This window comes from Epinephelus moara, chromosome 9 (genome assembly GCF_006386435.1).
Source record: "Epinephelus moara isolate mb chromosome 9, YSFRI_EMoa_1.0, whole genome shotgun sequence".
NCBI classification, from domain to species: Eukaryota; Metazoa; Chordata; class Actinopteri; order Perciformes; family Serranidae; genus Epinephelus; species Epinephelus moara.
Window position 1 is genome coordinate 30,845,013 of NC_065514.1, and position 56,268 is coordinate 30,901,280.

General features: G+C 39.5%; 2 protein-coding genes and 2 pseudogenes across 4 annotated transcripts in view; all 4 read right to left on the minus strand.

The window, feature by feature from the left end:
- The window catches only part of LOC126395462 (major histocompatibility complex class I-related gene protein-like), a 13,789-nt gene extending 7,564 nt beyond the window's left edge, over positions 1-6,225 (minus strand). For 2 of the 3 annotated variants that reach the window (XM_050052946.1, XM_050052944.1), the window contains exons 1-4: positions 6,085-6,225; positions 1,914-2,180; positions 1,511-1,789; positions 596-898 (exon numbers count right to left, since the gene is read on the minus strand). In XM_050052946.1, coding sequence (XP_049908903.1) covers positions 596-898; positions 1,511-1,789; positions 1,914-2,180; positions 6,085-6,133 — 898 coding nt within the window. In that variant the 5' untranslated portion in view covers positions 6,134-6,225. The remainder of the gene's footprint in view (positions 1-595; positions 899-1,510; positions 1,790-1,913; positions 2,181-6,084) is intronic. The other variant, XM_050052947.1, reaches the window with a different exon arrangement.
- Positions 6,226-14,265: 8,040 nt separating this feature from the next.
- Positions 14,266-23,569, minus strand: LOC126395463 (major histocompatibility complex class I-related gene protein-like). Its single transcript, XM_050052948.1, has 8 exons — positions 23,481-23,569; positions 22,247-22,513; positions 20,600-20,878; positions 19,638-19,940; positions 17,220-17,327; positions 16,857-16,874; positions 16,638-16,689; positions 14,266-16,069 (listed from the first exon to the last, which is right to left on the minus strand). The coding sequence occupies exons 1-7, from the start codon at positions 23,530-23,532 to the stop codon at positions 16,643-16,645; spliced, it is 1,074 nt and encodes a 357-aa protein (XP_049908905.1). The 5' UTR covers positions 23,533-23,569; the 3' UTR covers positions 14,266-16,069; positions 16,638-16,642.
- Positions 23,570-31,082: 7,513 nt separating this feature from the next.
- On the minus strand, positions 31,083-36,815 carry LOC126395466 (major histocompatibility complex class I-related gene protein-like; annotated as a pseudogene).
- A 3,886-nt stretch (positions 36,816-40,701) lies between these two features.
- LOC126395461 (major histocompatibility complex class I-related gene protein-like) lies at positions 40,702-47,364 on the minus strand (annotated as a pseudogene).
- Between the last annotated feature and the right edge of the window lie 8,904 nt (positions 47,365-56,268).

A 56,268-nucleotide genomic window follows, 5' to 3' on the forward strand; every position in this document is an offset into this window, starting at 1 on the left:
TGTGATTTGTGATATTGGGCTTTATAAATAAAATTGATTGATTGATTGATAAGATGACTATGATGACTATAATGTTATCAGAACTGATAGAAATAATGACCACAACTGTATAATATCCACTCAGTATACTTAATACACAATAATAATGTGTCTGCTAAGATTGCCAACCCCATCATGTTTGGAAACAAATGCATGCTTGTAAATAACTGCTTCATCAGACAGAGAGAAGTTGCTGCAGTTTCTCTAATTGGAAAATTAGGCCAGTTGTGCACAACAGGCTACAGTCACCCAAGTTGTTGTTTCAAAAACTATGAAAATAAGATGAAGAAGAGGATATGAATTTCTAAATCTGAACCACCCTGTTAGCCTGAGGTTAAAAATTGAGCTATAAAAACCAGTGGCAAGAGTTAACATCCTAACAACTCATCTACATTTGAATTAATACCAAATGTTTTTGGCACAACCTCTGTAGTTATGAATCCAGCTTCAATGGACAAACAAAACACTAAAAAACAACACCTGAGACAAACGAACAAACAAAACAAAAAAACAGGTGTGTTTTTTCAATTTTTATGACGTCTGTTCTCAGTCTTACCCCAGTTGGTCCTGATCACTGCTTTGTCCAGTTTGGTGATGATGTCATCCTTCACACCAGAGAGATGAAACACACAGTCGTACCTCCTCCAGTCTTCAGGTGGGACTGATGAAAGGTCCAGGTCAACACTCATCTGGAAGGATCCATCATGGTTGGGGAGGATCTCTCCGTGGTCCACGTCCTCATGAATCTCCTCTCCATCTTTCCTCCAGAACATCATGGCTCTGTCAGGGTAGAAACCTGTAGCGTGGCAGCTGACTGGAGAGGAGGGAGACTTCTGGAGGAGAGACACTGAGGGAAGGTCTGCAGAGAGAGAGTAGGAAAGAGAGAGGGGGGGAGAAACAGAGACAGATCAAATTAAAAATTACCTTTATAGGTAGTTACAATTTGGAAGTGAATAAACAAAGGGCAATTTCTACACACCTACTTTTACCAACTTGAACTTGGCTAAAAATATTCACACCCATAACTGAACCAATTATACTAAATGGTGATGAACTGTAGGGCCTCCTGACAAACACAAAGTATGAGAAATGGGATAAACATGAAGATGAAACCCTGCACACTCCAGTCCTAATGTTACAGAGCTCCATTTTTCCAAAAGAAGGCGGAGAGAGCTGGTTCTTAGACTCTCAACTAAGTTTGTCAAACACAGGTCATCCTGTCTCACAAATCTCAAAGTACACTTCAGTGCTATGTAGCACTGAACAGACAAACTGAGTGGTAAATTATCAGGCAGCATCAGCAAAGAGACACTGAGAGTGACATTAACTAAATACTGACTGAGTGACCACAGTTAACTCATAAAAGGGCGATCATACTCAAAAGTGGTACAACTGTATCATTAAAGAATAAACGTTTAAAACTGAGGAGGCATTTTGTGTCTATGAAATCACACAGGACATGTGATTATACCTGTTCTCTGCAAAGAGCTCTTTCCAAAGTCCACATACCCCTTCAGGATCTCAATGCACTTGTGGGTAAGGGAATTCTTCCAAAATATACTGTTATATCTATCTCTGTCCCACTCGTGTTTGGTGAAAACAGCTTGTTGTTTTGGAGTGACCCATGTCTCTGTCTCCAGGTCCAATGATATGAGGTCTTCTCCATCATAGCCAAAATGAAGATTACCATTGACCTCATCAGTCTTATCGTCCCATTCACAGCCATTCATCCTCTGGAAAATGTGAATACCTGAGAGAGAGAGAGAGAGAGAGAGAGAGAGAGAGAGAGAGAGAGAGAGAGAGAGAGAGAGAGACTTTTAACTTCCTGTCTGAGAAGATGAAAAACATTTCATCAGTAAAGAGTGAACACATACCTTGAGTGTGGTTAAAACGCTGCATCAAATTCTCTATGGTGGCTTTGAAGGTGTGCTGGTTACCCAGGCAGATAGTAGTGTACCATGCCAAGTGCTGAGGTTTCTTTTGGATTAATTTATCCATCCAGTCTGTTGTGGCCTGAGGTACTTGTCCATTGCTGTCACAGTAACCCATCTGAACTTTATCAACCAAAGCAACAGCCACAAACTCTGGGATGTCTCTGATTCCATGGGAATAACTGAGCTTGAACTCCAGGGAGTGTCTCACTGTAGGATAAAAACAGTTTTGAGTTAGGCTGTTTTGTGTTTACACTCTTTTTTTGTACTTTTAGCTCAACTTTGGTCTGAACCAGCTTCTTAGAAAAATATCTGTCTCTTTAGCTGCTGGATGCTCCCCTTTCTTCAACCAGCTACTTGCTTCCTTTTGTCCATTTGCTGTTTGATGCTCTGCTGGCAGTGTGCAGTCTGTTTATCAGAGCCTGTTTACTAAAAGCAGACAGACTGAAACAGGAAATGTACTGGTTAAACAAAACACCGAGTTAATAAGCTAAAAGCTATAGCTGCAGAGTTGGCTGAAAATGTGCATGGGGTTTATTGTAAAGTATTATTCTAAATTTAAAGACTGTGAAGGGTGGTGTAGTTTTTTTCAACTTTATGTTCAAAACCAAAAACACAAAAGAAAAAGAATCAGGAATATATTACACAGTGTGTTTGCTTGCTCTTACTTATATGTTAGCATGTCTGGCTGGCTAGTTTAATGTTACAACCTACAGTAGTAATCTGATCTCCAAATGGAATTATGCTTCTCCAGAGATACACATTGCATCTCTGCAAACCCACATGGAGAAGGGTGGTGCATTATGGGTAACTGTAGGGTGCAGAGACTCACAGAGGGAGAACTGTCTCACTGCTAATCTCACGTCTCAGGTCCCCAGGACTGTGAACAAATGGGAAGAGGGTGGGGTTCCTATAACTGAGCTGCCATTAGTGTTCTTTTTTGTTTCATTAGTATTAAGGGATACTTTTCTATTACATTACTATCTATATATCAGCTAATCATGCTGGGTTACCTTGAATTCATTAGGTAAACTTTGTTTTTCTATCATGCCTCCACGGAAAACAGCAAACATATTGATTTATTGATTAGGGGCTGCGTTTAACAACAGCACAACTAAATCAAATCAGTTTACATACTCTCACCCAACTAGTGCAGTATATTTCAGGTTTACCCATTTATCCAGTCTTATGTTCAGTACTTCCCAAACACATGCATTTTTGCAGTAAAGAGTATTGGAGTCAGACTTTGAAGAGCACATAACAGACACATTGGGGCGGCAGTAGCTCAGTCCATAGGGACTTGGGTTGGGAACCAGAGGGTCGCCTGTCCAAGTCCCTGTCCGGACCAAAATATGGAGCGTGGACTGGTAGCTGGAGAGGTGCCAGTTAACCTCCTGGGCACTGGTGGAGGATCTCTCCACTTAATGCATGTATAGGTCCTGTTCGTGCATGTGTGTGTTCGGACCTGTGTGTAATTGATTGACAACAGAGTGAAAGATTGAATTAATATATAAAATATATAAATATAATAATATATAAATTAAAAAAAAAAATTAAATTAAAAATAAGTTTCACTTTCAGTTCAGTTTTAAATCTTAACATTTTAATTAAAATGCACATGTACTGGGCATACAACTGGGTAAATGAGACATGGATTACACTACACGAGTTGTTTTTAAACAGATGTTTGGATATAGTTGCTAAAAGTGGTCACCAATCAAGCAATCAATCAATATGCTTGCAAAACAAAGTTTTCTTCATAAATTCGAGATAACACAGCATGACTAACTACGCACCGCGGTAGTGGCCAGCTCCTGTTAAGAGTTTCTTAAAGAGTGATCTCAAGTAAAATCTTCAATGGATGCAGAAAGTGAAAAGAAAGCAATAGCCTAATTTAAAAAGTTGCCTCTATTGAAAATGCATTTAATCTCTGATTCAATTAAAGCTAGCCTATTTCTCAAGACAAGTTCTGTAATTACCTTGTCCGCTTTCATTCTGTTTATATCTTAACAGGAGCTGGCCACTACTGTGGTGCTGAAACTAAATCAATTGATGTCAGGCACATCGATCACCCACCACTTCATCAGCGCATAGGCTAGTCACACACAGCCTACTTATTTTTCATCTTATTATTATTTTTCTTCTGCCAGATTTCGGTGCGTAACTTGTGCCACAGCTCTGAGCACACACAGGGTCTTCATAAAACATAGATTCAAGATTCAATATGCACAGTAAGGACACGCGTTTCCCTGCAGAATGAAATTCGTTCTTTTCTGTCACCAATTAACGCCAAACAATATAAATCTGAAGTATAAAATAGATCAAAATATATACAGTGCGCACTGTTGTCCTTGCCTAGTGTAATACTCTGTCGTAATTTATAATAGGCTATATACACATTATAATAAAATATGGGATATAGTCAAGATGGCACCATCCGAGTGGCAGCTGGTTACAGTAGTTCCGACCCCCCTTCGTGGATGTGCAGTATGTGGTTCTGAGCAAAGCAGTGGCTAATGTGGCACCTTTCCTGATCTCATAATTATGAGATCCTTATCTCGTAATTACGAGATAAGGTGTCTAATTTTTTTTTTATCCAGTGAATGCAATGCGCTTCCGTAAAATGTTAAAGGGTACAGGATAACTTCACTGACAGCTGAAGCAATGAGACATTAACACCTGTACTACAGCTTCTCACTGAGCTCTGAGTTGGATGAGCGTACAGTTAAGTGTTTTGAACAAAGAAAAACCATCTGCTCAGGCAGACAGAGAAATAACTGAGTGAATCCACTAGCTTATGTGGTTCCTCATTTCTACAGTTCTGAGTCAGGCTGTTCTCTGCACCACTATAAATACAACAAAAGTGAAAACAACATTTTAGTAAGATCTGGGTGGAAAACAGCTTTGGTTAATGGTAATTGCTGTAAGGAGTTACAAATGGTAAGAGCATGCAAAATGCATTTGGTATTTTGGTAACACTTTACAACATGTCTTACTACATGTCTTTTATTTGGTAAATAATATGTAAATAGCTATAGACGTTGGAACTAGGGGTGCGGTGCACCCCCGCACCCAGCCTCCCTACCCACTGCATTACGCTTTAAAAAAAATAAAGAATCTGAATTTAAACTCAATTTGTCTGACTTACATTAATCTCTTTCATATCATTAATGCATAGATCTATGCTTTTGATGCGATATGCAGCCTGCCTGACTACATACAGCAGCCTTGGCATCCAGGATGTTGTGTCCATCCTGCAAACCTTGCAGCCCCAAACCCGCTCCATGCTGTCGGAGGTGGAGAAGCTCATTAAGCTCTGTCTGGCCCTGCCCATATCTGTCGCGGCATCCGAGCGCTCTTTCTCAGCCTTGCGCAGGCTGAAAACCTGGCTGCGCAACACCATGACGCAGGAGAGACTAACACATTTGGCCATTATGAACGCTCACAGTGACCTTATGGATGAAAGCGATGTCTCGACCCTGCTTAAAATCTTCATCAGTAGGTCAACTGAGAGAAGGTCCACTTTTGGAAATGCATGAAAGCCCTGAGTCAGGAGCGCAGACTTTTCTTTTTTGCATTCAAGGTTACAAATAATGTTATGTTCCTTAAATGGCTTGATTTAGTTATCAAAGTTTCATTTTCTTAACAATAAAGATGTCGTGTTCATCCATTCTAGTTCTCTTATAACTGCAAGTTATTATAAAATAACTTCAAATCATATCCTTAATCATTGATAAGTGTGCGTGCTTCCCCCGCCCCTCCCAACAAAAATCCCGCACCCCCTCTCAGAAAATAGTTCCGACGTCCATGTAAATAGTTTACGGCACATATAATCGTGCACGCGTATGCGTGCATGTACAGCGAAACAGTTAGGCCTATAGGGAATAAGTAGCTACATACATAACAACACTGCATATTAGTCGTCTAACAAAAATGTTCCTAACACCCGACATTAAATCCACTATTGTGATTGCGAAGTGTGTCTATGTATAATGTAGCTTTCAGTTTCTTTTTTGAGCGCCTCACCTCCTCGAACTTCCCAGTCACCAAACTCGCGTTTACTGATTATCAGCATCATAATGTGTTTAAAGAAAAATATAATCCACAATCTTACCTGGAGATACAAAGTGGCAGAGGAGAGACAACAGTATCAAGGTCTTCATGTTTGTTCAGAAAAAGCCTTTCGCCACTTGACAGCTGTCCAGAGTTCATATTTGAACTCCCTTCTTTATCAAAAGTGCAGGTCGCTTTCTATTACACTAAGGTGGCTCCTCCCTCCAAGGAGGTTATGTTTTTGCTGGTCTGGTTTCGTTGGTCTGTTTGTCTGCAAAATAACTCGAAAAGTTTGGAACGGATTTTGATGAAATTTTCAGGAAAGGTTGATAATGGGACAAGGAACAGATGATAAAATTTTGGTTGAAGCGAAGTGGATAAAATAATAAAATGGCGGAAAATCCGAGCTGCTTGGCGGAGGTCTGCGCTCTCCGAGTGCTCTAGTTAGCCTATATCAGATCAGTCCGATCAGCTGCACCATCTGGTTGCTTGCAAACAACTTATATTTTGCAGCCACACCGGGGCTGCGTTTAGTTTTTAGGCAGAAACAGTAGTGCCTTCAGTGCTTTCTTGTATTAAGCATACAGGCAGTGGCGGTTCTAGGCCAGTTTCAATGAGGGGGCCAAGCTAGGGCCAGTCCTTTTGATACAGGGACACATACAAGTACGGTCAAATATCTAAGTCTGAACAATAAGATATATATATATAGATAGATAGATAGATAGATAGATAGATAGAAAATTTTGTACATTTGATTTAAAGGCATCAATCTGGTGAATTCTGAGAGCCGAGTTATGATGGCAGAATATGCCTAGATTTCAACATCTTTGTGCTTTTTATGTGTGGGAAAATGTTCTATTTTTATTAATAAAAACACTAGGTATGTTATGGTGAAGGGTTACACTTAAAATACGGCTAAGGATTAGTGGTTTAACATTTCAGTAATCAAAAGAAAAATGACTGACGTACTGATCTGCCTCTGGAGGGCTATTTTATTATTTCAAATCATTATTATTCATCATCATGCAGACAAAATATTCTTTCAAAACTCTCTCACTCACAAACACAGTTACAGATACGCAAAACAATACAAAATATGCAATACGAAAAGAAAACAAAAGGTAAGACTTAAATTAATTTCACACAAACAGACACAAATTACTGCTTTCCTCCTTCCCTCACGATTTGCAAGTATGGCACCCTGAATCAGAGCATTTAATTTTACGCGGCTTCGAAAAGAAGATTTCAAAAGCTCTCTGGTAGTTGAATGCCTCTGGGACAGGCCCATTTATGGCAACCTTCTGGATCTGTGGTGTGTGCGATCCAGCCGAGGCGCGGGTGCCGGAGCTAATAGCAGCCATTCAAGTCAATGTAAGCTGCTCCACCAGCCGCGGCCTAGAAGCGGCTCAGCGCTCCGCTCTGCTAATAACACGCGCCAGGTCTATTTCTGACGGACGCTGCACGACGGCACATCAATTTGCACAGACCAGATGAGTCAAACAGGAAGTCAGGCACAGAAAAGACGAGAGTATCTGGTCAATTTTCAGAATAAAACACCCATGAAAACTCTGGATCGTATTTCACATCGTTACATTAACATGATGTGACATGTCACTACCATGAGCCAAATGAGAAAGAAAAAGTTTTCAGAGCTTACTTCAATGGTGCTGTGTGTTGCCGTGCAGGCTCAGAGTTGTCTTAAATACAGCCACACAATTCTCTACTGATGTTTTTGGTGGGTGCGCCGCTTTAAGTGGTCCGACCGGCAACCTGTTGAGACGATTCAGTTCCGCATTCCGCATTGCCCTTCTGACTCTTCGGCAGGGGGGCCACAGGGGGGGCCGGACTCAGAGTTACGGGGACACTGGCCCCTGCTGGCCCCCCCCTAAAACCGCCATTGCATACAGGCGCACTGTCTTTTAACACTGCAGGATTGGATTCAATGCAACTCAAAGGGGCTTTATGGGCATGAGAAACACAAGTTTACATCGCTAAAGCAAGTATGAGAGAAAAACAAGATCTGCCAGAATTTGGTTTGTATACAGATAGCTGGTATTTGGGTAATACCTCACACATCCACCCAACTATGGGGTGCCATTTGTAAAGTGGCTCACACTGAAATTAACAGCAACATTTTGCCACATTTAGCTTCAAACAACGTTTAAAAAAGTGGTGTGAATTTCACTTTTTACCACATTTACAGCAATATTTGAAATATGTTAAATATATTGTCACAGTAAAATCTAAATATTAAATGTTAAACCTAAATGTTATATCTAAATCTAAATATTAAATCTAAATCTGAATGTTTAATGTAAATGTTATATCTAAATCTGAATGTTAAATCTAAATGTTCTATCTAAATCTGAATGTTTAATCTAAATGTTATATCTAAATCTGAATGTTAAATCTAAATGTTATATCTAAATCTAAATGTTAAATCTAAATCTAAAGCTAAATGTTAAATCTAAATCTAAATGTTAAATGTTAAATCTAAATGTGCTTGGTGAAACTCAATATTTAGCTAATATGCAAATACACACTGCCGGTCTCTGGAAGTACCAAATTAAAAGCTCATGTTTACACAACATACACCGTTACACTCAGTTTCAAAGAAACATGTCATTCAATCTGGAAAATGTAGCGAAATGTCTCTTTTGCTTCAGTTTCCTTGTGAACAACATGTTTCTTTGAAACAGTCTGTGTTCCAATACACATGCACAGACGCAGCTTGTGAACAGGCAAGGCAGGTAACTGCTTGGGGCGCCGAGCCGATAGGGGGCCCCCGAGACTCGGGGCCCGAGGGCTGTTTTTACCGAAATGTCTCAAAAGGGAGCCGCAGTGACCGCATCCCCCTCCCCCTTGAACAACAACGGGCGATTTGCAATGACATCTCAGTAGGAAACCTCCCGTAAGGGGCCCCATGTCAATCCAATGATCCCACCTCAAGTTAAACCTGTGTGATGCTAATCATTCTGCAAGCTGGAAATGGAGCTGAAGGAAAATGAAGAGGAGTTATCCATCTGGTAGTGAGAAGAGGAAGAAAAAAAAGAAGATGAAGAAAAAAGAAAGAAAGACACTGGTAAGTGGAGCAGATAATGCATGACATTAAAAATAAATGACTGCTGTTATTGAACTGTTACTTTGTCTAACTAACAGGGAGACAGACTTGAATAGGAGCTAACATTAGCGTCAGAACGCTAGCTGACGCTAACGCTAGCTTACGCGAATGTGGCATCCTGGACATTGCATTGGTAGGCTATCATTAATGTTATTAACTGGACCACCCCCCTTAATTTTTCTGATTATTCTAATTGCTTGTGTAGACACACCTGATTTCAGACTGGACTAGAGTAGTTGCTACTCCGGTAGCGTAACGGTTGCTGTTTCCCCTGTTGTCATGGCGACCAGCCTACCGTCTGTAGTTCAGAGGAAGTCCGGTCAAAGTCACTACAGTTTAACCGTATACTCGTTATAAACTTTACTAGTGTTTTATCTGTTTGTGTGTTTACAGGTGAGTTAAATATGTTTACACAAGCATCCATATGTTTAGATATTTTCTGTTTACTCGTTGATGTTTACACTTGTTAAATGTGAAGATGTGAGAGGTTAGGTAGCGGCGGTCAGCGACCGTTGTTATATGTTGTTAGTATGTTGTTGATGTTTGTATTTATTGTAAAGTTTACTTGTTGTACCATGCTTGCTGTGCCTGTATGCTGTGTGGACATGGGTGTTTGTTGAAGGTACAAAATGTATTGGAGTGATTTGGATGGAAAAACAGCTTTTTCTGTAACTAATAAAGTTGTGTAAGAGTTAATAGATAGTGTTAAGCTATGAATGCTATGATAGCCATGAATAATGAAAGCTATACCCAAGAAGAACAATTAAAAATCTGTCTCTTATCTCTCCTCAGGATCATTAATTAAATTTATGACCACAAAACAGACAGATAAAGTGCCCCTACCAAATGCTGAGGATGAAAACCGTGAGTCCAGTATTCCACTTTAATTGATAACATATGCCATGCCCTGTAAAGATTCTTTATGACAATATACACCCTTTTGTTTTTCGTCACATCAGTTCCAGTAACATCCACCTCCAGTGGGATAGTGGCCACTCCACCTGGTGGTTGTCATGAGCAGGAGGAGACACCAACAGAGGCACATCGAGCGCCCACACCGAGTGATGATATTGATGACTGTGAGTTCAATAAATTTTACTTCACTTGATAAAATGTGACATGCCCTGTAAAGATTCTTTATGATAATATATACCCTGTTGTTTTTTTGTCACATCAGTTCCAGAATTTAGCCATGGTATTTGCACTAGCCAAGGCAGAATTTGAACCAGTGCTTAAAAAGTGCTGATAAGCACTAGCCTTATAATGTGGGTTATTTCCAATGTAACAACCTTGTTGTTATTTAGTTATTTATTTTGTTTTTTATTGTTCTTTACATTTATATTTTCATATACTTTATATTTTCAAAATTACAAGGTTTTCATGTTATTTAATTCTAATATGTAAGGTATGGTATGTGAACATTTGGAATAAAAAAAGTTTTGATTTCATACATTTTTCGTTGGTGTCAAATTATTTATAACATAATGGTGATGAACACTGGTCGGAAGGACCCCCTGGGAATTTTTGCTTAGGGCCCTAACAGACTCTAGAATCGCCTCTGCACACGCAACCATACAGTTTACTATGCTAGAAAAAGATTTAGTATGTCTCCCAATACATAGTATGTCAAATGCCGTTTGCCAACCAGGTTGTTCTACTGCAGCCAGTCACATTTTGCAGTTTGCAAGCCAACATGCCCCTGGCTTCCAAAGGTCTGCAGAAACAGCTGGACAGCAGCATCAAGTGTCAGTAGCTGAATTTATCCTCCTGTGACTGGAGCTTTTGTTTGGTATGGAATTCTAATTTCACTTAGCTATTTAGGATAAGTAGGACCTGATAAGTATAAAAACTAAGCAGTGCCTTTGAGCACTAAGTAATTTTTGAAAAATGTGGACACTGGATTTATTTTTAATAGTCACAAGTGTGTTATAAAATATAAACCTGTTTATTTTAATGTCTGAAAAATTGCTGTGCAAAAACAAAATTACAAACAATGCAACATTTGTTTATTACTTGTAACTCTACAGGTTGGGGGTCACAGTTCAAGTCTAAAACTGTTCAAGTGTTCATTCAGTGCCTGAACGTGGCTGTGCAAAAGCAGTGCTGCAATAATGCAGGGTGTCTTAGGATTTGTTCATTTTGTAACTCTGTATGAATTTCCCCTGCTCCATACTCCTAGCTAGGGATGCCCTTTTTTTTCTGTAGGAAGTTAGGAACAGTCTGTCACTCACACCTCATTGGCCTGTGTGAAATGCTGCAATAATACAACACTATATTCTGTTGTCACACAATATGATAATAAAGTCCCAGTGTCCTAAAATGAGTACGTTCTAATTAACAAGATCTTAACTTGGTGTGATTAGTTAATAAGCGCAAATCAACCAACCAACCAACCAACCAACCAACCAACCAATCAATCAATCAATCAATCAATCAATCAATCAATCAATTTTATTTATGAAGCCCAGTATCACAAATCACAATTTGCCTCAGAGGGCTTTACAGCATACGACATCCCTCTGTCCTTAGGACCCTCGCAGCAGATAAGGAAAAATTCCCCAGCAGAGATGGCTGCCATCTTGTTTTTACATGGATTATTGTATTGTGTTCTTGCTACCACTAGATGGCAGATAAAAGTGTCCATCTTATCTTACGAGAGAATGACGAAAACTGTGTGTGTCTGTGGGTGTGTCTGTTCCACGTTTTTCTCCTCACTGACTTGGTCAATCCATGTGAAATTTGGCACAGTGGTAGAGGGTCATGGGAGGATGCGAATGAAGCAATATTACATCAGTTGGCCAAAGGGGGGCGCTATAGCAACCGATTGAAATTGCAAACTTTGAATGGGCATATCTCATGCCCCGTATGTCGTAAAGACATGAAACTTTGCACAGAGATGCCTCTCCTCACGAGGAACAAATTTGCCTCAAGAACTAATAACTTCCGGTTATATAGATTTTCCGCCATTTTTAATTTTTTGAAAAACACTTAAAATCGATCTCTTCCTAGGACGTTTGACCGATCTGCATGAAACTCTGTGAACATAATCTAGGGACCAATATCTAAAATTCTCTCCCGACAAAAGTTGGAAAACTTTCTAAAACTGAGCTTCTATAAGGCAATGAATATTGCAGAGGGCGTGGCTCATCACATAAAGGTGTATAACATCTCAAGGGTTTCACTGATCACCACGCAACTTTGTAGGCATATGACCACACATAATCTGAGGGGACCTCTCCATTATTGACCCGGTCAAACAAAATGGGGGCGCTAGAGAGCTAATTTCTTATCTAGGTCTAACCACCATATCGATTTTTACTAAACTTGGTAGATATGTAGGTACCTCAAGGTGACTGGAGAAATTTAACTCTAATTGGCAACTGGGTGGCGCTATAACAACAGAAAAATGCTTAAAAATGGCTAAAATGCGACCCTTCGCTGTGGCTCCCCCGTGGCCGAATGTTTTGTTTTTTTTCTAATTTTTGGTATGACTAAGTCATGGTATGGTATGCTGTACATAATCACGGAAACTGTGTGTGTCATTCTGTCTGTCCCACGTTTTTCTACTCGTGGTCAATCTATGTGAAACTGCACATAGGCATTGAGGATTGGCATAGGTAGAAGGTGACAGAGCTACCAATGGGTATGGACTAGTAAATAAGAACAAGTTTAAGTTAAGCAAATGAAGTATCAGGTGCAGCAATCCCAAAATGCAATACCCTTATATGAGGATGCAGTGTCACAGGAGGTTAAAACTAGTAAATGTGTTTATTTCGACAATACTGGTGTTCACAGTGAAGTACAAATGGCTCTTTAATGAGTAAAAATGTCTTTGTTCCTTGTCATGATTGATCCTTCTCCAGATGAAGAGTCCAGTGATGCAGAGTGTCGGCAGCAGCAGTCCTACAACAACTCCAATAACAGCACCAGCAGGAAACTGTGAGGGAGAAACTGGAGCCAAAACAGAACATTCACACTTTGTCTCTACTACTGGATGGACCTGATGCTGAAGCCACTTACCTAGTTGTTTCTGATGATGACGATGATGATGATAGGAAAGAAGCTAAGCTAGTTATGGCCCTGTCTTTGCAAATGGCAACAAACATTTACCCAAATTTTGCCTGATATATCATAACTAAATGATGAAGATATCATAATTGTATCCGGCAGTTGTGACAGAAGTACCCAGCTGCTTTGCTTAATTAAAATAGCAATAACACAGCGTAGACATACAAGATACTTTAAAAGTCCATCATTTAATACTTAACTTAAGCACAAGTATAACCAGCAAAATGTACTTTCAGTATCAATAGTAAAAGTAATCAGTGTACAGGTCTCTTTCAGATTTTTATATCTATTATTACTGAAAATTAACTTGTATAGTGGCATTTTTTGTTGTAGCCAGTCAAGCTGGAGCTAATTTTGACTATTACATGTCAGGCCCATGCACAACTGGACCCCAGGTGGTACTCAAGCAAGTGCTCATTTTTATGTTTTTTCTATTTCTAATTTCATATTATAGTTTTTTAATTTGGTCCATGGCATTGATACTCAATTAAAAGTGTGTTGTATGCTCTTTAACTTCACCTGTGGCAGCTACGCACAAATCAAACTCCCCGCAGAGCTGCATCGCTTCTCCCTGACCCGTCGTCATGGACAGTCAGGTAACGATAATGTTTGCTCTAAGCCTCAGCATTGTTTGTCACAGTTGTGAAATTAAACCATGATTAAAACATTTCAATACAGCCAGTCTAATTTAGGCAATAATACATCATTAAGAATAACAAGTATGCTAGCCTGGTGTAAAATCACACCGTCTCTTGACACTTTAATCTATAATATTAAAGCCCTGACACACCAGACACGGTCAGCTGCTGGTCAGAGATGGGCCATTGCCGAGCGTCAGACATCCTTTGTGGTGCAGTATTTCCCGCAGCATTGCCCCTCATCTGCCCCATCAGCTCTTTTTTGGCCAAATTCAGCATGCTGAATTGGCGGAGCCTGACGGCGAAAGAAAAAATCTGACTGGCAGTTCAACTCAGCGCAAGAGAAGAGAAACAAAGTGAGGAAAGTAAACAAAGAGCAAAACTCCAGAGGTAGTGAGACCAAAACAAAGTTTTCACATAAGGTAAGATTATTTTTCTTTAGCCATGAGCTTTCTAGCAGAAACGTTTTGTGATGGTTGGTGTTACTGTTCACTGGCGCATGGTAAATATGCTCTGTTGTTCAGCATTGGATTGGATTGTTAATGTGCTAACTGGCTAATTAGCATCAAGACAGTCTTTAGCTTTCCCTCTTTGAATGAGGATTACGGACTGCTGGTGTGGAGAGTTATTTACTCTCATGCAGGTGCTGAACATATGTGCTAGTTGACCGTCGACTGTAGTCTTTGCAATGTGTTGGAGTGCAACTTTTTTGGCTGAGACATGGCCACGTCAGGCAACATAGCAGGGGGTGTTCATTGCTGCTAGCTCTCTGAAGTCAGTTTGGTGTGTCTGGGCCTTTACATCCAAACATTACATTTAAAGCCTTAGTTGGTAATGTTGGAGAGCTAGCAAGATTTGAAAGCGGCACCTCCTCTAAGCTCCATCCCCTGCTCTCCCTCCCGTCAGTGCTCCGTCCAAAGCCACGAGCCCAGACATGCCTGAACGCGCATCCTGCAGTCAGCAGAGCAGAGGAGAGCCGAGTAAAATAACAAATCCCCCAAAGCAAACAAATAAATACCTGTCCAACAGAAAGACAGCAACCTCTGCATCACTTTTCAGGCCCTTCAGCTCCCTCAGTTGTCTCCACCGTTCAAAAGCTGGACTGCTGTTGATGTCTGGTTTGTCCTCTCACTTTATCCAAATCCTTGTTCGTCGCAGCCTTTTCTGCCTCTGACTTTCTTTTCTCAGCCTGTTTAGTGGGGTGAGCCATTACAAGTAACACTGGAAGTGGTACTTTTGGCTGCATTTTTTCTGCCATTGTTCAGCAAACTCCTGCTTACTCAGTATTTCTGCTGAGGAATGTGCTGAATATTTCCGGCAACGGTGACATGTGATGAGTGCGCGCAGGGAGGAGGGAGGGAGGGACGGAGGGGGGCTCAGGCAATACGAGACATGAAGGCATCTGATTGGTTCTTTCCATTTGCACCGAATGGCAGGGATTGGTCAGAGTTTTTACAGGCCTGCAGCTGCCACAGAGGTCTGATTTTTTTCATTCCTATTTCTGAACACATTATGTATTGACTACTCTCAGGATGGAAGGACCATTTTACCCAGTATAACAAGAAGTGTTTCTGAACAGGATTACCAACTATGGCTTTAATAAGATTATCATCAAATTTGTATGTCACAATGTTCTATCTTATCTTAAAATACTTCATTTTTTTTAAAGGAAAATAAAATATTTCTGGAACATAGAATGAAAATGTTTAACTTAAGTACAAGTTCCTCAGAATTGAAATATTTGAGTAAATGTACTTTTACACTTTTTACATTACATTTTTAGTTACCAACCACACAGGTCATTAACTCTCCAGAGGAACTGATGCAATAACAAGATTATTAACAAATTTAAAAATTCTTATGGGTCAACATCAAAATAGAGTCTGCAGAAGCAGCTGTATGGCATCCTCAGTTGTTGTATTCCTGGAGGATTTTCCTCCACAGTTATGCTTCTGTCAGCTCTGACTGTCACTTTAATGATCTTCTTTGGTTCTTTGGTGTGTAAATAGATTCACACTTGAGCAGTTTGACTCATCCTGTGATGTTCTGACAGGTTCTGTAACTTCACATCTCATTGTTTGATTTTGATCAAATAAATAAAATAAATATGTACATTTGAAAAAAATGCAAATTTGAATAAAATGCTTTTTAGAAAAGAAATAACCCTTTAGATGCAACAGTAACTTCACTGGAGTTTTCATCTAATCTTCACTGGGAGCCTGTCGAGACAATTAATAAATGGACAAAATGAATAACTGATTAGGTACTTACAGTTCATATGGGGCATTTTTAATGTTCATTGAAGGTAATTTATCTATTCCTGGAAATGTTGGAAAGTAACTAAGATATTAAATCAAGTACTTTAGGTACAATTTTGAGGTAATTGTACTATACTTGAGTATTTCTAATTCATGTCTCTTAATACTCCTATTCAAATACATGTAGTACTTTTTACTTTGTTACAAATAACTTGACAGCTATAGTTAATTTCCAAATTAAAATAAAAAAAAAAATGTATTAACTGTTTGAGGCCCAAAGAAGTCAGAATATCCAATATTTCACAAAAATGCAAAACTTGAGTCCAAAGTCTTCACCCAGATTTGTGTTGCAGAACTTGATTGAATACTTGAATACTTGTTACACTATTGATTTCTAGTCTACGGACATTAAATGTGTGTTTGCAGTACCATCTTTCAATTGTCAAGCTCCCTATAGTTATACCATGTACTATAATGTCTGTGAATATGAAAAGTCTACTGTGCACATTTCAAACAATGACATACTCACTGTGATCAGTTAGGTGACAAGTTTTTGTCCAATGACGCTGAAGAGTCAGAGGCTAGAAGCAGATAATTAAGTAAATTTACTTTGAAGTTATCAGCGATCACAGAGACAGGACAGGACATGAATGACTGATTACTAATATTTACAAGCAAATAATAGCAGACACATTCAAATCTGAATAATTAAACACATGTATTTTATTTTTCATAAAGGAAAACTTACTGTTTGCAGGTCTGAATCCTGAAATACAGGTGAGAGATTTTCAGAAATTTTAAGGAAAATCCAGAATTTATGAAACATAGAAACACTTTTGTTCTGAAGAATTCCTCCATAAATTTCACAGATTTCTGCTTTGAATATAAATGTAGGAGAGCAGCTCTTAAACAGTATATACAGTACATCTGCCGAGCACCTTTACTGTGTCCTTTTGGCAGTAAACTTACTGAAAATTAGCCAGCTCACACTTTTATCCTTTCAGAGTAAAGGCAATGTTTTTGACATATTATCCTTGACTTGAACCCACATGTTAAATCAAACAGTGAGTGAACATGGCTTCATGTTCACAGTGGAGAAAAAAAAACTTACCATGATGGTTCCTTCTCCAGATGAAGAGTCCAGTGATGCAGAGTGTCAGCAGCAGCAGTCCTACAACAACTCCAATAACAGCACCAGCAGGAAACTGTGAGGGAGAAACTGGAACCACAACTGAACATTCACACTTTGTCTCTACTACTGGATGGAGATTAATATGTTTGTCTGTGCTCAAAAATGACTTTACACCTGGAGCTGATCTCTTCTCTGAGATGTTGGGGGATGTTACAGAAACAAAGACCTATACTGTTAAATTAATAATATTAGTAGGGAAAAGGTTAATTTATAAGGCAACTGAGTAGAGTCTTTAAACACCAGTTTATTTTGGAAGGATATTATAAATATAACCAAGGTTTCTTAGATAGGTGGGAAAAGTTTATTGAAGCTGAGGGGTGGTGAGAAAAGATATGTGGTGTAACTTAAAACGGTGAATGGTCTCTACTCCTATCTCTTCAAGAATGCCTTTTTTGTCTAATTTGTACTTGTTGCGGTTGAGCTAGTTTTGGAATATTGTTATGCCAATATGAAATGTTTACTGTACGGCCATTTGTCCATGTGTCGTGTGAGGTAAACTGTTTAGCTTTTGTCTGCTGTTTTTTTTTTTATCTGTTAATTTGTTTCTGATTCTGTTATGATGAAGTGTTGCTGTTTGTGTGTGTATTGGTTGTGTTGTATGTGATCACCACCCACTTACACTGAACTCCGTTTCTAAATGCCAGAGGTGACAAGAAATTACAAGAAAATGATAAATAATTAACATTAAAAATTACAAAAAAATAAAAGGAAAAAATAAAAATAAAAACGACAAAAAGAGAGAAAAGGTCCCCACTAGGGGAAGTGGTGGTTGGGTTTATTTAAAAAAAAAAAAAAGGAAAAAAAATCTATATGTTTAGTTTACGATGACTTTGATGAAGACAATGTTATCATAACTAATAGAAATAATGGAACTATGAGAAATAAGACACAAGTTGTAAACAGGATTATCCTGTTAGCCTAGGATTAATAATCATTAATATGATTTATATTGATGACCTGATAACAAAATGCTTTGGGGCATATCCTCTGTAGTTATGATCCAGGGCCCTGTTTCAGAAAGTCTAACTCTGAACTTTGAGTTGATGAACGCTGACATGGAAAACTCTTGAGTTTTCAGTTCCACAACAGCTGATCAGAGTCAGGTCAGTCAAGTCAGAGTATATCCCCTCTGAGTTAAGCTTGTGTGCGGGGAAGAAACAAGCCATCATCAATGGAGCTCCAATACTATGATTCACCATGGCAACAGGTAAATAAAAAGCACAACCTCCATTTTAGTCCGGTGGATGTAGAGATATTAATGCATGCATATATGGTGTGTCTTACTGTGGCTCACATTACATTTTAAATACATTTGTTCAGCTTTAATCTGACAGGGACAAAACACAGGAGCCAGCAGCTGAAGATAAAAAATATAGTTTAAGATTTAAAAGAATATCTATCAAAAACAGAGATATGTTTTAAGCTCTCAATCTGATCTAGCTAGTAACAATGTGGTTGGACATTTGCACTTGAAACTTCGTTGAGGTTCAAATACAATAGATTTTAAACTTTAGACATCTATTTGGATCTCTTGCTCAACAACATTCAGTCGCTTTATTTCATCTACAGTTGTGATGGGAAAATTTAAATCCAGTCACTGAAATGCTGTTAAAACAAGTTCAGATTATACGCAGCCTTTTTTAAAAAGCTGACTTCCAAACTACAGTCTGCAGCTGCACCACCATCATGCTCACACACAAAATTATAACTTCAAATATTCCAGGAATTATGTTCCATCAGTGCAACCAATCACATCACGAGTGATAGCAATAAATATTTATTGATCCGATGTGTCTAAAGCTTCATATAGATTTTTTACAATTTAAACTGAGTCGACACATTATGTGCAATAAACATTGAGGTGGAACTTCTCTAACAAGATGACAGCTGCACACAGAAGCCCTCACTTCAGATGGTCCTGAGTGACTACTATCCAACCAGGACTTGAATTCTGACACACAATAAACTTCCACTAATTAATGAACTTCGATACACACATTGATACGTTCTGAATCAATGAGGAAATGAAACAGCCCACCTGGCTCTGTCAGCGGGAGGAGACAGAAAGAAACTCAGGGTCTGTTGAAGAAAGCAATGCCAGCAAAGAGGTTAGGGTCACAGAGTCAGTTACCAGAGTAACTGACCCAGAGTTTAAGTTACCTCTCTCTCTAAAATGGAAAACCATGAGTTTGCCCTCATCTCAAGGTTAACAAACGCATGGTTTTCACTATACCCACTTTGTAAAACAGGGCCCTGGTCTAGCTTTAGAAAACCAAAACAAGGCTAACCAACAGGTGTGTTTTTTCAATTTCAATCAATGTCTGATCTCAGTCTTACCCCAGTTGGTCCTGATCACTGCTTTGTCCAGTTTGGTGATGATGTCGTTCTTCACACCAGAGAGATGAAACACACAGTCATATCTCCTCCAGTCTTCAGGTGGGACTGATGAAAGGTCCAGGTCAACACTCATCTGGAAGGATCCATCATGGTTGGGGAGGATCTCTCCGTGGTCCACGTCCTCATGAATCTCCTCTCCATCTTTCCTCCAGAACATCATGGCTCTGTCAGGGTAGAAATCTGTAGCGTGGCAGCTGACTGGAGAGGAGGGAGACTTCTGGAGGAGAGACACTGAGGGAAGGTCTGCAGAGAGAGAGAGAAGAGGAGCGAGTGGTGCTTTGAGCTGATTTGACCAGTACGTAGATGTTTGGCAGTTGTAATACCATCTTAGTTCTGTGTGTTAGCATGCTAATATTTGCTGGTACAGCTGAGGCTGAACTGAATGTCATTAGTTTTGCACATATTTGGTCATAAACCATGAATGTGTGCAACAAATTTCATAGCAATCCATCCAATAGTTTGATACAGTATTTCAGTCTGGACCAAAAATGTCAACCTCGTGACACTAGAAGAAAAGGCAGAGGATCACCAAAAGCAGTAGAGTTCATCCTCTGGGTACCTTGATTATTTGTACAAAATTGTAAAGAAATCCAAACAGTCTAATAAAGCAAAGGGCCAGCTGACTGACTGACACCCAGTCACTGCACTTAAACTCACTTAACTCATGCTAACTGAGCACTCACTGGGTGTCAGTCTTAGCTTTGACAGAAGATAACATCAGAGCAACCCCCCGATTGTCAGTCTCTACTGACTGGTGAGAACTAAATCAAATCTTGATGCCACAGACGACGGCCATAAATAAAAAAGTAATGTCAGAATGACTGGAGTGATATTACACAGTCTGAGCAGGATGTTTGAACTTTGTTGTGTCCATGAAACAGCCTCAGATCATGTGATCCCACCTGTTCTCATCAGAGCGCTCTTTCCATAGTCCACATACATCTTCAGCCACTCAGGACAAATCTGAGCGAGGTAATTCTGATTGTATTTTGTTCTAGATTTCTCAGCATCCCATCTCAGTTTGGTGATGAAAGCCTGTGGTTTCGGAGCGATCCATGTCAGTGTCTTCAGGTCGAATGCAAGGAAGTCTTCTCCATCATAACCGTAATGCATAAAACCTATAACCTCTCCAGTTTCATCGTCCCACTCACAGCCACTCATCCTCTGGAAAATGTGGGCACCTAAGAGACAGACACAGAAATGGAGCCTCTATAACAAATGATGTGCAAAGATTTATTTTTTAAGACTTATTTTTACTGCCAGGTCCTTTTCTCTGTTTCATTTTCCACTGATAGTACCCCATCAGTGATTCTCAGCTGATTGCCATGGCCGGACCTCGTAAAACTGCTGTGACATTATCTTCAGCACGACACTTGCTGGATCCTTTCATCAGCAACAATGTCTGTGTTTTGTTAAGTGCATGTTGTGGTGTACCTCATTGTTTCACAGGCTGTCATTCTTAAAATCTGGGTTGCGCTAATAAAAACATTTCAGTCTCTATTCACTGTAGTGACACTGTTGACATAGCTGAATAATACTGTTGGCAGAGCTGACTAACACAGTTGATGGATGAAAGACTGTAGGTAAGGGTGTAACAGTACACAGAATTTACAGTTCGGTTTAGTACAGCAGGAAAAACTCCCCCAAAATGCAGAAATATATGTAACATTTCATTTATTTTGAAAAGTGTAAACATTCAACAGTAGCTGATAGGCCATAGTCTTACTGTAAGAGTTAAAGCACTCAAATACTAACATTTTGACAATAAGAAAAAATGAATAACACAATTAACAAAAAAGTAATGTAAATAAATGTAAATGTAAATAATGCTCCATCATTAAACTCTGACCTGTTAACTGCTGAACTGCAGCTTGTAGTTGGCCTTAATGCAGGGGAGGTGTGATGGACAGACTGAAATGCACACGCAAAGCACAGTGTAGCAAGGTTCAAGCACTGTGACCATATGCTTTAATTTGGTATTTTCTACCTCGTACAGTATATGGGAGAGTGGTCGCTTACCCACACTGATAAACACTATAGTGTTAGTCAGTACAGTCCATATCTGCAGTGGGAGGCTGTCTGAACGCTGTGGGGAAAAGGAACGTAGGACTTCCAGCCTGTTTTGGTCTTGTTCCACTAGTTGACACATTCTGGTGATGGCATCATAAATAAAATGTTTGAAACATTTTCACAGAACTTCAGCTGAGCCCGACTAGCACACTACAGCTGATAGACAGCAACTAGTGCACTGCTAAAACTTTCCAGGTAAGATTTTCCAGAATTTCTGTTCTGAAATAGTAGACATAAATACACTATTCTGTAACTGCTTGGGTTAGAGGGCGTACTGAACCGAGGATGCTGAATACCAAACTGAATGGCCTGTTCTGAATGGTTCAGGATGAATACACATTACACCCCTGGTGGAGGAGGAGGGACTACTCTTTGTGGGTGTGAGTGTGTGCCTGTGCTTGCAATTCAAGACTATGTTTCAATCTTTATAATACATGAGTCAATAAATAAAACATTTCATCAGTAAAAAGTGAACATACCCTCAGTTTGGTTAAAACGCTGCATCAAGGTGTCCATAGTGTCCTTGAATGTGTGCTGGTTACCCAAACAGCTGCCAACGTACCAGTCAAAGTGCTTAGGTTTCTCTTTGAAAATTCTTTTCAGCCAGTCTGTTTTGGCTTCTGGGGTTGGTCTGTTGCTGTCACAGTAACCCATCGGAACTTCATCAACCATTGCCACACCGAAAAACTGTGGGACACGATTGATTCCGTAAGTAGAGGTGAGCACATACTTCAGGGAGTGTTTCACTGTAGGATAAAAACATTTTTGAGTTAGGCTTATATGTTATGTTTATACTCCCTTTTGTCCTTTAAGCTTCGACTTTGGTCTGAACAAACCTCTTAGAAAAATATCTGTCTTTAGCTGCTGGATGCTCCCCTTTCTTCAACCAGCTACTTGCTTCTTTTGTCCATTTGCGGTTTGATGCTGTGCAGGTAGCATGCAGTGTCAGGTATAAAAAATGAACTACATTTTTTTATTGTGTGTTAGGTGTGAAATAAATGCTATTCTAAACTAAAAACAATAACCTGCTGCATGAAATACAAGTGATGTTAGCCTCCTGGAGAATATTTATGTCAGGATTAAACTAAAATCTGACATTGTTTACCACTGACTAAACAGTACAGGACTATGCACAGCCTATTTGTGTTTTGACCAAAGTCAGTTCAACTGCTGATGTTCATTTAAATGATCATGTGGATGGAAATGGAAACAGTGCAGAGTGCATTTGCCTTTACACCAAATAACACAAAAATCTATTACATCTACATTTAAATATTTAAATTTAAGTTTTCCAGCTTCAGTCATAATGAAAAAAATAAAATATCCGTTTAACATTTACTTTATTTGGGAAATAATATATGAAAATAGCCTACTGTACATACTGAATAAACGGTCTGCACTCAAACTCTTCGTACGTGTGCATCCGCGTGTACGCGTATAAAGAGAAACAGTTATAGGGAACAAGTGCACACAAACAACACAGCATTTAAGTCGTCCAACAAAAAAATGTCCCTAAAACCAAACGTACGCCTTTGGAAAATAACTTTTCAGTGACACGAGCTCCCCAAGAGCGACATATAAAGTAGTGTAACTGAAGTTGTTTCAGTTTCTTTTAACCCCCCACCCCCCCACGAACTTATCAGTCAACAAACTTTTTTTATTTATTTATTTTTTTAGAAAGTGTTTAAAAGAAAGATACAACATGCATCTTACCTGGAAATGCAAAGTGGGTTAAGAGAGACAACAGCAGCATCAAGGTCTTCATGGTTTGTTTTGCTTTTGACAGCAGGTCAGGTGAAGGAAGGGCGCGTTCAGTCAAATCGCTGTGCACTGTTTCACTGGTTTCCGGGTTTGATTACATTTTTCTGTGAAACGCTGGGCATTTCCCAACCACCCTCTACACCCTCTCTCTACTCACTTTTATTTTAACATACAGTCTATGCTTTCACTGCGTTTGCGCGTTCACGCCTCATTGCACACTAAGTGCCACCCCAAACCAACTTGTGAGGAGGTGAACTATAAAACCCTCTGACAGCCTACACTGATGCTGACTTACTTACTTACTTACATATTGTGTTTCCGCACAAATAAAGTTCATACAGATAGATAGATATTAATTTATTTTGTTGATAAAAACACAATATACAGAATGAAGGTAAACAACAGCAGCACATACAGCTTAAATATAAGTGCTACAAATACATATGAAGTTTTATTTTTCTCCACAGTTACTTAAAGTTACAACAGTTCCTCTTTCTGCCACAGAGATGGAAGTTTGTCTCAAAGCTCACCACTGTGTTTATCCCCTTCACCATGATGAAGAAAGTGCTTCATTCAGCTGTGGAGGTGACTACAAATGGAGTTACACTCCACGGCAGAGTGGGAGTGGATAGGGTCCAGTTTTGGAAAGGCCTGATGTGCAGCTGGCTTTTAGATAGATCTTCTCTCATTTGGTGGATGTGTCAGAGGTGTTAACCAATCAGCTGCAACATGTGTACAAATAAATGTCTAGCAGATCTTTACTGATTGTATACATTTTGTTTATATTTCACACTTGCTTTGGCAGTGTAAACATACAGTATGCTTCCCTTGTCAATAAAGCCCTTTAAATTTAATTGAATTGGATCAACCCCCATTGTATTAGAAGGCATGTGCTTGCATAACAGGGTATTTTGCCATGTTTTTGTTGTTGTTGTTGTTGTTGTTGTTGTTGTTGTTGTTGTTGTTGAAAGCATAGCTGCATTCAGCAACAACAAAATGTAACAAAATTTTCATTGCAACTTGAAAGAGCAACCTTTTAACCTCTAAAAAATAACACTAAAAGGCAGCAAAATGTAGCTAGACAATATTCTGTTCACCAAACAAACAAACAAAAACATTTTTCGATTGCCATCTGAACTGATGCACAGAGACCATGTCATCAGCCTCTGGAAGCTGTGACTAAACGTTTATGTTTTGTAGCTCACCAGTGTAACAGTGTGATTAGTTAACAACTAAGTAAATTATAAACTGACATGCATGTACTAAAGACAGTTACTGTGTATTGTCTTGTTCCAAAACACATGTAACATGTTTGAACTTGTTCATAAGTTTTCTGAAACAGAATATAACATATAGAGACAAAAGCCTACTGAAGTGAAAACAGGTCCAGTAACTTAAAAGTAGGAGTTTATATGTCTGAAAACCCAAGGAGTCCTACTGGGAACATGGTTTTCTCTTAATGTCTGTGGTCTCTGCTGGCTGCAGCAGTAATCATTCTCCACCAAAGGTCTGCAGAAACAGCTGGACAGCAGCATCTGCAATGCTTCTGTCACTTCTCACACAGTCAGTCATTCTTCACTGTTTACATTGAACACCAGACACATGTCAGTCTGATCTTGAATTCACACTTGACCAGTTTTAGGAATCCTTTGACTTTCTGACTGGCCCTATGACTTAAACATCTCAATATTCAGTAAAATAAGTTTTGTTCATGTATATTTATGAAGCAAAACATAATCAAATATTTGTGCCACAGTAAATTTGTTGGACTTATGTGTCCTCTTCTTATCTTCACTGGATAGCTGTAAAGAGAGAGTATACAACAGGACCTGGACTTAGTTTTTAAATTATACAGTATTTGCTTTCATATTATGCAGTAGGCTATGTTTTGTCCAAAATGCAGAATTTTCAGTCAATATTATGGTAAAATCTTTGTTCCAGTTGTTTAGTGTGTAATATAATTAATATCAGCTGCTTGTGAATATTTTTTGTACGCTTAAAGGATTCACAGGTTTACCTAGGAGAGTATTAAAGTATTATGGGGGTGGGGGTGGGGGGGTATGCAGTCATACCCAACAGCATTGCAATCTGTCGATGAGTTGGTTTGTGTATGTCTCCATGACAGTGGACAGACCTGACTGTAAACAGGCAAGAGGCTGTGTGTCACAAACTGCAGTAAAAACCTCAGTGGGGACACATATTCCGAATGTGCTGTATACATGCCAAAAAACACTATTAAAACCTATTAATACTTATATATTCCACATGTCTTAATTGGAAAATGCTTAATTCAGAAAAAGGCCTACCGTAATTTGGAAAATCCAAACAAAATATGCTGTTTACGTGACCCGCATCAAATTCAGAACATTGTCATAGTATAGAATAGTGAAATATTGGTGTGCATGTAAATGTACCCAGTGTTTGCACAGAGTATCTGACATGCCGAAGTACTCGCTGTGATCAGTCAAGAGCTGCATCTTTGACCGAAGTGGTTTGAGAGGAAGAAGAGTCTAAAGCTAAACAAGAAATGTGTCAGTAGTTGAATTTAAAACTCTTAACTGTTTTTATTTCGACAAAGAGAGAGGGAAAGGCAGACAATCTGGCATAATACTTAAAACCTGAAACACACATGATCACATCAATAAACATTTAAGATCAGAAATCATTTAGATTAACAGGTATATCACATTTAAAGATATGAGAGTAACTTTCAGGACATGAGCCAAATGCCAGTACTGTATTCTGTCAAGGTACTGAATATCAGCCATGTCACACTTTTATTTCTTTTAGATCTTTTTTCCCTGAAATATCATCTTGTAATCTGCAGTAAAGTGAAATGGCTTTCTGGTGAGTAAAAACATCTTTCTTACCATGATGGTTCCTTCTCCAGATGAAGAGTCCAGTGATGCAGAGTGTCAGCAGCAGCAGTCTGACAACAACTCCAATAACAGCACCAGCAGGAAACTGTGAGGGAGAAACTGGAACCACAACAGAACATTCACACTTTGTCTCTACTACTGGATGGACCTGATGTTGAAACCACTTACCCGAGTTGGTCCTGATCAGTGCTTTGTCCAGTTTGGTGATGATGTCATCCTTCACACCAGAGAGATGAAACACACAGTCGTACCTCCTCCAGTCTTCAGGTGGGACTGATGAAAGGTCCAGGTCAACACTCATCTGGAAGGATCCATCATGGTTGGGGAGGATCTCTCCGTGGTCCACGTCCTCATGAATCTCCTCTCCATCTTTCCTCCAGAACATCATGGCTCTGTCAGGGTAGAAACCTGTAGCGTGGCAGCTGACGGGAGAGGAAGGAGACTTCTGGAGGAGAGACACTGAGGGAAGGTCTGGGGAGAGACAGACAGACAGACAGACAGACTGAAATGGATGTGTGTAAAAAGAAAAACATTTCAGGGGGTATTCTTATGTTGGTTCATATTCATTTTGATTATACCCTGGTCTGAGTGAATACTCACTTCTGATTGGCTGCAGGGTGTCCATTTAAAGTATCAAGCGTCCATTCCCCTGTCGGGAGTCACCGGCTCACTATACATTATCCCTTACATAATGGACACATCCTCAGTCATTATCTTTTATGTAACTGCTCATTAGAGACTGGAAATTGTTCTGTACATTATTATTATTCCATCATGAAACAACGTCAGGTTAAGTGATTCTACCTGTTCTCAGCAGAAAGCTCCTCCCATAGTTCAGATGCTTCCTCAGCCAGTCAGGAAATGTCTGGGTGAAGAAGTCCAGTCCAGTACTTATTTTTATCCCTCTGTCTGTCCCAGAAGTGTTTGGTGATGACAGCTTGTGGTTTTGAAGCCACCCATGACTCTGTCTAAGTCAAATGTTAGGAAGTCTGCTCCATCATAACCATACTGTTGATATCCAAGAACCCTTTCAGTCTCATCATCCCATTCACAACCATGCAATTTCTGTAGAATGTGGACACCTGAGAAAGACAGAGAGACAAAGACAAAAAACAAACAAACAGAGTGACATCACCCCCCTTATTATCATTTGATATCACATGTTTACCACAGAGACACACTGATCCACAGACACCAGAACAGAGGATCTACACCGCCTACTGTTATTGGCACGATGAAAGCCACTTACAGCCAATCATCATCTGGACAGTGTGGATGTCTTAAAGAGAGACACAGAGGCAGAGACTGCTGGAAACACAGTGACATCCTGACACAGTTCATATACTCTTCTTTTTTTGTTTTTTTTACCACAGAGCAACATGATCTCATCCCTACTCATCATATTTTGACACTTGGGCAGAAGTGTCACTATACAGTAATAATGCTAGGTGCAGCCTGCTGAGATGTATCATTCAATACAACCAACAGCTGTTTCCTGCAGATGTTGGCTTAATGCTGCCTGATGGGATGGACCAACACACTGTGGTCAGTACAGTAGAGTTGTGCTGTTAAACGTTTTTAACGTGTGATCTGAATGTGACATTCACCTCGTCATCCTGTCAGCTGGCTTTATTAAAACATGGTACTACTCTACTACTTTAAGAAACCAGAGTTATTAATGGACCAACTCTCTGTGAGCAATTCGGTAGAGTTATTCTGATCTAATCGAGTGGGATAAACTGTTAATAATATCTGTTGGTTATTATGGGATGGACAGGAACACTATCAGTGTGGCAGAGCAACATCCAGTCGTCTCAGCCTCAGCAGTGTTTGTGTGTATGACTGTGTATTCAGGAAAAACAGTTACATACTTCTAGTTAGGTTTAACTGCTGCTTCAAATTGTGAAATTCTTCTTTAAAGACTCGCTGGTACACCCTACACGACTCTGTGTATATCCTCCAACACTGTAGATCCCCATCCCTTAATTTTTCCACCCAGTCCTGTTTGGGCAATGCTGTCTTGATTTTGCAGCTAAGCTGCCAGGACACTATTGTAATCCTAGGTATTATTCTTCTTCTTCTTTCTTCTTCCGAGGAAATCATACTTCCCATGGGTGAAAACTCAACAAACTTTGCACAAAGGTCCAGTCTCATGCCAGATATCCTCAGCCATAAACTCAAGCCAATGGTCCTGATGGTGGCGCTACAGCAAGCGTCTAAAGTTCAAAACTTTGAAAATTCATAACAAATCAACCATACGTGCTACAACTTCACAACTTTCATCAAACTGTAGCCTCTAGTCAAACTTTTGTACATTTAAACCTATAAAAAATTATGAAGTTCATCACTGTTTTTTTCAAAAACTGTAAAACGTCTTAAACCTATCTCCTCCCACAATTTTTGCTCAGTTGACACCAAACTTGCTACAGAGCATCTTCAGACTGTCCTACAAAAACTACGTTTCTCAGATTTTTGATTTATCAAAAATTGAGCCTACAGTGCATCAAAATGTTTGACTGTAAACAGTACTGTAAACATATACATGCAAATTCTTGCTAAATAAATCTTCAATGTTCATGAAAAAAATGACAAAATTCTAGAGTCATGGTAGATGATGTGTGGCAAATTTCAGAATTTTATCTCAAAAACTGAATTTTTGACAGCATTTTGAATTTTGTGAACAATTGGAGTCAATGTAAAAATGGCAATTTTAAACATCAGTTTTTCACTTATGGAGCAAATCAATCATTGTTACAAACAAATGACCAACATCTCCATGCTGTCTAGACGCAATACGTGTATTTTCAGATTTTTGTCTTAATAACTGAAATTTTTACAGTGGTTTCAAATCTGCCTTTCCATGCACGGATGGCTGCTTTCCTACACAACAGTGAATGGCTTACTCAGTTTGTGAAGCCCCTGTTGAGTTGCTACTTGCCAATTAGCTCAGAGCGGTAGATGACCGTCTTAGATTCCAGAGGTTGCTCAGAATTGCCTAAAAATGCCCGGACTCGACCCATCGCTGCGCAGCAATAATTATTAGTTTTGTGTCTTGAGCAACAAGCATTACAGTATGTGGCCAGTTTCCAACAAATCTATAAAAAGATGGCACTTACAGGTCATACCTCATGATGGTATTCCTGAAATCTGAACTCACTTGAACACTGACAGGGCTTACCATCTCACTTGCAACAAGATATGTTTACTTAATTGCATATGAATTATATGAAATACCGATTTAAAGTTACTTTATGTAATTTTGTATTCAGTAAATGATGTTATTAAACACAAAAATGCATGTTAACCTCATGAATGTGTCACTTAGAGAAATAGAGTTTGTGTTATGGTGTTATCCAGCTATACAGGAGCTTGTAAGCTAAATCAAGATAAGCTAAATGAATGGCTTAAGTAAAGACTTAAAATGTCTTCCTACCTGGAGATGAAACATGACAGAAGAGGAGCAAGACAAATAAACGCATCTTGTTTCTAAAAAGAAGCAGAGCTAGAGAGCAAAGTAGAGTCAGCTGATGTAAACTTTCTCTTCAGTCCAAACCTGTTTCCTGGTTTGAGGAGATGGGAATTTTTTTTTCTGGAGTGTGAGTTGTGTTCACCTGTGAATTACTCCTCACAAGTGAGCAAAGACTTGACTCTGACCTATACGATTTCAGTTGAAAAGGGATTTTAGGCATTTCCTGGTTCTGTGTTTGAGTCCCTGTTACCTGTTCCTGCCTGCTTCCACCGAAGCTCCGTCTGTGCTTGTCTGCTGCTTAAGTCCAAAAAACATTGTATCGTGTATCACACAAAATTTAGCCTCCTTTTATTGCTTTTCCAATGTGTTCCCAGAAGCTCTACCTCCTGGGAATTGTAGTTTTCAAGTACTGAATGGAGTACTGCAAGGCATACAAATGGAAGCCATACTTGTCATACAATACCAACATACAAAAGAAGAGGTGGAACACAGTGAGAACAGAAAAACATATACAATCACAAAGCACCATATAACAGTATAAACAATTACAATTTCATCACATAGTAAATGGGGCTTTGAGAGGACTCCGGCTAAAGCCAGCAGAGATCCCCAAATCTATAAAAACGCTCATCTCAAAACAAAAGTAGAACAAAGGACTCATTTAACGGTATGTTATTGGCGTGATGGCAGAACTTTTCACTGCACATCTCAGCCTCTATACATAAGAGCCAAACTATAGCCATATCTAGATAGAGAACAAATACAATTAGTGTCACTATATAACACAAAGTAAACGTTTATCAGTCCTTGATGTAAACATTTTTTGAGTATCTGTGCCTCATAGAGTTTTTTCTCTAAATCACCTCATTAAAATTAACGGCCCTGAAACATTCTTTCCTCACTCATCTTTTCACTACATTGAATGAAGTGGGTGGACCTCAAATGGAACAAGGTTATGTCACATATTTCCTTACACCAATCAGGATTCAGCATCATTATCAGGTCTCATTAAACCACACCCACACAGTCCTGACAAAACAGATAAGATGAGTTTTTAAGTCACAGACTACTAATATAAAGGTTTGTGGTCTGAAGCTGATAATTGCAGGTGTTGTTTAACTGGAGATGTGAATAGTTTATGTCACAGCATTTATTGCTTTGTGTCCCATTTGAAGTAATTCACAGTGCCCAGGATGTGTCTGTAAATCAGGTCTCTGGATTCAGTTTCTCAGAGAGCTCAGAGCCGTTGTCAGGAGCTGTAATGAAAAACACACAGTTATTCCACTCATCCTGCACTGAACTGCTGTTAATAAACAGCTGATACAACCTGTTGAAGAGGCTGGTCGTTTAGAGTTCAGAATGATCTGTTGCATGTCATCAGCTCAGTGGCCAGAATAAAATACTGGCATTGTACAGTTCTGCAAATGACACACATATCTGAACATTTCATAAATATGATGTAGTTCAGATTAGTTTCTCGTCAGGAGCAGGAGGGGACGGCAGACGACTGTGGAAGACCAACAAAAGCAAGTATTTTTTAGCTAGAGGTCGGGACATTTCCAGCCATGTTTGTAGTGACCTAACAGAGTATTTTAAGCAAAATCATGATGTTTTCCTAACCCTAACCAAGTGTTTTTTGTGCCTAAACCACAATAAGCCACTGCATTGTTACAGTGATGTAAGATTAAAAACTAAAGAAAGATAAAGTTCACAAATAAAACATATCTGTGATTTGCAGAAATGTACAATGTCAACATTTATTTTGGTGATTTAGTTCATGTAAGACCAGATAAAAATATAATAAAAACAAGTTCTACTCACAACATTGAGGGCATTCAACTGAAGAGAAGAAGAAGAAGAAGGAGAAGAAGAGATGACGAATAATTTCAGTTGTCACTGTTGTAAATGCCAGAATTTAATTTCCCCCACTGTATCTGATCTCCCCTCTTACTCATTCTTCTTCTCACTTTCAATAAATGTACTTAACTGTTTCCCTGTAACATTATCCATCACAATGCTACAGTCTCTCTGTTGCTTCATAATTGGACTTGGGGCTTGTTTTACCTTTTTAACTTTAACTTTAAAAAAAACCTAAGCACTCTAATAATTAAATGAGAATATCTTTAGAGAATATAAAGTTTGGTCCCTCATGTTTCCTTTTTTTGTAAACTGTAAATACTAATACTAATCACCTAAGTAACTTTGCACTGTTTCCTCTCTTACCTTTCTTCTTTTTGTAAACAGCGAATCCAGTGGCAGCCATGAGGACAACAGCAAGAACAGCCACTGCAGCAGGGATGGTAATGGTCATGTCAGAAGGCTTCTCTGTTGAACAAAAAACACAGTAAGTCTCCGACCATAAAGACAAAGCAGGTTAAAACATCAGAAGTACAGAAGTACATCCATCCACCCATTTATTAATATCTACGGTACCCATATTCATCTAATTATGAGGTAATTACAAGTGATGTTGGTTTGTCCTGCAGTGGGTTACATGCATTGGTTTGAAAACAGAGAAAAAAAAGGATCGATGAATTCCAACTAATATGATGAAAACTAATGATGACAAAAGCCAAACCGACATAAAACCCCAATTTTGTTCAGAGCTCCACATTGATGAGCAGCATTGACACTGAAATTTGCACCTTTGGTCAACTGCACACCATCTTCACAGTGCTGAGGACAGATAGGAGAGTAAAAAATGGAGGAAGCTATCACAGCTATTACTGTAAGCAGTTCTATGAAAAGGCATAAACTGCAGTCAGTCCTAACTTATTATATGGTTAGCAACAGAGGTAGCTAGCCTGCTAACTGGCAGTTTAGGCTATTTGTCCATGTGGTGGCATGGACACAGGACACAAACAGTCCCATTCAGCACTAAAGAGGTGAACAATGAATGAGTCATGAACTGCAGGAAAACTCAAGTAAATGGATCTTTTTTACATATGTCATCTTTAGACATGTATTACCCCAGTTGGTCCTGATCACTGCTTTGTCCAGTTTGGTGATGATGTTATCCTTCACACCAGAGAGCTGAAACACACAGTCGTACCTCCTCCAGTCTTCAGGTGGGACTGATGAAAGGTTCAGGTCAACACTCATCTGGAAGGATCCATCATGGTTGGGGAGAATCTCTCCGAGAGCCACATTCTCATGAATCTCCTCTCCATCTTTCCTCCAGAACATCATGGCTCTGTCAGGGTAGAAACCTGTAGCGTGGCAGCTGACTGGAGAAGAGGGAGACTTCTGGAGGAGAGACACTGAGGGAAGGTCTGCAGAGAGAGGAATACAGACAATAGAAGGAGAGGGAGCGAGACGAAAAAAGGGTGTAGAGAAAGATGAGAAACAGCAAACGTGAAAGAAAAGAAAACAAGGGAAAATAAATATACAGAAATTAAATCTGGAGAAATCAACATAAGACATACAGAAAAAGAAGAGAGAGCGAAAGACATGATTGTTAGTTGAAAAACATCACAGTTGTGAGTGCAGTGAGTCTCAATGCTGATTCATGTCAATAGTAGTGGTAGAGAATTGTTGGAGACCATCATTAAACTGAGCAACATAAGTAACAATTGTAGCTGCTGTGCAGCAATAGGTCAGGGCCAGGCATTTTGGGGAGGAAGAAGAAGAAAAAAGGGTCCATCAGCACAACTTTCCAGAAAATAAATCAAACCAGGAACCCTCTTGCTGTGAGGCGACAGTGCTAACCACTACACCACCGTGCTGCCTCATTTAGTACGGTGAGGTCAAATTAAAAAAAAAAAAATTCTCATTACAACAAAGCAGTTAGTTATGGGGTCTAACATCATCACAGAATAAAATTGGTCACATTGGATCCACAAGAGTCTCAGCCTTCCAGTAATGTCCAGTCTATGTAATCCCAAGACTGTAGGGACCCCAGAAAAAGTGTAGAAAAAGTCAAATATATGTGGGTGAGAATAATACATGTGCATTGCATGTAAAGAACTGCATGGTTTCTGCCCAAATCTGTATGAGATTAGCATAATTCAGGACTTGAACTGACAAATCTGACACCAATGGCTAATTCTGGCCTAGTTGGGCTAACAGTGCTGGGAAACTCCTATGAATAAACAGTGTGTAAAGCCTAGTAGCTAAGCTAAACATACCTATGGATAAGTGCTCAGTAGAGGAGGAAGAAGAATAAAAACAAAAGAAGTAAGAGGATAATAAGGAAGAGGAAAAGGAAGAAGAGGAGGAAGACAAATAACAAATCCATGGGGATCCATCAGTAGAACTCTCCGGGCCAAAAATATTACTATCCTTGAAATATCTTTAAAATCACATGTTTCTAACCCACATAGCACAATGTCTGAGAAGGCAAAAGCATGTTTAATCTGCACCACCTGGGATTCACAGCTTTTAGGCATTAAAGGCAAGTTGTAAGCAAGTTAAGCTACTTCACCAGTGTAGAATTTAGATGTGGCTTCGGCTTTGCACCATGATACAGCCAACCACCAGGCTACAGCATAACACGTGTACATGTATTTACAGGCAGACTTTAAACTAGTGTCAAAAATTCAGTTATTGTGTGAAAATTCTGAGAATTGGCATACTTCATTTACCCAGACAGCAAAATATCGCCAATGTATTTAATGAACATTGGAGCTTTATTTAGTAAGAATTTGCACTAGCTGTTTACTAACTAGCTGAGAAAGTTTAGCATGGGACCTATGTGTCATGTTTGGTTTATTTTCATGCATGGGAAGTTAGATATCTTTGGAAGGAGAAGGAGAAGGAGGAGAATATTATCAAATTCAAGAGGGACCAGCAGCAGAGCTGCCCAGCCCCTAACAAGACCAAGCCATGCCAGCAGCTCTTTGAGGTTGTCCTGAGGTAGAGGGATGTTTTGAGCTATAAGCTGATCTCAGTATGTTAACAACAGTAATACCGGCATGTTGATGTTTTACGGATATAATAACATCTCAATTCAGCATGTTAGAATTCTAATATTTGTTAATTAGCACTACACCTATAGTACAGCTGAGGCTGATGTCAGTGTCATTAGTTGTGCAGGTATTTTTTCAGGCCATAAACCAAAGTATTGGATAACCAGATATTTTGATCTGATAATGGCTTTAGATTAAATTTTTTATGATTCATTCTCGGGGGAACCATGAATCTGTGCAACAAATTTCATGGCAATGCATCCAGTCTACCAAGGTAAAGGACCCACCAACTGACTGACTGACAGCCTGTCATTGCAGTTAAACTCTTGCTAAATGTGCAGTGGCTGTCACGGTCTCTACTGACTGGTGAGGGCTACATATAGTAGCCTATCTAACCTCCACAGAAAACAGTCAAGAAGAAGGTAATACCAGACTGATTGGATTGTTGTGTCCATGAAACTACATCAGGTCATGTGATCCTACCTGTTCTCAGCAGAAAGCTCTCTGCCAAAGGCCACATACGCCTTCAGGAACTCAGGTAACATCTGACTCAGGATCATCTCATTGTATTTTATTCTAGCTTTGTCAGCACCCCATCTCAGTTTGGTGATGACAGCCTGTGGTTTCGGATTAACCCATGTCAATGTCCTCAGGTCGAATGATAGGAAGTCTTCTCCATTATAACCATACTGATTAAAACCATTAACCTCTCCAGTCTCATCGTCCCACTCACAGCCAAACATCTGCTGTAAAATATGGATGCCTGAGAGACAGAGACTGTAATTAATAATGATGTACAGATGATAATATCTCCACTGGAAAGACGATCTTAAACATACTGAGTGATACAATGCTATTCTTCCATATCTTCTGATGTGCACATGATTCAAGAGCAAATAATCAGTGCACTTTTCTTTATATGAGAGATGAAACCCAATTTCTGTTTCACAGTTTAAAAGTTACAAGTTGCCTGTGCATGCATAAGACATGAAATACAAAAAAACATAAATACCATACCTCCACTTTGGTTGAAGCGTTGCTTCAAACTATCAATTGTAGCTTTCAAGAAGTTTGGCTTAATCTCAAAACACTCATGAGTTAACCGCTCAAAGTGCTGAGGATGGTTTTCATTAATCTTCTTTCCCTATTCCTGTTTTGGTTCTACTTTCATGATGTTGGTGTCGCAGTAAGCCACCAGAAGTTCATCAACCACTGCAGCACCCACAAACTCTGGGAAGTTTGGGACTCCAGAGGATCCAGTAAAGAAAAACTGCAGGGAGTGTTTCACTGCAGAACAAATGAGGTTTATACATTCAGTATAATATGTATATTTATATTAATTTATTTTAAATACACACACTACCACACTTATCATGAATTCAGTTTGATTTTGGTGAAACACATTGTCTAAATCTTGCCTTCTTTGTGGGTCTGGCTGTAAGACTCCACATAACATGCAATGTTGTCTTTTGTTTTTTAAAGATATGTTTTTGGGCATTTGCCTTTAATGGACAGGACAGGTAAGTTTGAAAGGGGAAGAGAGAGAAGAGGGGATGACATGCAGCAAAGGGCCACAGGCTGGACTTGAACCCAGGCCGCTGCGGCAACAGCCTTGTATATGGGTCACCTGCTCTACCCACTAAGCTACCAACGCCCCGACATGCAATGTTGTCTTGAGCTAGGCAGTACATGTGTTAATGTGGAAAGGCAACTGGCAAAATAATGTTGCAATGTAGAGACCAATGTTTACAGTTTTGCTATAAGTGTGTTAAATCGCAACTTATTGTAAAGCACTGAGTTGTGTTTACAGTTTTGCAAAAAGTGTGTTACAAAATTACAAACTGAATGTAAAGCAGAGAAAGGGCATTCAGTTTGGCACACTTTGTAAATACACTGGTGACAAATGTTCATGGTTTCAGAGACAGTGCTTCATAAATCACTGGTAGTGTTTAACCATTTAGAAAAAACTGTACAAAGGGATCTTAACTGATGAAGCGCGACAGAAGAGAAGCAACAAAAGTAACTTCTTCATCTTGTTTTAAGATGTTTGAGTAAAGCACCGAGCTGATTCAGCTGTTTGTCTTCTGTCAGATGTTTGTCTTCGGAGAGGGAGGTGGGAGTGTTTCTGTTTTGATCAGAGGTGGGCAGATGATTCAGAAGTTGAGAAACTTGTTTCACTCCTTGACTTAAGTCTTGAAGGGCTGCTGTAAGTTTTGCATTCACCAGATGTCACTGTGCTGCTGTGTCTGAAGCCCTGAAGCTTCATAAGGCTTCATCTGCCCATCAATAGCACTGACTCTACTAAATTAGGGACTGTACAAAATGTATTGAGGTGGAGAGGGGCCGTCCAGCATTAGTAATATTTTTTTTGGAACCCCCTTTGAAAAAAAACTTCAATACCCTCCCCTATTTCTTAAAACATTATATTTATAACAAACATGACAAAATGGTGAAAGTACAGCCTCTGAACTTTTCAATAAAGAGCTGTTAATTAAATGGTTACTAAAGCTTTGTGGCTACTGATGGACTTGTGCAGCACAATATTTTAACCCCACCACAGTTTCAATAAACAAATAAATTAACATGAAAAACATCAGGTGATCATAATTAAATGTATTAGATGATGTTACATGGCTACATGTGGTGGAGACATTTCATGCAGCTGTTACAAAGAGCAAACTAAGCACATATTAATACAGTCTTTAATACATTAAAATCCATTTCTCTCTGGTGTGCAGTAGCGAGAGAGAGAACCTTGAGCAGGATACATGTAGCCAGAGGTGGGCTTGGGTGCACCTACTGTATATACTACCTCAATAGGATATTATTGTTTTATGTGTGCTTGTACACATCATGTGTCGTAACCTCCACCCTAAATGACTGTGAATAAGCATGTTTTACCATGTATTTCACTCTCAACATTCGACGTGACACTTTGTTTCCATCTAAATGTATCCTACAAGCTCCTCAGAGGCAAAGTATCACAGGTTTGGAGATTTGCTCTAAAATGCTGAAAGCTTTTGTTAATATTGTCCTTGCATTGTTGACACGTCTCTTTGGGTTGGCTGTCAGGATAGACTGTCTGTATTTTAAAAGATAGGAGGTAAAGGGAATCAAGGCAAAACTAGACTTTCCAGAAATTATTGCATTTATTTTGTTATTTCAGCAATGGTAAAAACTCTGCAAGTCTTTGTGACAGCCCTACTTTGCTTGGATCCTTCTGTGCTACTCGCACTTTGGCAGCAATGAGGAAGAGAACAAGAACAGCTACTGCAGCAGTGATGGGGACAGTCATGTCACTGGGTTTCTCTGTTAAAAAAATTAAGACCTGTACTAATAAAGCAGGTCAGAAGTCCATCCATCCATCCATGAACTAAGACTAACTTGGAGTTGAGTTAATACAGTATACTCTATGATTTTTGAATTTTTTTCTTGTATCATTCTGTTGGATAAGTGATTGTCAGTTAGCTACGCACAGAATTTTATTGTTTCTTTAATCAGTACAGAGCAAAAGTACACCAAAGCCCTGTTCCTATCATTAGTGTCTTGAGCACAGGAATGATGTGGACAGTTTCCAATAAGTCTACAAAAAGATGGCACTTACAGGTCACACCCTATGATGGTATTCCTGAAATTTAAACTCACTTGAACACTGACAGCAAATCACTTGCAACAAGATCTGATTACTAAATTACACATGAATCAAACAAAATACCTATTGAAATTGTTTTATGTAGTTTTGCATTTTTTTTCAAGATGTCAATAAACATCCTACGAATGTTACCTTTCACTCAGTGAAACAGTACAATAATGTGTTGCGGTGGTATCCAGCTCTACAGGAGCCTGTAGGCCAAATCAAAATGACAAAGGGTTTAAACTTAAGACTTAAAATGTCTTTGTAACAGAAGAGGAGCAAGAGAAGTAAACACATCTTGTTTTGAAAGGACGTAGAGCTGGAGAGTGAAGTAGAGTCAGCTGATGTAAACTCTCCCTTCAGTCCAAATCTGTTTCCTAGGTTAATGTTTCATCTGGAGTGTGACGCATATTCTCAGGTGAACACGCCTCACACTCCAGATGAAAATAAGAAGGTAAGTCCTGTCAGTGTTAGAGTGAGTTCAAATTTCAGGAATACCATCATGAGGTGTGACCTGTCAGTGCTATCTATTAATAATTATTGGAAACTGGCCACATAATGCTCACTGTTCAAGACACAAATACTAATGATGGGAAAAAAAGCTTTGGTGTACTTTTAGTCTTTCCTGATTTAAGAAAAAATCATGCAAATCCACAACCTGAAAATCTCTTTGTCCCACAGCGAATCACTTCTTGAGGTCGTTCTCCACTGCATCTCCTGGGGTCCTAAACTTCCCAGAGGTGTATTTATTGAGCTGGTTAATGACTTTCATCTGGCAGATTTTTGCTCATTGCACAGGCGGGTGGTTTCCAGCACAGCCAGCACTGCCAGCACAACAGGCGCCTTCTCACTGCTCATCTGCACACTGTCCCCACACTGCAGTGACACAGACCAGGTTTGTAATCAGCAAGGTATCCCTCTAACTTTAAGTTTATTTCTTTCTTTATCATTCTAGTTTCAGTGTCTGCTTCACAAATCCAACACATAAAGGGTTTTAATGTATTATTACAGACACTCACTTTTAAGATGAAAGCCAGAATCATAGATTATATTGTATTAACTCAGCTAAGTCAGTCTTAGTTCACAGCAACTAACCCAATGAACAAAATGATGATTGATGGAAGGATGGATGGATGGACATCTTACCTGCTTTATTTGAACAGGTCTTAATTTTTGTTCAGCAGAGAAGCCCAATGACATGGCCGTCCCCATCCCTGCTGCGGTGGCTGTTCTTGCTGTCGTCCTCATGGCTGCCACTGAATTCATTGTTGACAAAAAGAAGTCATCTAAATTTGGATTTTCAGTTTACAAAAAGAATTTTGAGTGGTTACATTTTTACTTTAAAGCAATTTTAATTTTGTGTTGACTTGGGCATCCCCTGTTGAAAAAAATGGCAGCGTTTCCCGAAATGAAGACTACATCTCCCATGAGCACTACTGCCTCTTGCCATAAAGATCTTGATCTGGCCTGCATTTGTTTCGGAAGTGAATGAGAGAAAGATGAAACTTGTTTTTAACACTATTTATATTTTTTAAACATAGCTGTTTGCAGGTAATGTTTCTATTTATAGCTATGTGCGATTAATAACTGTAATATGACGATGGTGAAATTAAATAACCTTTGTTTTAGTACCGTTCATAGGTTACATTCAAGCCTACAACTTACAGATTTGATAATAGTAATTTTGTTAAAACATGTTCATAACTGTCTAGCAGGAAGAGGGCCAATTCAGGATCAGTTTTGAATCCTTTCATTTCCCACAGTTCTCGCCATCTGTTGAATGACTGACAGAGGTTTAATCATATTTTCATCTGTGGTCTTTACGTTTCTTATCTCTTTGCTGATCCTGCCCCAGTGACAGCCATAACCACAAAATTTAACATCAAAAAGAAAATTCTCTAAAGAAAAATGTCCTTATTAATTTTAACTGGCTAACAAACTTCTCACTATGAAGCTTTGCCAGGAAAATGTAAAATAGGGTCCTCTGGTCTGCGTGCCATAAATTATTTTGTTTGACTTGGCCCAGAGACAGACATTAAGAATAAAGAAAAAGACACTCTTCTCTCTGATGGTTCGGAAACAAGCATAAGTATTACACTGAGACTGTTTCATAGGTCAAATGAAGCTTAATTCATTTCATGAGGCATGGTTAATGGTTTTAATCAGTATGGTTATGATGAAGAAGACTTCATGTCATTCTGATACAAAAGGACTATAAACGAACAAATAAAAAACTTTCCATCAGACTTTTATTAGTTCATGAAAGGTCACAGTGAATCATGTCTGTATTAACAAGGGGGATGCAAGACTCAACGTCACACACACACACACACACACACACACACACACACAGAAAACAAAAAGAGAATATAAAGATGTATGTGTGTACACAAATCTCAGCAGTTCTACATTGTACAGACAGCTCAGTGATACGTGTGTTGGGTCTAAGACATTCTTTGATTAATATGCAAGCACTGAGAATTAGGAGTTTACTAAGAGTTTACAGGTGGGGTTCACTGCACAGTCTTCATTAGTGTGTTTCAAGAGTGGAAGCATCAAACAGAAGTCCAAGATGTGACAACTAAAGGGCTGGACTTCTTACTGATCACCATCAAAGACAGATAACTGCCTGGTCCCTAATGATATAAACCAGATAAGGCCCAAGACTAATAAATGTTTCAGAAAGAGTGTGCAGAAACTTCACAGCCACAGTAACTTCATTGGAGTCCTCCCCTTTTCACTGGAAGTCTGTCAAGACAAATTTGTAAATGGACAAACTAAGTAACTGACTATGTATTTGAGACATTATTGATGTTCATTATAAAAAAGCAAAAAAAAAAAAAAAAATCAGTTTCTGGACTGTACTTAAGTGTAATTTTGAGTATTTTTTTTGCATCTGCGCTGGCAATAGCCAAAGCCAGAGGCATTATTATATATATATTTACTTTATTATTTACTTACAAACAATTTTAAAAGCTCCTATAGAGGCTGTTATGCCAATGTTTACGAAGTCCAGATGTATATCGAAAGCAGCTTTGCTTAGGGCTAGTTAGAGCCTCTATAATAGCGTTCTTGGACTTGCCCAGACGAGACATGAATTTATACATCAGTTGTCTTAGTAGAGCTCCAAGACTAGGAACACCACAGTTCACAAACAGCTGGCTTGCACTGTGCCACCTGGGGACACCAAGTAAAAGTCTCATGGCATCATTGAAAGCCACAGCGATCTTAAGCATGCTACTGTTGTTATATCGCCACCACAGATGTGCAGTATACATAGTAGTGCAGTAGGCCCTGAGCAGAGAACATTTAACACTGCAAGAGCACATACTAAATTTACGCAGCAACAAGTTTGCTTGGCCATATAATTTGCAGCACTGTCTATACATGTCTCTATCATCATTCAGTTCATCAGATATGTAATGTCCAAGATATTTTGTTTCTTTATACACCTTAAGAATATCTCCACTCAAGCGAAAAACAGGGAAAATTAATCTCCTGTCCTCCCTGCTCTTGACAGTCATGATGTTACTTTTCTTTGCATTAAATTTAATATCAAAATCTTTACCATACTGGGAACAAACGTGTAGTAATTGCTGCAAACCTGCAGTGTATGGGCTGAATACTACCAGGTCATCAGCATACATGAGGTGATTGACTACAGAGTTTCCAACTAGACATCCGGTCTTACACCCATTTAACAATCTGGATAAATCATCCATGTATACATTAAATAAATAGGGAGACAGTATTCCACCTTGACGCACTCCATTTTGAACATGAAAAGGAGTTGATAGAACCTTGCCCCATTTGACACACACTGTTTGGTTTGCATACCAGAAGACTAGAATTCTAATAATATAAGAGGGGGCACCTCTACAAAGCAACTTCCTAAATCATTTTTCATGATTAATTCTATCGAATGCTTTGGTTGCATCAATAAAACAGAGGAATACTGATGAATGTTGGCTTTCATACCTTGCAATAATTTCTTTCAATGCAAACATACACATATCTGTGGCATGGTCTTTTTTTAAAGCCAAATTGATTGTTTGATGTTAAAACAAACAATGCCAGCCTACTCAGCAAAACCCTCTCAAGCACTTTAGATAGAATACTTGCCAGAGCAAGTGGGCAATAGTTGTCCATACTATTTAACTTTGCAGCCTTGTCCTTTAGGACTTGGACTAATACTACATGTGTCAGGGAATCAGGTAAGACACCATGACGTAGGAGACCAGTGAAACATATAGCCAGCAGCACAGAAAGCCTATGGCTGGCATATTTCATATGTTCTGCGGCGATGTCATCAAGGCCACAAGCCTTGTTACTGTCCAGCTTTGAGATAGCATAACCAATATCAGATGCACTGATCAATATATTTTCAGGATCTTCCACATGATCGATTTTTTTATTTTTAGGTTGTCCGTCTGTCTGTGGCCTCCGTCTGTCCCATTCACATGAACACAAATCTCAAGAATGCCTTGAGGGAATTGTTTTATCTCAACTAAAGGATGAAATAATTAGAATTTGGTGGTCAAAGGTCAAAGGTCAAAGGTCAAAGGTCAAGGTCACTGTGACCTCACAAAATGTTTTTTTGGCCATAAAGAATCCATACTCCTCTGGCAAAATTTCACACAAATGTCTAAAATGAATAAAATGATTGAATGATGACGTGCAATATCCACAATGTCAACGGTCAGCTTCACTGTGACATCATGATTTTCAGCAAAAACACTTTTCTGGCCATAATTCAACGTCATATCTCAGGAACAGAAGAGGAAACATTTAGTCAGATACAGAGTTGGTGACACTAATCTAGGGTGTTCATCTTGAAACTGTGCTGATTGTATTGATTTGCTGCTGGGCTGACAATATGTGTAAAGCATCGATGTTTTATAATTTGTATCTTCTCGACAGTAGCATCCTTATTTGAAGCATTGTCTGCTGTCATGGCTACATATGAGTCTGAGCAGACATGGATGTAAACTGTAGCTGCAGCTTAACTGGTTCATGGAGGCATGCAATCACGAGGCTGTAATTCTGGTTATTTCATGCTGCTTTTTACTTTATCCTGAGTATTTGGAGGCAATATTTCCCAGTACTTCCCTGTATATAAAGCAACAAACATATAGCCCCACCTGTACTCATACATTACAGGGGAATTTTTTCTTAAGGAGGAGTAGCCTACTTTTATTTTTGATATTTTAAATACATTTTTCTGATAATACATCTGGACTACTTCTTAAGTAGGATTTTGAATGGAGGAGTATTTTCACATTGCTGTATTGGTATTATTACTGACCAGGAAAAATCTTTGTCATGTAGAATGTTTTGTGGGTTATGAAACTTGTACATTATGTCATGTGCACAGCATAGCTGAAACAATGATGTACTCACTGTCATCAGTTAGGGCTAAAGTGTTGTCCAACTGAGGTGAAGAGTCTAAAGTTAGAAATAGAAAATTAAGTGAAATTTAACTTTAAAGTATTTAGTAATCATATGTGAGACAGAACTGGACATCAGTGGTTGATTACAGTACAAATGATTACAAGCAAATGGTAGCAGACACATGAAATTCTTATCAGTAAAACAGATCCTTTTTTTTTCCTATAAAGGAAAACTTACTGTTTGCAGGTCTGAATCCTGAAATACAGATGAGAGATTACAGTATTAAATGTTAAAAAAAAAAAAAGAAAACGATTTTATGAGAGGAAACAAAGAACACTTTTGCATGTTTTACAGAATTCCTCCAAAATTTCATAGATTTCTGCTTTGAATATAAAGCAGGACTGCAGCTCTGATACAATATATAATGCAGTACATCTGTTGAGGACTTTGACTGTGTTCTGTTGGCAGCAAAACTACTGACCATCAGCCAGCTCACACTTCTATCCCTTCAGAGTAAAAATAACAAGGCTTGAAATACTTTTTTTCTGCATATGCACATGGTATTTTGAGCTGTTAAAATGTTATTTGACACTTTCCTCTTGAGTTAAATCCACATGTTGAATCAAACAGTGAGTGAATATGGCTTCACTCACCATGATGGTTCCTTCTCCAGATGAAGAGTCCAGTGATGCAGAGTGTCAGCAGCAGCAGTCCTACAACAACTCCAATAACAGGACCAGCAGGAAACTGTGAGGGAGAAACTGGAACCACAACAGAACATTCACACTTTGTCTCTACTACTGGATGGACCTGATGTTGAAACCACTTACCCAAGTTGGTCCTGATCACTGCTTTGTCCAGTTTGGTGATGATGTCATCCTTCACACCAGAGAGATGAAACACACAGTCGTACCTCCTCCAGTCTTCAAGTGTGACTGATGAAAGGTTCAGGTCAACACTCATCTGGAAGGATCCATCATGGTTGGGGAGGATCTCTCCGATGTCCACGTCCTCATGAATCTTCTCTCCATCTTTCCTCCAGAACATCATGGCTCTGTTAGGGTAGAAACCTGTAGCGTGGCAGCTGACTGGAGAGGAGGGAGACTTCTGGAGGAGAGACACTGAGGGAAGGTCTGCAGAGAGAGAGTCAGAGGAAGTACACTACAGCATGAAACTACAGATGGTACTGTTATGAACTCAAGCCACACTGGATAATTTATAAAGTAGCAACATGCTAGCAACTTCTCTCCCAGGTAAATGCACAATCAACAGTCCTATGTATCTTATGAGCTGTAAAAATGTTATGACAGTGCTACATAACAATTCATTTGCTACACAACTTTCACATTGTCTGTATATCAGGCAGAGAGGGGAACTACATCACCACGGAAGAAACTCACTACAGTCAATTAGAAAGGTTCTGATATTTTTTATAGGTTACAGTATAGCAGTGAATCACAGTGTCATTGTTCAGTAGAACTATTTCAATTTTAAAACACTGAAACACTGGGAGCTTACCTCAGCCATGCCATCTGTGTACTGGCCATTGCAGCTTTGGTAAAAAGTAATGTATAACCAAAACTGTCAATCTCTAAATCAAATCTTAGTACCACGGAAAACGACCAAAAAGAAAGTAATATCAGACTGATTGGAGTGATAACACAATGTCAGTTCAGTCTGAGCAGTCTATATCAACACTGTTGTGTCCATGAAACAACATCAGATCATGTGATCCTACCTGTTCTCAGCAGAACGCTGTTGCCATAGGATACATATATCTTCAGCAAAGAAGGGCACATCTCAGCGAGGTTATTCTCATCCATATCTAAAACTTCGTATGTGGAGGCATCCGATGTAATTTCAGTGGTGACAGCCTGTGGTTTCGGAGCAATCGATGTCCGTGTCTTCGGGTCGAATGACATTAAGTCTTCTCCATCATAACCATACTGAGCAAAACCGTTAACCTCTCCAGTCTCATCGTCCCACTCACAACCATACCTCTGCTGCAAAGTGTGAATACCTGAGAGACAGAGACTGTAATTAACAATGATGTACAGATGATATCTCCAGTGGAAAGATGACCTGTAACATATTGGGCTCTAGTTTCCCGGCGCAGCGCAGGGTGGCGCAGGGTGGCGAACCCCGCGCAGAGCTAGTTTTGAGCAACGCAACCCGAGGCGCGCTCAGTTTGGTAGTTTGGCAGACCGAGGTGCGCTGAGATGGGTGTGGCAGCGCAGCAGGGGGAGGTGTCGACAGATCCAGCTTGGCGCAGTGAGAGTTCACATCCCTCTCAGCCAACCACAAACAGCCACAGCATCAGATAGGGAGTATATATTCAGCTTCTGTCATCTTAGAAAGTCAAAAGAAAAGAAGCAGAGTGAGACTGCGAGAGAGAAAGAGAGAGCGCCACGAGAGAAACGCAACATTGATTTACAATTGTGGTGACCTCCTCCCAGGCTACCTTTGCATCATATTCGGACACTGCGAGCAGACCTTTCCAGACCAAAACATCAGTTTCCTCCTGGGAGAAGTTTGGCCGTCTGACGCTGCTGCTCTCTTCTGCCATGGCGAATTGAGTAAAGTCTCAATACACATTCGCGCGGTGCATTTAAGGGCGAGGAGAGGGGCTCATTTGATTGGTGTGATGTGTGTAAAAACCCACTCCACTCCTCCTTCTTTCCGACTTGCGCAGGTAGGAGGGACGGAGGTGGGAAAGAGGAGTAGCTGCGCTAGGGCGCACGGTGTGCCAAACTTACAAAATCCGCCTGGCCACACCCAGTTGGCGAAGCGCAGGTGCGCTACGCCTCCGCCGCGCCCGGTCTGCGTAACTAGAGCCCATTGTGTGATGCACTGCTTTTCTCCCAGCCCTGTGGTTTGTTCAGGGATCAAAAAGCAAATAATCAGCACAGTTTTTCTTTGTGTAAAAGATGAAACCCAATTTCTATATAACAATTTAAAGGTTACAATGGTAACCTTTGTTCTATGAATTAATGGGTGATTGCCAGTGGCAGTCAACAAAGTGATTATGTCTTCTTGCATTCATCAAACATCAAACTCTTATTTCAACAGTAAAACCTGTTTGACACCTACAGTCTCAGATACAGTTAAATGCTGCCTGTAATGTGCACACATGAACACATGCACATGTTCATGTTTGCCAAATAACAAACCAGGATGCAGACCATTTTAGCCATAAAAAGTGAAATACAACCTAAAGAAATGATGTAGCCTACCTCCAGTTTGGTTCAGGTCCTGCTTCAAACGGAAGATCCTGGCTTTAAACCAGTATGGCAGATACACAAGACACATTTCAGTGTAGTGCTCCACGTACTCAGGAAAATGTCGAAAGAATTTTTTCACCCAGTCCTGTTTCGGTTCTACTATCTTTTCATTGGTGTCACAGTAAGCCACCAAAATGTCATCAACCACTGCAGCACTCACAAAGTCTGGGAAGTTTGGGACTCCAGAAGATGCAGTTAACAAATACTCCAGGGAGTGTTTCACTGCAGAACAAACAAGGTTCACACATTTAGTTTAAATATACACACATCATCATCTTAACACTTATGAATATGATGTATTCAGTATGATCCAGTCAGAACATACACTGCAGGTGTGTCCTGGAGCTGCCCAAGAACAAAATACAGAGCTGAGGGGAAAATGAATGGAAGATTAAATTTGGGATCTTACCTGGAGATGAAACATGACAGAAGAGAAACAACAAAAGTAACTTCATCTTGTTTTTATAAAGACGTGTGGGTAAAGGACTGAGCTGCTTCGGCTGTTTAGTTTTCTGTGTTTTTTCCTTGATTAGGAGGCAGGAATGTCCCTGTTCTGAAAAGAGATGAATGGATGGTACAAAAGTTGGTAAACTTGTTTTACTACCATGACGTTCACTGTTTCAGTACATTGTGGAGGAGCTTGTATCAAATGAAGAATATCATCCAAAGCTTCAAGTCACTTGTGCTTCACTTTGACAGTTTTGAAACTTTTGCAGTTAAACTTTGTGATCGGCACATTAGTGGGATAAGAGGAGAGGAGAATAACTGAAATATGGCAATCGATGTAAATCAGAGGAACTAAAAGTAATTTAGTTAACAGCTAATTGTTTAGTTAATTTAGTTTTGTTATTAATTGAATACTGATCTTAAAATCATAACCACGGATGACATTTCCCAAGTTTGGAACTTCAGCAAAAAAAAAAAAAAGTTGAGTCATTTCTAATCTCAGTTTTGCTCCAGTTGCTTCTGCTTTGTCAGCCTGGTGATGATATCATTCCTGACTGATTGATTTTATTAGACAGTTTCAATCTTATAAGAAGAAATCCGTCAACATGTGCTTGCGTAAAAGAAAAGAAAATATTAACATAAACGAAATTGTCAGAAAATTACAATAAAGCCCTAAAGCTTATTAGCATGCATTTGGTCATGTGTGTTTATGAGTTTGTGTTTATATTAGTGTGTGTATCCAGCTTTCCAAAGCTAATCTGGCAAACTACTGGACCAATCAGCCTCATATTTTGTGTACACATTCATGACTGTATGCTCAAGGACATCTTGGTGGAGATGAAGTTGCAGACAGGTAAGCGGTGTTCCTGGAGCACAGGAAAACACAGGATATTGACACAAAATAACACGACAAAGCAAAACACCAACAATAAGTTAGTTGGTCGTTAAGCTTAGCTACCATAAACGACTGAATAATGATCTGGTGGCGAGTGGTTGGAGAACTGGAGTAGAGATACTGCATGTTTATGAACTGATGAGAGACAATATCTTGATGAGCTGATAGCAGACAGATGAGTGTTGAACAGAGCCGGGGAATTCGGGAGGGGAGACCACGTCCATGCCAGCGCACACATACAAAAAAGACAGAAGGAGAAAGACAGGGGAGGGGAGGGTAAAAGCGTCATTGGGGTCATCAAGTGGGTATCCTCCGTCACTGGTGTTTTGATGACTAGCCCACGACACCTCCAGTGGGCTCATCGGCAATGCTTGGTGTCCCAGGTGCACCCCCCTCTGCTTTTACTCCCTTGTACCCTGCTGTTGGTAGTAGTATTTCAGGGCCCAAGTGGTGTCGCTCCTCTCAATACATAGCCTCCGGATTGCCTGTTTGGCTGTGCCAGAGAGGGCTTTGATGGCCTGACATTGGGCTTGGCCTCGAAATCCCATTTTTTTAAGCAGGCTGGTTGGTAACTTGTTCACGAAGCCTCTGCAGCCCACTTCAACAGGGCAAACCTTTGCTTTCCAGCTGCATTGCTCAGCGTCAGCTGCCAACTTGGCGTATTAAAAGCTCTTGCGCTTGTAGGATTTCTCCACAGTATCCTCCGAGGGCACAGTGAGCTCAATGATGTAGACAGGGCACAGTGAGGAGGACCAAAGCATGAGGTCTGAGGTTAGTGGAGGCATCTGTTGGAACAGAATTGGGTGGCCACCTGGTGGAGATCTGCAGACTACTGAGCGCACTTTTCCAGTTTCCATTGTGGTCCCTTTGGTTCCCTTTGTGATCACTTTCTTCACACCAGAGATATGAACACAGTTAGACCGCCTCCAGTCTTCAGGTGTGACTGATGAAAGTTTCAGGTCACACTCATCCAGAAGGTCCTGTCTGTGTTGAGAAGGATTGATGTGATACATTTTCCAGTTTTGCTGAAACTGTTTAATTTGAGTTACCGTTCCTACCTGCTTCTACTAAAGCTCGTCTGTGCTTGTCTGCTGCTAAAGTCCAAAACCCACAGGGTCATGCAACACAGAGAATTTGACACCTTGTACATGATGCAATTCTTCATCTGAAGCACTATTTAGAGAACAGTCTTCACATTATGTTTGATCACAAGTGTAAGACTGAACACAGATACCCAAATTAATATTTTCCCAGATCATGAGTATAAATATTGACACAGTATACGCTGATGATGCTCATACTTGGACAAAGTACATTATCTGTACTGGATTACTCGGCTGAACCCTAGCATAATAATAAACTATTTAAAATCTGTGAATACAAATTTGTATTCACAGATTCTGATAAATATATTATGAGTATAAGTAGTTAGACAGACACTGATTACTTTTTATTATTCTCTTTATAATCCCACAACAGTAGATTATAAAGGTCTGGATCATTTGTATCCCAGTAAATTTCCCCTGGTGCACTGTGACAGCTGCAAATACAAAAGTGTGTAATAACAACAGCCATAGTTACACACAAACAAAAGCTGTTTAGTTTATTGTACTCATGTCTCTCCTTGTAAAAACAAAAACTTGCTTGACCTGCTTCTAGTGTTAATTGACATCTTACTTCCTCATAGATTAGTAAGAGGAAACACTTTCAGATAAACAGCTTTGCAAGAAATGAACATCTGAGGGAAGTCAGGTGTTCATTACTTACTAAGCCTTAATCTCTGTGTTAAATAATGTTACGTATTCAATACAATGTATCAATCACTGCAAACTCGAACTGTCTTGGCCATACATCCTATGGAACATGGATTCCTCATCAGAAGAACAAACTTGTAACAGGTGGAAAAAATGAACAGTTGAAGATCAGAAAATGTCCTGGTACTATGTCACGCTTTGGTAACCAGTGTCTTTCAATACAGAGGAATATTTTGGAAATTGGTGCTACATGACCACTGCTGCCAATGGGTGACATAATGCAAGGTTTGCTGGTTTTCCCCAGGAAACAATATGGTGACCATCTGGTAACAAACGATCTTGTATTACAGTTAAACAATATAGGAAACGCTGTGGCGTCCACTTCCTGTTCACAAATTCTTGACTTACACCTAACATTGCACTAAGATATTATTACGAAAACATTTTAGGAGAGAAATAGGCAACAAATGAACAGATTCTCAGTTTATATTTGATCAGCACTGTCTAGTTTTACAGTTTGATTGGGGTTTCGTCTGTGTTTGAAAAAGAGAGCAAGAGAGGAAGAAGCGGGTATCCCTCTCCCAGTCCGCCTCTGTACTCTTTGTGTCCGTGGTGACAGCATACGAAAAAGTGTAAGCACAAAACATAGTTCCATGGATGTATAAAGAGAATTGGATACAGCGTTGGAGGCAGGCCCCTGTTTGCTCCTATGAAAGTTGGGCAGTGGTGCATGAAGCCAAAAAAGCTTGATTTCTGCAATATAAATGTGGGGCCCATAGAGCAAGTGCACAAGAGACTGATGGCGGCTGAGTCTGGCCGAGCTTTTAACTTCCTCTGGCCAAAAAACAAAACAATCTACTAATGTGCACCATGATCCACAAATATTTCAGTATCCACAAACATGTCTTTTTACATTTGTGTTGAGAAAGTCACACCCACAAAAATAGATTGATTTGCAAATGCACATAACTTACTCTGTAAACACATACTTTGATTTCATATGAAATGTTACAGGCTTTACAAATGTGAACAGATTTGCCACAACAAATACAAGTGAAGTCATATTTTTGTATTTATGGATCCACTTTTACACATGAGACTGGTTTTGCACATTTGTTGACATTTGTTCACTTCCTGTGAGTTTGCAGGTCATGTGATATGTGTGACTTCCTTTCTATTTGTTTGCATAATTTTGTCCAATTCCTGCTGCAGCAGATCTGTAGAAAAACAATCCACAAATGTGAAGTATAATGACTGTAACGCTACTAATTGTAACCCACACAGAGCAGTCTATAAATGTGCACCATGATCCACAAATATCTCACTATCCACAAACTTGTCTTTTTACATTTGTGTTGAATAAATTCATATCCACAAAAATACAGTGTGATTTGCAAAAGTGCATAACTTACTCTGTAAACACATACTTTAATTTCACGTAAAAATGTTACAGGTTTTACAAATGTGAACAGTTTGGCCACAATAAATACATGTGAAATCACAGTTACGCATTTGTGGATCCATTTTTACCTATCCCTAATTTTTCAACTCAATTTAAGGTTCTTAAAAAAGTATTTCCTGGGGTGTAATTCCCCCAGATGGCATTGTTGGTCATCTTCTCAGTTTTTCCACTTATTGCCCTCACCACACAAGGTACAGGACAACTGTGAGTGTATTCAGGCTGCACTGGTCACAGTATAAGAGATGTATACAGTGGTTAAAGTAGGGGTATAGCACCAGTAAAACCACAATAATGAGCTGCATGTAAACATGTCACGAAACCTGAAAGATTACATGTGTACTGATGTGTGGAATCAGATCAGGAAGTGCAGACGTTATTGTAGCTGAAAACATGTAAAGGCTGCAGAGGTTTTTGGAACAGTGCAAACTCTTCCTGCCTGTTTCTTTAACCTGGTGTGTTGTATTTAATCAGTGTAAGACTGCTGAGGGCCTTTTACACACTCAGTACTGCAGGAGGAAGCACTGAGCATCCTGTGTTCATCTGAAACATCCTCTTTTCTCCCACAAGTTAGTTTCCACTAACATGTTGCACAAATATTAAATATTACATTTGAAACTGAGGCAAACTGAGACTAGACTGAATGATGAGAGCATTCTGTCAAGAGCTGAGCATGAGCTAAATTGTCACTGACAGAGGATAAACTGTGGTGGCTGCTGTACCTCTGACGCCACCCTCAGGTCAAACAAAGTAATGTTTCCTTATTTTTTTTTTTATCCTTTCAGTATTTCTGTGTGGAATGATCACTACATCCTCACAGCATGGATATAGACTTTTAGTCTTATTGTGGAGAAGGCATCGTTTATGTTTGTCTTACACACCCAAAGTAACGCTTAATTACTTAATGAAATATTTACATTACTCAAAACTGTCAACTGTGATTTATATTACAAACATGGCAGCAGAATAACCCATTTAAATGCATCAGAAACCAAATATAAGTATATGTAAATTCAATAAGTAAATGTCCTGTTACCTTCATAGATTTCTGTTATAAAGGGTGTGTGTGTGTGTGTGTTTGATCTTTTGCAGTAGCTGAAGGCCTCTGTTCACTTCTTCTCCTCTTCCTGAAGTGTTTACAACCTGTCCAATATGTTCATCTTCCTTCTTCCTGATCTTTGACAGTTTCTCAGAACTTTTGAATGTGTCAATGCTTTAAAATGACAAAGTAATCCAGATGACTCAGTGTAGCTGCTTGTTTAAAGAGACTCCTGGTGGTGAAGCTGTTTTAGCAGCATTTTAGCCACTAATACATTTAATGACACCTGCAACTGATTCACTATTTAAAAAGCTTCACATGAACTCAGCATCACTGAAGTTAAAATAAACCTCACAATACATAGTGTCACTTTATATGTCTGAGAGTTGATTTTATTCAATTCAACAGTAAACCAGTGAAGTTTAGAAATGAGTGTGACAGAGTGCTCAGTGGACGGCTGGCATGGCGGCTTTGTGTGGTTTGGTTCACATCCACTCTCAGGAGCCCCTGGACACAAGAGGAGTCTGCCCTGAAACAAGAAACACATCTTTGTGTTATATATGAAGGAAATATAATACAATGTCTGCTGTCAGCATCAAGGTTATTTAACATCCTGTTGTACTGATGGACTGTTAAGTGTGGGCCTGCAGACTGAATCATCTCTAATGTAACATTATTAATCTGTAACAGGTTATTTTAGTGTAGTAAACATTCACAGGCTTCATCTGTCACACTGACTATAATACAATATATGTCAACAAATTAGCTATAAGAAATATCATCAGCATCTGTGGTTGTATTGGTATTTGTGTAATGTTAAGATACTTACTTAGTGGACTGAAACACAGACGACCACTTCTCTCCAGCAGTCACGTTGAGGTAACACTGAATGTGCTGCAGGAACACTGAGTCTGGGTCTTCCTTCTTTGCTGCTTCCTGTGTGAACGTTGGAGCTGCGCATAATCCTGCAGACTGACAGTAAAACAGATAAAATAAGTGATAATATAAAGATAAACAGCTTCATATGTGGCCAGTTTACACAATAACATACATCACTTTATTTATGTTTCTATAAGTCAGAAGCTCAAACTCACCTTTTAGTCCACAGTGAACAGCAGCAGCTCAGGTGGTGGAGAAAGATAAGAGTAAAGTCAAAAATGGCAAGTAAAACAAAAATATCTTAGTAAAATAATTTTTTTAAAGAAACAAAGGTTCAAAAGTGAGCTCACACTGACCTTCTTTGTCCACAGTGAACAGCAGCAGCTCAGGTGGTCGAGTACGAGAGGAAATAAATAATGGTCAGTACGACAAATTATCTTTGAATTATTAAATAAGTAATATTATAAGAACAAACAGCCGTGGTACACAGTATGTAGCTAGTTTACACAATAGTATACATTACTCTCTGTCTTTAAATTATATTCTAGCCAAGGTCACTTTTTTCTCACTCAGAAATTCATACTCACTTTTTTTTCGTCTGTGGTGCAGAGCAGCAGCTGATATTCAGCTCATCCAGTCGCTCTCTTCAGCTCACCTCCGCCTCTTCGCATCAGACTCCTCCCCGTCGCTGTCGTCTCTGGTCCTCTTCCTGGAGGAGCTGATGCCAGGAACCTCGACCTCCTCGTCAAGTCCAACGACGTCGATGTCAGACTCCCTGTCCTCTTCAGGTTCCACGTACCTGTTCCTAGCAAGAATAGCCTCAACAACATCATCAATGGGTTCACCATATCGATTAAGATGAGGCTCAGCAGGAGGGACAGCAGGAGCAGCATCAGCAGAAGCAGCCAAAGGATGAGGAGCAGCAGGAGGGTCAGCGTGAGGGAAAGCAGGAGGAAAAGCATGGGGAGCAGCAAAAGGATGGGGAGCAGCACCAGGGAAAGCAAGAGGAGCATAGAGGTAGGGGTAAGGAGCATAGGGATAAGCATAATAAGCAGGGTAGGGAACAGGGTAGGGAACAGGATAGGGAGCAGGGTAGTAAGCAGGGTAGCATGCAGAGAAAGGTGGGAGGTGCTGCTCACACTCTACATTACCACCCTGAGGCTCAGCCTCCTGAAGCCTGTCCACGACATCCACCCCGACAGGGACTGGGTCATCGGGGGGGCTCTCAGCAACAGGGCGCACGGTGCTCAGAGGCCACAGGGAGCCAACTGAAGAAAGAAAAAAATATTTTAAAAACGTTACATTCTCCACTTCATAAAACAGACTGAAACATTCACAAGCACTGGAATATAATCAGTATAGACACTCCTTCATAGTTTACATGTGACCCTGTACTCTTAGAGATGTGGAGGTGGTTCAACAGCTTATTAGATGAGATTCAACAATTCAGCTGTTTCACTTTGTCTGTCGATGTTTAACAGATTATCTGTAGAGTATATGTGACAATTCATGAACATACCCACATACTGTCAGAATAACTTTGTTTTCACTCAACCTGTGCAGCATGGGTTGATTGAATAGTTCAAGTTCAACTAAATTACTCTGACAGTATGTAGTAAATTGTCACATTTATTCTTTAGATAAGCAAAACAGATGAATCTTTGAATTTTAACTAATAAGCTGTTGAAATGTTACAAATACTCTATAAACTATCTGCAGACAAACTGTCCAAATAAAGTGTTCCTGGCTTTGCCTCTGAAACACATCTTGTTTCTATAAACCACAATAAAACTCAGACTAGTATAACAGGAGTCAGAACAGGCCACAATCTTGTCGTGTTGCATCATACATCGCCAAAATGTTTGAGCGCACAGACCTGTGTGCGCAATGACGCACGCATTTTGAGGAATTTGTGAAAATAAGTTCACTAATGTGATCAATTTTTTATTTAAAAGGACCCGACAACATCTCCAGATACATTTTAAGCAGCAACCTCAAGTATCCACACAGAGGAGCGGGCCCTGGTTTGTTTACACCTGCGCGTGCTGACGTTTGCTCGTAAACGTTCCATCGTCTCCATGGCGCACAAGATAAACTCATTTTTGGCATCGTTCAAAAATTGGCCCGGTCGCCATCTTTACCTCTGACAAAATATGGACAATTCAATCTCCTCAAACAATATTAATTAACAGTGTTTTCAAATCACTACACAATTATTAACACCTTCCACACCTGTCCCGCCAAACTCAGCACATGTTGAGTGTACTCAAATAGCGGCACATTCACCACATTATAATAATCATATTTACACCGAGTAAATGTCAAAAATCACCAAAAACCTGGCTTTCCTAACAGGACGACTAATATTACATTGACCGTTACAGTTTAGTCCACAATGATATAATAATATCAGGCTAACAACAACAATAGTAATAATGAGAGTAATAATAACAATTTACAATAATTAAATGCAAATTTTGTACTAAAATTCTCTTTCAATGATTTAAGCAACATTAATAAAAAGGCTAAATTTGACAGGACATTAAAAGATGTCTTACCGGCAAAGGAAGTGATCCACCGCCTGACTCGGGCCAGCAGGTGCTCCATCGCGGGGGGTCCGGACGCCATCTTTCAGCAGGTAGGTACAGCTGGAGTTATCTCTCAGTGTTTTCTTGAGGGTTTTGTAAGGCTCGCAGGTCAACTTGT

What these genes read in the sequence shown, in the direction of transcription:
- LOC126395463 (XM_050052948.1), bottom strand. Translation starts at nt 23,532, where the DNA reads ATGAAGACCTTGATGCTGCTGTTGTCTCTCTTAACCCACTTTGCATTT. An exon ending in AACCCACTTTGCATTTCCAG is followed by an intron (nt 22,514 to 23,480) that starts GTAAGATGCATG and finishes TTTATCCTACAG; the next exon opens with TGAAACACTCCCTGAAGTAT. An exon ending in GCGTTTTAACCAAACTGAGG is followed by an intron (nt 20,879 to 22,246) that starts GTATGTTCACTT and finishes TCTGTCTCTTAG; the next exon opens with GTGCCCACATTTTCCAGAGG.